This window comes from Cyanistes caeruleus, chromosome 12, assembly GCF_971803275.1.
Source record: "Cyanistes caeruleus chromosome 12, bCyaCae1.hap1.1, whole genome shotgun sequence".
Taxonomy (NCBI): domain Eukaryota; kingdom Metazoa; phylum Chordata; class Aves; order Passeriformes; family Paridae; genus Cyanistes; species Cyanistes caeruleus.
In genome coordinates this window covers 4,965,185-5,037,273 of record NC_141712.1, presented here as the reverse complement: position 1 = coordinate 5,037,273, position 72,089 = coordinate 4,965,185, and the positions used below count along the sequence as shown (strand labels likewise).

Sequence of the window (72,089 nt, the reverse complement as noted above, 5' to 3'; positions counted from 1 at the left end):
GGTCTTCTCAACTTTTTGATTCAGCAAAATGAATCGAGATTCTGCTATTTACCTTCTGGGCATATTGTGAAAATTAAGTCCCTGATGTCCTTGTAGATGGACAGAGCTGTAACAGCTGATTATTAATATCCTTAGATTCAGCAAATTCTCACAGACTCCCTTTCATGGAGCTATAGATTTCAAGGCCAGGAGGGCCTTGATCTTGTCTCTGATTAGCTCAATTAGTCTGCTTCCTTTAATACCATTTTCAGACCTTTTAATTGCAGTTATAAATTGTTGTGAGACGCAACGGTTAGAGATGCTTATGGAAATATTGTAAAATAACCTACATTAGCATACATGCATGCATTTTCATATGCATTTATGCATATATGGGCAAACAAGTGAAATCACCAGGTTACTGGTTTATCAACAAATTAGTGAAACCACTTGGGTTTGTTTTTTTTTTTGTGGGATTGATAGGCTGCACTGCAAGATAAAGATTAAAGAAGTTGGCAGAACTCTTGCTCTCCCAAATCCTTTCACTTTCCATTTCCTTTGTCCTTGGAGAGTGTCATAATGCAGCTCTGTGCATTTGCAGCTAGACTTTGCCAGATGTCTACTTCTTGCATATATTTGGAAGAAGCTAAGCTTAATTTAATTGTGCCCCAATTCAAGAGAGTATCCCTATGCTGGCAAGTTGATTAAGCATGGTGGTAATTTTAATTATCTCCTTATCTCTCACTGGAGTGCAGTTAGTAGAGCAGATGAAGTTAACCCCATGGATAAATACCCTTTTAAAACTGGGGCCTGAGACAAGAAGGATAAAGCTTTCTTTCCAACATCAAAAATTAGCCTGTGTGAAGCCATTTCTTCTCCACTTCTCTGTCCATCTGTGGTTCACTTCCTCGAGAAGTGATTCCTGACATTACACTTGAATCTCCTTTATTTCAGGTTATTTTTCCCCTGGTAGTTCTGCTCTTGCCTGTGATTCATTGCTGTCTTTTACCCATGACAATGAAGTTAGCTGCTCATGGTTTTATTTTTTGTTTTTGTTTTTGTTTTGGGGGATTTTTCCCTTTTTTTGACAGCTGTTCCCCTCTCCTCATGACTAATTCCTTTGTGGAATGGCACAAGGCCAGCATTTAAGGATGAAGATTAGTGCACTGAAGATCTGAGGAGCTGTAGTGTTGGCTTTCCATGTCACAATCACAGTGGAATTGTGGAGGCTCACAGGGTTCACTTTTCATTTAAGACTCAAACACATTAAGTTATTATTTTCAAGCATTGCATTTAAGTGCATTTAGTTTCCTTTCTGAAAATACCCTGTCAGAAGCCTGTAGGAGGAACAGCAGCATAATTTAAATGTCACTTTCCTTCCCACTCATGAGTTTCATACCCAGTCATTCTATTCCAGTGACAAAGCTCACGTGTCCACTAACTTGTTTTCGGCCATTTGGCCCCGTTTTTAGCTGGGAGTGCACAGCAGCTTGAATGCACTTTTGTATACTTAATTGTCTGGGCTTTAATTAATACAGAACAATAGCCTGGAGAGAAGAACAGAGAGGGATTCCATAAATGAGAAGGTCATTCACAACACTAAGGCAGAAGGTCCTCAGAGGAACAGAGCTGTAACATCCCAGCATGCAGCATCTGAACTTTTCCTCTGGTTTATGAATATCCAGCCATTTGCAGACTTTCTGTGCATCTCAGATCATTAATAAACACAACAGGATTCCTGCTTGCCTTTTAAACACTCACCCCCAGCATTTGGCTGCAGAGATGTTCAGCTTGCCCTGGATCTGCAGCCTGGCTGAACGGCTGAGAACAGTTCCATTTGAGATGGTACAAAAACAGCCCCGTCTCTAAACACATATCCATGCATATATTTAGAGTCACTCATGTCCTGGGGGATGGAAAACTGGCTGTGCATGTCCAGCAGCATAATCCTGACTCATTTTCTTGTAAGGATATCAAAACAGACACGAGACAGCTCAGCTTGTTCACATCCAGGAACAGGTACAGTTTTTAGGAGAGCAAAATACTGTGCACACATTTGAAGGGCTTGAAACTGCTCATTTCACCTCGAAATGCTGTACAGAATTGTTCACTTTATCCAGCTGATAACTCAGGCATACCTAGAGTGACACAGCCTCTGCTTAAACAGCAAAAGGGAACAGCACATCCCAGCTGAGAGGGATGAGCCTGTGAGTGCTTCCTCCAGCAGCAATTTAGGACAGGAGGATATCATTGCTGACAGCAAAACCCCACCCATGGGAGCCAGCTTACAGTGCTGTCCAGCACTGAAACTGCCATGTGAATCCCTGAATTCCTCCATTCTCCATGTCATTTGCAGAAAACTACCTCCAGTTACAGCAAGACAAAAGCAGATGGTGAGAGGCTGCACAGGGCTGTGAGAGATTGTTCTGGTTATTGATTCTTCATCACAATTTCTGCAGCCCTCGAGATCCAACATCAGAGTCCTGGCCAGGCCAAATCTTGCTTCACATATAAGAGCTGCTGAGTTTACATCTTAAAGGAATATTGATCTACAACAAATAATCTTTTCTTTTTTTTTTTGTTTCAAACAAGCTGAAACTCCAGAGAGAGGACAGCAAAACCCTTTTCCAGTGCTTATGAAAAACATCAGAATAAAATAGTACCACTATGAAAACTTGCAAAGTGAATCCAAACCTTGACAGCAAATGTAATATGGAGATAAAAAATGTAATATACATACATATATATATATATATGGCACCTCTTCTTAACTGAGCTTGAGCAATGTCTGGCACAACTAACCCTTTAAAATATCACTTCTGTTTATTTGTTTACAAAGGATTGAAGAGGCTGGAAATGAAAGGGGAGATGCTAAAGGATAAACCCACTCAAAAGCATCTCCCCTTTTGCTGGTAAAGAATTGGGAACAGGTGTTGCCAGCCTGTTACTGGTGCTATCAGCCAGCATCAAAAGCAGTTGGCAATGCTCTCATCATGCAGAAATTCCAATCAGATTTCTCAGTATATTCTAATTACTGCAGTGACACTTGTTGTGGGCCTAAATGACTACCTCATCACAGCACACAGGTCTGCCTTCTATTTGGGGTTTATTGGCTCTTAAATCTCTGCCTCCTCTAATCGCTTATCTATCTCAGCAAACACACGTAGAAGTCCACATTTATTCACCCCTGCACATTAAGGGCTGTGCTTCCATGTCTCCCCTACACTGGAGCTGTGTCCAGCCCAGCTTCACCCCAAGAAAGCAAACTTGCTCTCCCTTTCTGCACAAACTCTTGCTTTGCCAAGGGATTCATGCAGATAATGGTTTGTTCTGCTGCCTGTTCTGCTGGTGGTACCCACACAAGGGGACTTTGCAGGAGCTCTGGCACACAGATGGCACTTTCTAACCCCACAGTTCTTTGTAGTCATTCTAGTCCATATGAAAAATAAGATTTCTCATATAAAACACCTAAGGATTTTCATAAAACATCTAAAGCTTGTACATACTTTTCCACCCCAAAGGCCATAATTTCATTCATACCTACCAAAGCAACTGGCAATTACCCTGCACAGACAGTGCCAGGAGCCAGCTGTGGCACCATTAATTGATGTGTGTTCCTTCACTCAGAAACACAGAGCCTATTCCTTATTTCCCTCATCTGGACCTGGTTCAAATAAGCTGGAGATCAATACAAACTTCTCTTTTGATTTCAGAAGATATTGGATCCTATCCCTGAAATGCATATTAATCCTACTGAGAAACAAGCATTATATACAGCAAGGTATTCATAAAAGCAAACTGCATTCTGCTTTCACAAGCACCACGGTCAAGATGAGTAAATGAATAAATGAATAAACAATGAAAAGTGGGAGTATGTTGATGTAATTTCCATCCCTCATTTTGCTGTGCCCTAGTTGGCTTTTACTCCAAATATTTTAATCTTTTGCTGATCAGGCCATGGATTACCTTTCCAAATTAATCCCCGTGTAGCTGTGTGCTCACGTGGTCGCTGCAGAGCTGCTCTGTGCTGCAGCATCCAGCTCAACACAAACATCCTTTCCACGCTCTCAGCCTGAAATCTGGAAGTTTTCCCTGCTGCATGGCCACGATAGAAATCTGATGCTCTGCTAGACATCATGCTTCAAGCTTTAGCTAATCCAAGTTTCATGCAATTACCAATTCTGTATAGACTCAGTTAAATGCTGGGAGTGTGAAGCCAAGACTCAATATGCCTTGAAAGTTACCATAAAGTCACTATGAAATGATGGAAGTTCCAGAAGTGCAGTTGTGCATCAAGAAATAAACAGACACCAGGAAAATAAAAAAACCCAACCTTTTGAAAAAACCTGAGAGCAATGGGAACACTGATTTTTGTCCTCTGTAAATAGAGCACTCTACCAGAGTATGAAACCTCTGGCTGCAAGTTCCCATAGCTTAAACATGAGATTGACTACAAGCAAATGTAAAACTTGAATTCTTGTCATCAGCCAAGCTAAGAAAACTGCAAAAACTGAGAAAACAAGCAGCATAAAAGACTTATAAATTTATCTCACAAATATAATTATAATTACAATTATTATTATTATTATGCTCAGAGTGAAAGAATTGTTCCCACATTGATTTTAAAGTTTACTTTACTCCTTCAGTCAATTTTCTGTCATCTAATTAAGCATGTAGACTTTTTTAAAAAGAAGCTGTTAAGTTCTGCATTCTTCCTTGTTCCTAGACATAAAAATAAATCTGCAGTTGTCACGTGTGACCACGTCTCATGGAAAAGAACTTCTGTTTTTGACCACAGATGGAGAAAGCATTAATTACCTAATGATAATTGATACAGTTAAATGGATATATCCCTTTTCTCTCTCTTCATTCTCAGTACAAACTGTTCTGTCACAATATTTAAAATATTTTCTGCTCATGGTACCCGTGGTGGCACTGAGTGAACTCTCTTTGTATGAATACTTTTCTAAATGCTCAGCTACTGTCTTTCATCTCATGCTGACTAAATGACAGCCCCAGCATTAATATTGCAGTGGAGCTCATGGGCCAAAGCTTTTTCTATGAAATGTAAGTTGAAATGAGTTCAGGCCACAGTTTGTGTGCCTTCAGATGTGCAAAACACAATGACATAGAAATATCTGACTTATCCTTCAGCTCCTGGGACCATGTAAGTGTGAGTACAATAGGGAGCAGTAATCCAGATAATTACTATTGCTAATTGAGATAGGGGAGCAGAGAAGAAACTAGAAATTCATTAGAGCACAAACTGTAAGTTGCAGATGAGTCACTAGGTTTGGGCTGGAGACTCCTTGGTCAGGATAACATCCGTGCTGATCATCACTCCAGTTGCTGGTTTATTTCGGATTGATGGGATTTTTCTCCGCCAATTTTTTAAATTTATTTATCACAATAGCCAAGCAATGATGGTCCCTGTTGTAGAAAGTGCCATGAATACACTGAAGAAAAGAAACCCAAGACTTCTTTCCAGAGCAGTCACCCAGCCCTGGCTGCATCCAGCTGTGCCAACACCCAGGGCATGTCACTCTGGCCCAGCTGCCCCTGGCAGGCAGCACCAGGCAGGGCAGGAGCTGAAGCTCCAGCAGATCCCTGGTTTGGATGGCAGCTGGCCACAATCACAGCATGCCCTTTGGACCACACTACCCAACAATGCAGGCAAAAACTCTAACTGCCAACTATAATTTTACATCAAACCTCTGCCAACCATGAATAAGATTAAGTAAAAAAAATTAGTGTTATCAAACATGTAACAGTTTGGAAGAGAGACAAGTTTCTGTAGCAGAAGTAAGACTACACTTCTGTCTATTATCAGCTTATTTTTAGATGTCCAGACTGAATTTAATTGAAGCTGTCTAAGCTCTCAAAGTAAAGAATTCAGAGGAGGTTTTTTTATAGATTCATACACAAAAGTACAATTGCTCCCCTGAAGCAGGATTTTTATTTTATTTATTTATTTTCACCTTTAGACTTTACCCAGCTCTTTAAATGATTCCAGACTGGTTTCTCTTCGATTGTTACCATTTTGATGCTGCCTGTGAATTGAACACTGGGTTCTGGGGCTTGTCATCATGGAGTGCTATTGTTGTACACTGGGATAGAGAGTGGATGTCCTGCTGGAAGAATGGCCATGGCACTGCACATGCTGCTCCAAAACACAGCCACGTGTACACACAACACACAGCAGCCCAAAAACAGGAAAAAAAAAACCCCAAAAACTCTTTCAGCACACAAAGAAATGATATTTCTAAAATTACTGTGTTGCACAAGGGGCCAGTTGTTTCAATGACTGCATTAGATGAGTTACAAACAGATCTCTCCATACAAGTAGTTTTCATTTGCAGCTTTAGCATTACTCTTTTAAAAATTATTCATATTTTAATTTCACTTTTGTTTTGGCCACTTCAACAGCTGAGTTTTTTTTTCCTTTTTATTTTTTTCTTAAAGTTGATGATGTTTTATATACATCACAGCTTTTATATGATTGTATAATGCTTCCTCTTCCTAATTTATTTTGTTACCTGTGTGGATAAAACAAAAAGTGAATGCTGTCTTATTTCATAAACTTTATTAAGCCTTTGGGGAAACTTCAATGTGCTCATATGGAGAGGCAATATGGAATTTATCCAGTGTCTCATGCCAAAGAAATTACAATTCTAAGCTAGAAATAAATGACATTCCAGAAAAAGCAGGGGGAACAACATTTAAGGAGTTAATAATGAACCACTTGTCTTCATTTTCAGGTCCTTTAATCCTGCTATTGTGCAGTTTTCACACAGTGCTAAATTGAATTACTGCATCATTTTTTACAATTTCTTTGTACAGTTGACCCAGTTTATAGCAGGTTTGGAAGCATTATCATTGCTTAAGGTTCAAAGATGCTGCCATGTATTGCATTACAAGTCAATCAGTGCAGAAGGATTTTGATGTAATTTTGCTTTTGGATACAGAGGAACAGATATCCAAATGAAGGCTGGTATTTCATTTTGTCATAACAATGTCTCATAAAGCAGCGTGCCTTTTTTATACTCATTTTATTATATTTCTTTGTGCTTCTAGTCCTAGTAAAGTGAATTCTCAAGTTTATGTCTTCCAATGTTTTGATTAACTTGTGCAAGAAGAAAATAGAAAAAAGCTGTAATATATAGATTTTTGCTGTTGCATAGCAGAGGATGTATTTTGGTGGATAGCACTGAAAAAAGAGCCTAAAAATGAATGCAGAGTTTTTCAACATTGTACCACTTCCAGAACGCTCCAGGTGAGAAATTCTTTGTCAGAAATGTTCCTGTTCTGAGGGGCAGCGCTTCCTACAGCTGTTTTAGCACACAAACACGGTGCTCAGCTTAAATACACTCCAAGCAATGTGTTTTACATAAAACACTCCATTCTCTCAAGGTCATTCTTTATGCTTCAGGTGTTAATTTGTGTTGTTCTCCAAGTATTCCTATTATTGATAGTAGAGCCCTCGGTATATGTTATATTGAAGTATTGCTAATGTATGAACTGTAACATTAAATTTTTAATCTAATCAATCAAGTGGCATGCATATGCAGTAGATGCTTGGCTTTTACTAAGATTAATTACCATGTGCTGGGGAAGGGAACTGTGTAAGGTGAAATATTGCATGCACACAGACACACGCACGGAGGAGCAAAGAAAAGAAAGCGAATTGTGCAAAGGGATGAGCACTGTAATAAGTTAATGACTACTTCTGTCATTCAAAACATATGCATAGCCTTTAAGACAACACAAAACAAAGATTAAACGCATGTTAAATCAACTATCTATTAAAGCATTTAGAGCTTTTCTCCAGATTCTATATGGAAATTATGCAATCTGTTGCAAAACTAAACACTTGTCTCCCAGATGGTGCTCAGAGTCTGTCTGAGCAAACACCCCTTCCATGCTCTGTGTAACCACTTGTGCATATTTTTTGTTCCCTGTGCTTCATTTTATCATTTGAGGACATTTGCACTGAACAGGCTGTGTAGACACGACCACGTTTGCGTTGCAAAAGCCAGAGGTGCTGTATTTATCCACCTGATCAAAGCAGATACTTCATCCTGGACAGTGGCACTTCCCTGCCTGGAAGGTGCAAACTTGTGCTTCCTGTTGATCCCACTCTGGGCTCTAATTCTCACAGGGCATTGACAGCTGCCCATTAAATAATAAGCAGCTAATTGTTTGGGGTTTTTTTAACTGTGCTGCAAAGTTAAGCTTCTATGACCATGCTTTGAGGGAGTGTTTTACCATGCCAAATACCACTTGTGATTGACGTGGAAATAAGATTAAAGCAGCACTAATACTTTTATAATGTTATTAAAAGGTACATTATTCATGCACTAGACATAGGGATTACCCTTCTGGCTGAGGCTGTGGTATAGCAAAAAAACCTATGAAAAGCCCCTACAGCACAAGACAGTCACCTGCAATTGAGGGGACTGCTCAGCATTTTTTGCTCTTGCCACATGTCTTCAGTATTTCCTCTGCCTTGTTTTTCACTTGTGCAATGGAGACAGCAGCAGCCTCCTGTTTCACAAGAGGGAAGGTCAGGATGTCGCTGTTAGTGAACCACTCAAATACCTGGTGGGGCATTAGATAAGCACCTGAGCTTAACAAACCTTCCTTTGGAGGAGAAAGACCATCTGATTATCATTTCTAAGCAGTTTCTTTTAGCCTGCAGACACCCTAAAGTAGTCTCCTTTGGAAATTTAGTCATCTATCCTGTTTACAAAACCCAAAAACATAGCAATTATCACTAAGTTGCATTAGGTGTCACGTGTAACTCTCCATGTTTTAAAAAGCAAAGGTATTCATGGGCATAAACTGAATATAAAACTTAAGCAATGAGAACTTGAAACATATTTCCCTGATGAAGTGCTCTGCAATATGTCTTTTTCTTCCTTGTTCATTGTTTTAGCTCTTGTCATGGAAGAAGCCATTGTATTAAGTGAAAGAACTAAAAAAACTGAATTGAAATGATATCATTTTAGTTAATTTCGGGAACTTTTTAATAGAGAAGTAATTGTCTTCATTAATCAGCATAGCTTTTGTTAAATCCATCAGGTTTTAGAGACACTTTAATATTGCTTCCATATTTTGGAAGGAGGAAAATGATGAAGTTCAAAAGATGGATGCACAGAAATTAGATATATAATCCAGTAAAAATGCAGGGGAAGAATTTAGCTGGCAAGTCCTTCAAAGCATAATTGGTCATGTCTTCAAAATGCCAAGAGAGACACCCAGCACTCCAGGGAGTAAAACTCCATGGGATATCTCGGAGCAGGGGCAGCTGGAATGTTGGGTCAGGGCTTTGTGCAGTCACTCAGGTGTCGTCAGGGAGAGTTATCCCACAAGCTCTCTGCACAACCTGTTCTCTGCTTTAACCAGCTGCTCTGGGGGAAACTTTCCTCTATGCAATTCCTCCTGATGCTTCTGGCCTTTGTTGCTTCTTGTACATTTTGAGAAGAATATGGATCCAACTTCTCTACAGTTCTCCTTTAAGTAGCTGAAGGCAGCAGTTAGATCCAGACTCAGCCATCTCTTCTCCACAATGAACAAACAACTTCTCTCCAGTGTCTGGGTACAGGAGGGGCAGAGCAGGCCCAGGCTCTGCTGCAGGCCCAGCAATGGCAGCAGAGCCACGGCAGGGGCTGAGCCCAGGCCCTGCCCTGCACAGGAGGCAGAACTTGTGCCCTGGGCAGTGCCCAGCCCCAAGCAGATTGTGCAGAGAGGCTGTGCAGTCTCCTCCCTGGGGATATTGCAGAGCCACATGGACACACTGCTGTGCCCTGGGCTCTGGGATGGCCCTGCTGGAGCAGGGAGGTGGCACCAGAGGAGCCCCCGTGGGTCCCTCCAGCCTGACCCAAACTGGGGTTCTGTGATTTAACCTCTCCATAAATGTCAGGTGCCTCAGTTCCCAAACCACACTGCAGCTTTCTCCGTGACTTGCTGCAATCTCCTCTCCTGTCCATGGGCTGCAAGAACAGACAGGGCTCTGCCTGTGATGCTTCATTTGTGCTGAGCAGAAAAGTGTCTGCTCCTTGCTGGCTGCGCTCTCACAGCATCCCTGTGCTCCAGGCACAGCCAGCTATCAGTGCCATGACCATGCCGTGGTCACCAGGGCTGCAGTTCTTTTCCAGAGCTCTTTCCTGGTGAGTCAGACCCTTGCCTGTATCACCAATTCTTCCAAGATCATGATTACATTTTTGCTCTCTTGGATTTTTTGTCCACTCTCATGAGGTGCCACCTCTCTGAGTGACTCTGCCCCAGGCTCCCACACAATCTGATCCACCCAGTTTGGTGTTAGCCATGGCTGGGGCTGTTTCCATGCCCCTGCTCCGGCTGCTCTTAGAACCAGTGAAGGAGTGTCAGCCCCAGCCCCAGTTTCCAGCACACATCACTTGGAACTGAGGTCTGGGCTTTGCAGTGCTGCCCCTTTGAGCCCAGCAGTGTGTCTGTCCAGTCCAGTTCATACCTGCTCCCTTTGGCTCCAGAGGTACCAGAGGATGGCTTCTGGCTGAAGGCTGGGTTCAGAGGCACCCACTGCTCTGCCCTGAGCCCCAGGACAGGGCTGTTCCTGCACAGGGTGGCTCTGGTAAATCCCTGCTGACTGATACCAACCACATTCTAGTGCCTGGAGATGCTTTCCAGGCTGCCTTTCTCCAGCTGCACTGAGGCTTTAAAGGCAGCATCCTAAGACTCTTCTCACCTCTTTTGAAGACAAGCATGGCCTTTTCTAGTCCCTGTTTATAACACCTTTTCAAAGACGAGATCAGCCTTCCAATGACATCGGTGTCTTTGGATGCATCTTGTCCACCACCACAGACTTCAGTGAGGCTGGACATGGCTCAGAGCACCCTCTTTTGTTGATGCTGCTTTGAGGGGCAGCAGGCCAGGCCAGAGGCTCCAGAGGCTCCCTTGAGCCTCAACTATTCTGACTCTATATGTCCAGTTTATTTCAGCAGTCCCAACTTTCTATTAAATCCACGCCATGCCTGTATGTTTTGCATTGCAAAGCAGATTGTCCAGTTTCTTGAACAGCACAGTCTAACACTTCATAATCTGTTCAATATGATATGCTTGTTTTAAATTTATGAAGCTGTAAACCAATTTCCTGTACTAATAAACACCTCTGTTTTCATTCCTATTTATCCTCCCTTTTAAAATTACTGCACTTCCTTGCTGTCTTTCTCTTGTCCTTGTCTTTCCCATCTTGAACGATGGAAAAAAGAGATGGGGCAGGGGAGACAGAGAAAGAAAAATAAACTATCACAGCAACAACAAAAAAAATCTCCAAACCCAAAACCCATCAGCTCATAAAAAAAAAAAAAAAAAGATACTTGGTGAGAATCCAAGATCAACAGACCAGCAAGCCCACTCATTGTTCTTTATCGTTTTGGCTCTCTTCCAGTCCCTCTAGGTTTCTCTCTCTCTCTCCAAACTGCTTTCTGCATGCTCACATATGTTATAGAAAGTACAACGATTTCTGAGAAGTACTTTAATTTATAATTTGATCTGCAAAAGAAGTTGTCCAGTTTGTAAAGGAGATGAGGGGAGCTTGTTTCTCTGGCTCTTCTTGGTGTTTGTAAACTCTTACTCTTAGCAGGAGATCCCTGTGTACATAGTATCACTGAAGGAGAAATGGGTGCCTTGCATATAATTAGTGGGCATAATTATCTGTAAAACTGTTTGGGTTTGGAATTGCTCTGGCAGCACCATAAATATTTGAAATCCAGCACACATCAGGCCTGCCAGCACCTTTACATTGAGCACAGAAATTCAACTTTGTATTTTGTCACAAAAATGATCCATTTCTCCAGTGCAGCAGAAAAACAGTAGGGTGATGGTATAAAAAGACATTGACATGACTGATTTTATCTGTGGTTTTTAAAGATTGTTACTAAATGTAATAAATTTTGAAAATTACTGATAGGATCTGCAGAGTTACAAGAATACTTCAACCCCTCTGATCTATGTGGCTGCAGGTTGGAAACAAGTTCATAACTTAAGAGCTTAAACCATAAAAGCTTAATTAATTTAATCATTAAAGGAATAACTCTTGCAGGTTAAAACAAAAAGGCCAAGCTTTATCTTTGATGTCCAGTCATGCCCCTTTGCTCTGCGCTCTGTATCCTGCAGGAACAAGGTGCTCCAAGGCTTGGCACAGACTGAGCTCTGCCAGGCTGCCATCCCTGCTGCAGGAACTGGCAGGGACACGGCAGGACACCTCCAAGGAGAAGCTGCAGCCAGTCTGCACCTCCCTGCTGGAGTGCAGAGATTTCACAGGACACATTTGCAGAGGTGAGACCAGCACAGGAGCATCCTCAGCCTGCAGAGGACCCACCCTGGCTGTTGCTGCTTCACATCTCGCTGGCTCATTCCCACAGAATTCCAGTCAGGCTTTGTGGGAATCACAGTTCAGAGCTGGGAAAGGACCTGGGCATCCCAGGGACAGGCTTGAGCATCATTCTCAGAGAACTGTAAGCAACCCCTAAGTGCAGGTTGTGCCTGCTGGGGAAAGCAGGCACCACTGCATCCAGGGGCTTCTCCTCAATAGGTGAGAACAGCAGCAGACCTGGTGGTGCTGGGAGAGACCTGGTCCCAAGTGAGCAGCTGGGAAGTCCTTTAGATTTGGATTATTCATTGAGCTTTCAGTCTGGGATTAGTCTCTGAGAGAATGCAGACATGCACTAGGGCGTGAATGTATAGATAGAATCATGGATTATTTGAGACTGTTGTTTTCCTTACTTCTTTAATAATTATTCTGAAGAGAACTGGCCATTTAAACAAAAAATTGCATAGTCCAAGAGGTTACCCAATATTTAAAGAGAGATGGAAATGTGTGTGTTGAAAAATATTTGAAAAAAGAAATCTAAATCTTCAAACTTTTTGGGTATTGTACTTCAAATTATTTAACTTTTTTTTGTTCTTATTGATAACATCATTCAGACACGTAAATAAGAGAGATAAGCCCTGTTTATTTTTAAATGTATTGCAAGATATACATCTTTAGTTGAAGAGGAAATGTTGTTATCAAGCCCTGAGTGCAAATCCAGAGATGGTGAATGGGGGAAAAAGAACCCAAATCGTGCTGAGACTGAGAGAGGCTGATTTAGATCAGTCCCAAGCAGAGACAAACCAAGTCACCTGAGTGTAGAACTAAATAAAGTCAAGCTAAATAAATAAGCAATGTTTAAAGCTTCTGTATACCCCAGCTAACCCCGTGCTTACTCTTTTTTTGCATCTATAGGTGCAGGAAGCTTTCAGAGAGACATCAAATTAAATTCTCACTTTGACTCTCAATTTTCATTGCTTTTACTGCCTCCCCAGTATCAACAACAATCAGAGAAAGGTGCTTATTTCACTTGCAGAGCTGGGCTGGGAATGTGCAGGTTTGGGGTGCAAATTCAGTGGCAGAAATTATTGTCACCATCATAAATGATAGCATTTACTCTTTTCACAGGTTCTAACCATGCTCACCGTGATCTCTGTGGCACATAAATATCACAACCTACAGAGGAGGGAAGGGCAGATTTACAGGTTTAAGATTTATATAGACTGCAATTCCTCAGTGAAAATTCTGACTTTTGGGGAGGGGGTTATTTTGGGATTTTTGATTTGTTCCTTGAAAATCTGCCTGATGAACAGTTCTGACATGGAGCTGTGCAAAGGAGTCTAGCAAATACAACAATCACTTCATCTGGAATGTTCAGCAGGTCCTGGTTAAGTGTTTCTGCCTCAGGTGACTAAAAAAGGTTTCCTCTACTCCAAGATTTTGTTATTAATGCTGCAATAATTTGGTTACACAAACCCATAAAATTATATACACACATATATATTTAATATACAGTGGAAAGAAGAGATATTTGTAAAATCAAATCACCAATATATTGTCTTGCTTGTTGATTAAGAAGATTATAATTTGCCAGGCCTGGGAATGATGTAAGTTCCAGAGAGGCCAAGGAATCTGCTGGCTGTTTGGTAGCTAAGGTTAAAGAGAAGATAAAATGTGAAGCAAGTAGCTTGGGGGACTTTCAAAAGGGAGGGATTTGTAAAGGCTGATTGCTGGTACAGATACAGCTACATGTGATAAGCCTAGTTTTATGTCTGTATTTACATATTAATTGTAATTCATCTATGGCATAATTAAAGAGGCTCTATACAGGGTTTTATCCAAACATCACTTGCATCAACAATAAGCTGAAGACTTTGGAGTATTGGCTGTGGATTCACTTAAAATGCTGTGATGGCTCTGAATGCCTGGGGTTTGTGGCAAGCAACTTTCTTGTTTAAGGACTCTCACTACAGCTTTTCAGAGATTCATGTGAGGAGATTTATTATACAGAAATGCCAATTTAAATGAGTATAAAGTGAACAACCTAGAAACCCACATTATTATTACTTATTCTTACTACTTCTGTAATCACTATCAAGCATCTGTAATGCCACAAATATGTCTCCTGAAGCTGTGTAAAAGGAGAGGAGCATCTAATGAAAGGCAAAGAGACAGACTCTAAAAGCTCATTAAGCTGCTGGGTATTTGTTGTATTTCAGGCATGTAAGTAATTTCATTGGCTTCACTGAGATTTCTGGAGTAGATCCACAGAGCAAAACTGGATAAATGCTATTTCTTACCCAGTTAATAGTCACAGAGGAAACAAAAAGAAGACAAAAGGAAACTGTAAGTAGGACATCAGAGAAGGCAAGAAAAGGGAGTTTAGGGAGAGGTGAATGGCACAGTCAGAGGGGCAGAGGAGTTACATGTGACAGGAGTTATGCATAAAGGACACACCAGGACCTCAAAGAGGACAAAAAGAGATTGATCTCAGCTACAGCACCATCCAAATCCCAGCTGACAGCAATTGTGTCCATGGTGCAGGGAACCTGGCAGTGCTGATCCACACACATCTGCAAATGGCCATGGTCTTTTACATTCCATGTGCAATTTGTTCTGGCTATTTCTAATGTGATCCTTAAACAAATTATGGGTCTGCTTTTGGCCAAATATCTCTTTCTGTAGTCCATCTGCTTCAGACATTTCTCTTAATAGAACAGAATAGAGTAGGATAGAATAGAATGATCATTCTGTGATCTATGATCTATTTATCTTGGGCAAAGGCATCCTTTCTTCTCATTGATTTAGGAGGCTAAACTATGGGCTACCATAGATTGTACAAATCCCCTTCATTAGTATTCCAAAAATATGTTTAGAATCAGTTCCTCATCAAAATCAAACCTGAATGTTCTGTTCAAGTGTAAGGTTAACAGAGCCAGAGTCTCCATGAGCTATTTTTTCCCACTCCCAACTCTCTCCATGTTTTATGAGCATAAACTTAGATGCTACACCTCAGACATTTTATTTCTCTTGCTTCCATGTCATTATCTTTCTCTAGATGTGCTCATTTTGGTCTGTTTCTCTGTCCTTTAGTCAATCAGACAGGTTTTACACATCAGTCCCTTCCTCACTCACTGTTGCACATGAATCATCCAGCCTTGTTGTCAGTTCCTGGTTCACTGGTAATAAATATAGATTAGAAATTCTGTTATTATTTACAAATCAGCTGTATGTGTACAAAACTCTGTGTGCATGAACAGATGGACACCTATTATATCCAGAGGTGGGGTTATGTTCAAGACTTCCTTATCTGTGGGATTTTTGTGGGGTTTTGGTTTGGTTTTTAATGTTGTTTTTTATTTCTCTTAACAAGGGAGATTGAGCTATATATAATAAAATACTGGTACAGTAACAAAGGTTAAATAATTAATATAAAAATATCTATTCAGAAGCATACAATGATTTACATTCAAACCCCGAATATTTAAAAATTAATAGAAAATATTAGCATGTTAATAATTGAAATCACAGGAATGTATAATGAGATTGCACTTACTGCAGTATATTAACCATTATCTGCAGCCTGATAGGAAAATGTTTAACCTCAGAATAAATAGGATGTGCATTTTCTAAGCCCCTAAGGCTTTGTTACTATTAAACCAACGTGATCCTTGAAAACACGTACACGCGCACATCTTGTGGAATCAGAAATACAACATGTACTCTCACAGCAATTTCCTTTGTCTGAAAATAGTCCTTTTATCTGTAAATCTGGGAGGGAAAAATGAAAGCACTGAAGAGTGACTTAACTACAAAAGAATGCAATAAAATTAGCACTACATGAATGTCATTTTTCTGAGTTTTTCACTGTTTCACATACTGTTCCCTTTATCTTTCAGGAAATTCTGGTGTAGCAGCTCAGCAAGCTCACAGCAGAAACAACATAATGACTTTTTTTGGTCAAATGGTTTATGACTTCACACCTACACTGAGAGCTTTAACCTCTATCCATATTTATACTTGTCCTCTATTTCTTCAATTCAAACGTCCTTTCAGAGAAGATTGGTTTCATGCAGAGAGTAGATAAAAATCAGAACCCATACTGCACATGCAATAAATTCATCATATTTACTATGTCCCCAACACTGGTGAGTTAGAGGGGAAAAAAAAATTCAGCTTTTAGTCCCTAACATTTAATTCATATTCTTCTTACAGCTAAAACTGTAAAAACAAGCTGGGAGGAAGAAGGGGATGTGTTGTTTGTTTCTTTTCCCTTCCAGTCTGTGTGTTTTTTCAGGGCTATGAACATTGAAATATTCATATTAGGAAGGTTGCTAAGTTGCTGTGGCCCAGAATGATGAGAAAAAGAGTGACAGGATGATTACAAAGGGTCTGGTGCAACTGTGCTTGTTAAACAGGGAATGGAGCTAAAAAATCCAGCAATGCAGAGGTCCAGACAGTGCCCAGGCATGGACACCAGGGCGTTGGAGAGTCTGTTGTTGCTGCTACAGCTGGAAAACTCTTTGAGCAGCTGGATCTGGGTGATGGGAATGCTCAGTGGGACAGAACTGGTGCTGCTCAAGAGGAGCAAACAGCCTGCTCTGCCTTCAACTAAATCCTCATAGCAAAAAGCAGGCAAAGGAACACATGCAAGTGGAATAGGAAATTTTGTTTTCCATCATTAATGGAAATGTAGAGAGTTTTGTCCACTAATCCCCAGTAACACTTTTAGGAGTTTACAAAGGCATTTAGCACCAATCTCTGATTTGGCCAAGAATTTCTGACTCACTTGAGCTTAAAGAAGTCCCAGAGACAGCACTCCTAGGCCTTGTTGAGTCAGAGATGTCACTTTACCTCAAAAGGTACCTCTTAAGAATATCAAGTAAAAATAATTATAAAACCAAGTTTTCTGGTTGCTTTAAATCATTTGTTCTTACCTTTCCTAAGTACAGTAATGCCTACATATGTTTTTCAAGTTCTGAGTAAAGTTCATACAAGGAAATACAGGGCAAAAACGGTCTATAGACCACAAGGGATATAAATCCTTTATGGGTTCAGTATGGATTTATTCTATTTGAACATCTGACCCTGTTATGAAAGATTTACATGGAGGACTAAGTCAAGTATAATCATTTTCAATGATCTGGAATTGCTCAGCCTACGTGAAATACTTGTTTATTGCTCTGTTGATGTTTATGTGAGAAACTAATAGATTTTTCTTGAAATATTAATGGGAACAATAGAAAGGAGTGAAAAAATATCTGGTTTGTGCTGTTCTGTGTTAAAATTAAATGCTGCATAAAAGGCTACTGTGTTTTGTCAGTGCTGGGAATGAAATGTCTCTGACTTTTGCTGCCCCCATGCCCAGCTCTGTCTTAACATCACTGGGGGGTTTGGTGTGATAGAAGGTCAGTGCTGTTTGCAGCTCAGTGTCTTGGCTTCTGAAGGGACCAAGAAAATCTTGGGGCTTTAGAGAATCTGATTCCTCCTGTCTGTGAATCCTTAATTTCTGATAAGCATGGCTGAAATTCACATCCTCTCTTAAATTATGTTGACTGCTGTATTTCTGTGTTGTGCCAAACTCCTTGTTGTGCTTTGAGATGAAAGCAGAGTAGACTTTGCTGTCATTAGACATCAATGGTATTACTTAAGACACAGAGACTTTTCTTTCATCCTGTTATACCTGATGTTTTTCAGAGTGAGTGTGACCAGAGGAAAAACACCCCATGCTGAAGCAGTCTGAGGAACCCGACAGAGTAAGAGCAGAGTCAGTGATGCTCCTCAGTTCCTGCACTTCAGGGAAGTGCAGTGCTGCTAAATCAAAATATTGAGCTGAGCTGGGCCATTTTGTTCACCAAAGGTGCACATTCTCTTCTTCTGTCTATTGACTAAAGCTGTTTTACTGGTACTTGTAGTCTTTGTCCTTTAGTAACCTCTTTTTCTTCTTTTTAAGGAGAATTTCTTCTTATTGTTTCTCTCTTTTCTACATTTCTCTTTTTAATGCTTTTTGTCTGTTCAGGTGGTTTTACTGAAAGTCACAGAATCCCAGGATCAGTGAGGTTGGAAAAGCCCCCAAGGCCACGGAGTCCCAGCTGTGCCCGATGCCCACCTTGTCCCCAGCCCAGAGCTCTGAGTGCCACCTCCAGCCCTTCCTGGGACACCTGCAGGGATGGGCACTGCAAAGCTCCCTGGGCAGCCTCTGCCAAGGCCTGAGCTCCCTTTCCATGGAGAAATTCCTCCTGAGCCTCCTGAGCCTCCTGAGCCTCTGAACCTGAGCCTCTCCTAGGCCAACTTGAAGCAGTTTCTTCTTGACCTGAAAAGACAGAGAAAATGAGTACACAGTCCCTAGAACCCCTATTCCATCCAAAATAAAGGAATTTATCTTAAAAGGGGATAAAATAGATTCTTACAGTGTAAAATTAAACCAGTTAGAGGTGAAGATACAATGAAGAAAATGTTAACATGGAGGAAATGTACAATATTCCCTGCATCTACATGAAGGACCAAACATGTGGGGGAAGAGATGTGAATCCTGAGGGCAGCTGGATGTGGAGACAAGATTATTTCAGGTAAGTAAAGGCAGGTGCTGAGGTTCTCTATGTGTGACTCTGTGCTGGCCAAGGTGAGGAATTAGGATAAGCAGCTGGGAGTGCCCAGAGTTACCCTGATACAGTCAGCTGAGAGACATATCTGAAAGGTTTCCAAATGCCAGAGCACCAGCATAAGGACATTAAACTCTTAAAAAGCCAGATATTCAATGAATTAGAATTTAAAGACTGGAATCAGACGTTATGCAGAAAAATCATTGTGGAGAAGTAAATGATATTTAAAGGGCAAGTGGTAAAGAAATATCACTAAATAAAAATGTGAATTCCTGTAATAAACCTGAAACTGCTGTGATTATTAATAATCAGAAAAATAAGAAGGAACAAGTACATGAGCAACTGGGAAGAAAGGCTGGTGGCTCTGTGATTTTTGGTGAGTTAAATCGTGAAGGAAAATTGTTAGGGAGCCAAGCTGCATCTCACATCCATAACAAGAGAAAAAGAGTTGGGGAAAACATTTGCACACAGTAGGACAATACAATGGGAGAAATGTCAAGGAAAATTAGTCATGATTCTATGATGCAAAGAGCTCTTTTATTGTACACCAGTTAATTTATATATACTCTATTTTCAATTTATATATACGAAATTTTCCAAGCCACACAATCGTCCCACTTGTTTCATTGCACTGCTTTAATTAAAAGCAGCACATAAACATCCACTTCTGTGTAAATCCCTGTAAAAACACCCTCAGATTTAAATGCTTATCTTATATGAGATTATTGACAGGTTTTGCTAAATTGGTATAAATTGATCTGGGAGCATTTCCAGGGGGATTATAGGGATTCAATTCACACAGCCCAGGCAATATGTGCTTAAATACTTCTGTATGTGCTTATCACTAATGTGTGCATATATCCATGTATAGGGACCTTACTGTATGAGACACTTCACAGTGTTAATTAGTATTTTGCTATGAAGTACTCCCTGTCATAATTTTTCACTGTTCAAAGATTATTCATTTGAAAAAAAATATCCAAAAAAGAGACAAATATTTTTGTCAGGAATTCATTTTGCCCTACTATGAGCTGTCAGATTATTTTGATCTTCAACCATCTAATCATACTTCTACATTAGGTAAAGAAACAATAAATATTCCTTAATATTTTCCCTATTTTGTTTCTTTCATGCAGAACTTCAGGTTTTCAAGACAAAGCTAGCTCACATTTGAGAGAATTACTATTCCAAATATTTCAGCTAGGAACACGACCACCATCCAGTCTTCTGATTCAGAATCTGTGATTTTATTCCTATCTCGTAGTTTCAATTATGGATTTAATGTCCTTAATGCAGATATACTCAAGTATCTTGATCCTCCACCCCTTCTCCTCTGCAAAATGACTTAGAAATTATAGAAGCCATGGGCTTAATTTTAGTACCTTACCTAGATCATTGAAGACCTGAATTACAGAAAATTCCAAACCTTAATGCTCCAAAAATTAACTTTTCTTCAAGTGTCTACATCAAAATTAGAGAAAGTGAGGCATCCATGAGAATTAGTTACTTTGGAAATGGCAGCCAGTGTCTGGGAAGCTGTGAGGATTTCTGCTGAGAGCCGCAGGCATGAGCCAGCCAGCACATATGCCAGCAATAACAGTTCACTATTAATGAAGTGTCTTTTTTTCTGCCCGTAATGAAATTAATTTTTGGCGTTAGAACTCTGCCTCAGATCGGGGAAAGTAAATAGAAGATGAGCAGAAATGGCATTTATTCATTAAAATTGCAAAGTAGCAATTAAATCCTTTTCTCCTTTCCTTCTGGATCATCTGTTCCAAAGCATGGAAAGCGGGGGGCTGTCTCATGGGTCAGGTTGATCAGGTGATAACAGCCCCAGTTTGGACCAGCCTCTGATGTTTGGGGACTTGTTTGTATTTGAGCATGTTTGTTTTCAAGAAACAACCCCCCTAGAACAAATCCTTGCTCAAGAACAGCCTGGAGAAGTCAGAAAGCCCCACGGTGGGCGGAGGAAGGCTCTGGATGTCAGCAGCCATGGATGCTCTCCCAGAGGACAGAGCTTCTCATCTCAGCCATCACAAACCAACACATGCTGAGCTGGGCATCTCCCTACCTCCTCTCTGCACCTCAGATCCAACCCCAAACCACTCCTTGAGAGATTTTAAGGGAACTGTGAGGTGTCCAGGAGGGATTCCAGCCGAGCCCAAGGGCTGAGGAATCAGTTTGCTAACACGTCTCCATCCCTCTGATATCCAATATTACTGCAACACTTCAGACAAAAGCACTTGTCAACGGGAGTTAGGTATCATCATCCTCATAACACACTTCTGAACACAAGTGTAAAACAGGCAAGACATATCTGAGATCACTCAGCTCCTGTGAAGCTCTGCCAGGACACAGACCCATCACAGTGAATGTTTCATTAGCAACATCTGCTCTTTTTGACATCCCATTCTCTACACTTCCTTCCACTTTTCTCCCTGTGACATGGATCTGGCACAGCCACTTTGGTATGCCCTTTAAACCTTCCCTGTGCTAAGCAGTGTTTTTTTTTATTCCCTGATAGACACTCAGATGGTAAAAGGGGCATACAGGACACCAACAACAAATTGTTTCCATAAGTAGCTGCTGGTATCCTGCAGTGAGTCGTTCTGAGCTGGACACATTAAGACATCCAAGGTGATACTCCTCTACCTCTCCCCCCACATCATTTGCTATCATTCCATATGTTCCATCCTCTTCAGAAAAGGTACATGTCAGCCTGAAATAATTGAGAATTTATCTCCTTTCTGGGAATGACGAACACCCTTATGAAGGTGAGGAGTGTGACAAGGATTATTTATCTCATTACTCATGTATCAATCGTACAACAGGATAAGGCAAAGGCATGGACAACAGACCACAGGTGAAGAGTTAAATGGGATACTGGCACAATTAAATATATTACCTATTAATACACAGCCAGCTTCCCCTGCAGCCATGTGGGCAACAATCTGAAAAAACCCCCAAACAAGCAGCAGAACTGAATGATTTTACTGCTGCCCAGTAAATCATTATAAGCTACACTAGTCATAACATCCTGGAGTCTTTCTGCTGTGTGATATTTTACCTGAATAATAAGTCTGAGATTGGTTTAATAGTTTATTGCTGAAACACTAATTTAATTAAAATATTCTTAGAGCTCTCCTGCAGTAATGCAGTGTGGATTTATATCTACATTCTGCCTGGGGTCTCAGTGAAATTGCATCAGACTTGCCATGTGTGTGGCAATCTAAATCTACAAATGTAAATGCTGAAGCTTCTTGCCTTACCAATTTTTCATCACATCCATCGAAATATTGCATGATAGAATCAGCCTTTTGAAATGGGAGGTCTGAAAACTTCAATTTGTTTTTTTAAACACGGAATTTGTTGAGAGCCACTGCTCCTCATATAAGGCTTTGATACTGATGGATTTTGACTTCTTTTTGTTTCTCTCTCTTTCTAGTTAAATAAATTTTACCAAGAGATCTCCAATCAGTCTTCTGTCTCTAATGCCCATTTTCTTAGTGTTGAAGCATACAGAAAAGCACTGCAGATGTGTATGGAAAGCATATGGAGACAGGGAAATAGCTGTGATAACACAACATCAGAGGAAGCAACCACAATGCTTAAATGGGAGCTGGGAGCTCAGAATTCAGATCTGCCTATAAAGCAGCTACCCAAAACCCCTGACTTTGTGTCATATTTATTAGTGGGTGTTAAATGACGGTATAGGCAGGGAAGAGCTACTTTTGCCTTCCTTGGCACCCATAAAGGCTCAGCAGCAGCACTCATCTGTATTAATGGCCAATACAAAACCTACTGAATTACCCAAAGGCTTTGGATCAGGCCCTGCTATTAAAAGTGCTTTATATTTTTGAAATCGCTAGTTAATAAATAAAGGGCCAGCAGATGCTGCAAGAAAAAAAAGCAGTATGGTTCCTGGGATTTATTAACCAATAAAACTTGTTGTTATTGTGAACTGCAAATGGTTTCCTCTGTGCAGCTCTTTACATCAGTTTTTAACAGCTCCTATAGAGGAGAAATCCTTTTTCATTGCATTATTGGTGTACCTGGCCCCAGGTAAGTGGACAGAGAAATGTGGGACAATCGGGAACATCTCAAACGCTCATCCCCAGAGGGCAAAAGAGTGTACACAAGGCAGTGCAAACAACCAGAACAAAGCCCACAGCCTGGAGGAGAGGAAATTCAGCACTTGTTACAGGAACAACCCTCAAAAGCTTTTCAGCCTCCTGTTTGGCTGCAGGTGACTGAGACAGCGGGGCTGGTGGGAGGGAGCAGGGGCAGAGTGTGAGCACAGCTGGACTGCCCTGCTCTGCCTGATCACACCTGCACAGGGTGCCAGAGCTGGGGCAGGGTGTGAGCACAGCCCTGCTCTGCCTGATCACACCTGCACAGGGTGCCAGAGCTGGGGCAGGGTGTGAGCACAGCCCTGCTCTGCCTGATCACACCTGCACAGGGTGCCAGAGCTGGGGCAGGGTGTGAGCACAGCCCTGCTCTGCCTGATCACACCTGCACAGGGTGCCAGAGCTGGGGCAGGGTGTGAGCACAGCCCTGCTCTGCTCTGCCTGATCACACCTGCACAGGGTGCCAGAGCTGGGGCACAGTGTGAGCACAGCCCTGCTCTGCCTGATCACACCTGCACAGGGTGCCAGAGCTGGGGCAGAGTGTGAGCACAGCTGGACTGCCCTGCTCTGCCTGATCACACCTGCACAGGGTGCCAGAGCTGGGGCAGGGTGTGAGCACAGCTCTGCTCTGCCTGTCACACCTGCACAGGGTGCCAGAGCTGGGGCAGAGTGTGAGCACAGCCCTGCTCTGCTCTGCCTGATCACACCTGCACAGGGTGCCAGAGCTGGGGCACAGTGTGAGCACAGCCCTGCTCTGCCTGATCACACCTGCACAGGGTGCCAGAGCTGGGGCAGAGTGTGAGCACAGCTGGACTGCCCTGCTCTGCCTGATCACACCTGCACAGGGTGCCAGAGCTGGGGCAGAGTGTGAGCACAGCTGGCCTGCCCTGCTCTGCCTGATCACACCTGCACAGGGTGCCAGGGCTGGGGCAGGGTGTGAGCACAGCTGGCCTGCCCTGCTCTGCCTGATCACACCTGCACAGGGTGCCAGGGCTGGGGCAGGGTGTGAGCACAGCCCTGCTCTGCCTGATCACACCTGCACAGGGTGCCAGAGCTGGTGCAGGGTGTGAGCACAGCCCTGCTCTGCCTGATCACACCTGCACAGGGTGCCAGAGCTGGGGTTTGCCACCCTGCCCGACACAAAACATCATTTCTCTCCAAGGAATGTAAAACAGAGTGACTCAAATGGTGCCAAACTTCAAAGAACCTCAAAGATTTAAAACACGAGGAAAGATGGAGAAATGTTAATGCACAGCCAGCCCTAAAAACAAATGTGATAAATTTCTCTTCAGCTTGAAAAATATTTAGGAATTAGAATTATGTTTCTCAGTCATTTCTCTTACTTTTTCTCATTCCTTTTATTAACACATTAAATAATGCCACTCTGGGCAAAGCACACAGTGCCAAAGGGTCTGGAGGTAGTAAAAACTCCTACCAGCCCAGTCTTGGGTAGTAAAACTGTATAAAAAACAGTCACCATGCATGCATGGGCGTTTATGTGCAAAATATTCTCCAGCAAAATTCAGATTAAAAGGCAAAACTGTGTTCCCAGAAGAGGAAAACTGAAACATTGTTTCAATTATTTCAAGAATGCATTGGGTTATTTTGTCTTTTAAATGTTCCACCTGCATGTTATTTATATTTCAAACCACAGCGTATTTTGTTTTCATTAGAAAAAGTTGACACATCAGCAGCTTGAAATCATTTTTTTCAGTATTTCACCTGAAGCAAGAAGTTCAAAAATGCTAGTTTTTTCCAAGCGTTAACATTTTCCAAAGGAGACAAAAATTCTCCAAAGGTTTATTTCTGCACCATCCTCTGCAGCCCGACACAGCTTGGTCCAAAGGCCACTGAAGTTAATGAAATTACCTTTGTTGGTTTTGGTAATTTGAGGGTCAAGCCTTTCACTGACCAGTAAGAGACTAAAATTCTCCTCTGGTAACCTGCACTGGACACTGACCATTGGCCAGAGAGGAGCAGAAGTGCTCCACAACTCAGAACAGCTCTGAGCTGGTAGAACAGGGGCAAAGCTGGTTTGTAGAAACCAAGTGTAGGTGGCAGGGGATCAGCAATTGCACCTGTTAGATCTGCACCCCTGAACTGCGACCAGAGAGCCCTGGAGGGGCTGCAGCGTGTCCAGGGAAGGGGCTGGAGCCCCAGGAGGGGCTGAGGGAGCTGGAAAGGGGCTCAGCCTGGAGAAAAGGAGGCTCAGGGGGCCCTTGTGGCTCTGCACAAGTCCCTGGCAGGAGGGGACAGCCGGGGGGGTCGGGCTGTGCTGCCAGGGAACAGGGACAGGAGCAGAGGGAACGGCCCCAGGCTGGGCCAGGGGAGGCTCAGGGTGGGCAGCAGCAGGAATTTGCCCATGGAAAGGGAGCTCAGGCCTTGGCAGGGGCGGCCCAGGGAGCTTTGCAGTGCCCATCCCTGCCGGTGTCCCAGGAAGGGCTGGAGGTGGCACTCAGAGCTCTGGGCTGGGGACAAGGTGGGCATCGGGCACAGCTGGGACTCCGTGGCCTTGGGGGGCTTTTCCAACCTCACTGGTTCTGTTAAGATTCTGTTTCTCTGAGCTCCACGTTCCCATCTAACAGAACCCATATAAGAAGAAAATCGTGGCAATGCCTCTGATTTTCAGGGGCAGATTCTCAGAGCTCCTGGTAGAATTTCCTGTACTGCTGAATGGTACCCCAGCACAAAAAGCCCAGGGGAGGGTGAAGGGAGGGCCTAAGGATGTGATTAAAGATTAGAATATATGTGAATGAGAAGACCTAGAAGTCTTGAATAATTAAGCACTTAGCATTTCCTAAATAATGCTTTTAAATTATGGCATGGAAATGTTTTGAGGCCATTTGTCTCCTCATACTTTAAAAGGTGGAAATGCTCAGAGTAAGCAGCTGTTAAACATCTGGTTTCATGTTTGTCCTGACACAAAAATCACATCGAATAAGCTCAAAAAATACACAAGTCCGATTATCCCAGAACCACAGTTGTGCAAAAATTCCCTAGGAAAATTCAGTGTCTGGTCAAACTGCCTGGCTTGCAATTTTGCCACAAGACATACACTTAGGCCAGGCCTCCCACTGAAGCTTAGACAAGTTTTGAGGTTTGCATGGAAACCACATAAAATCAGGCAAAATTACTGTGGTGATCCTCAGGGCTCTGTGGTTCTAGGGATTGGATTGTCAGCTTGTAGGAAACTCTGCAGCTCAGCTCCACTGGGTTTGGTGAAATGGTACTTATTTACACCAGGTGAAAATCAGGCTTGGAATGTATAAGCCTACATGAGTGAAAACAAAAGGGTTTCATAATCCAGAGTTTGCAAAACAAAAAGCTCTTCTGCTTTGCACAAAGAACTTTGAATTTGAATTATCTCATGCAAAATGAGCATAGTTGGCTGCACAGACACTGAAGCCTGTACTTTTGGCTTGCCAAACTCAGAAGGCTTACAGACCTGTGAGAAGAATCACTCCTAATAATTCTTAGAATAGATTCAACTCATATTTAGAACAAAACTATCACTGGGAGAAAGGCAAGCAAAACCCAGCTGTGGCTCATTCATTACTTGTTTTCATAGAACTATTAAAGCATAACACTAGAAAAAAAATCATCCCTCAACAGACCAGTGGGGAATTGTTATCATCTTACTAGAGGCCTCTAGAATAGCAGGATTTAAGGAATAAAGAGGGCTTTTTAGAATTAAAAATTGCATGTTTGGTAAGCAGAGCACTTTCAAGGCAATGAAGAAAGGCAGCTGGAGGATGTTACAGCCCTGTAGTATGGGGGCTGCAGTGCTCAGACTGAGCAAAACAAAAAACTATCAACCAAAAGGCAGTAGCCAAAATAGCATATATGAGGGCCAGGTACATCTGGCTGGTGTCTTGGCACAGGGCCACAAAAAGGCCCAAAGATGTCTCAACCTCTTTGTTCCCTTCCTCTTCCGAATCCAATTGACTTTAGAATTCTTTATTGCCAATTTTCTTTGAGGTGCCATTTCCCAGAGAGAGAGAGGGAGAGGATTTTCCCAGTCAAATAGAAAAAACAAGCAAGATCCCAGCTATATCAGCCTCAGTGGGAGACTGTGGGCTCCCTTTCTCCCCATGGGCTCATCCAGAGATATCCTGCTTCTCTCAGTGTCCCTCTGGCTGATACTGCTCCTTGTCTCCGGCACAAACTTCACTTCTCATGGCACAGCATGATTCAAACTAAGAATTGCAGGAGAAGGAAAATAATGGACTCTGCTTGGACTCTTGAGCTGCCATGTTAGTGAAATTCAGGCACAAGACACCCTCAGACACAGACTGCACGAGCTGATTTCCATGCAAGTGCCTGCATGGGCAAACATTTGTATTATGAAAATCAAAGCCCCATGTGGCAGACTCTCCAAGGCCTGTGCAACCAGGGAAATGCATTAAAAATGCCTGTAGTAAGGACTATGTATATTGGAATGTTATGCCAAATATACAGGCCTTTTGAAAACCTGGTTTCATGTGTCAAAATTCAATCTCTTTTAATCTATCTTTAAAAAAACGTTTGAATTTCCTAAAATGAAACTCAGAATCCTGTGATTTCTGGCTGGGGAGGCAGCAACATTCTCCCAGCAACTGAGTCAATTCTCGTTAAGAGTCATGGCTGTTTGCATAAATGGGAATGACAGTTTATAGGTAAATCCTACCCAGTGTGGAGTCCATTCATTTTAAATGTTATGCTCAAAAGGCCACAGCAGCATAATAATGTGAAGGCAGGCATGGAGCCTCCAATAAAGCTGCCCCCACTGGGCCAGTGCCATTGCATGGCGTGCTCTGGGTAGTTACAGAGTGATTAGACACTGGGTGGTCAATCAGAGCTCAGCCTGTCTGTCATAAATATCAGACCTAAAGGCCACAGGTGTGAATTTTACAGAGCTGCTCCTGGCCTCTGTTCTCATAGGGTATAATACCTGCATGCCTTGGTGAGGAAGCTGCTCTCATTCATTCAAGCATTTCTTCGAGTGACTCTTGTGCACGCAGCATCTCGCAAGTTGGGTATTTATTAAGGGTACTCCCCTGGTGCTCATACCTCAAGGCAGAACTGTACTGGCTTTATTTTTTTTTTCCCTTTCTCTCCTGTGGTCATGGAGACAATGCAGTAGGAGCTTTGCTGCTTAGAGTTTTCCACTTACACAATCTTATCTCCTGATGGCAGATGGTTTGGGGGAATCTTAGGGAGAAAAGAGCTCTGCTAATGTCACCATCGTATCTTGAACTTTAGTCTTTCCCCACTGCATGCTATTTGTTAGCAAAACATGGACACCAGAGCAGCAGAGCAGCCTGTCTGAACTGTAAGAGCAGCTTTTCTCACCCAGGGAGACAAACCACAAATAGCTGTGTTCTGTATATCAGATGGAAGAAAATAAAAACCAAAACAGCCACCCAGCTACCCAGACACGCTCCCTCATAGTAGTTCTGCAAATCATAGAGTCAGTAAATTAGGAGAAAACCCTGTAAGATTATTGAGCCTAAACATTAACCCAGCACCACTGTAATCATCACTAAGCCATATTTGCAAATGCCACATCCCATGCTTTTTGAACTCTTCAGGGATGGTGGTTCCACCACTTCCCTAAACAGCCTGTTCCAAAAGTCAAGGGTTAAAAGCTTTGTAGTAACAAATTTCAATATAAAAAAATGGTTTTAGAGAAAGGAGTCAAAAATCTGCCCCCCCCCCAAAAAAAAAAACCAAAACAAAAAACTAAAATAAAACAAAACAAAAAGCAAGAAAGCACATGAGTAAGAGCAGAAAAGTTGTGGCAAGGGGTATGGAGCAAGCACAGGAACAGCACGGGTGTGCATCTGTCCTCTGGCCTCCCTGGGATGAGCTGTTCCACACCTCTGGTGGAGCCCAGGCACCAGCCCAGACCCAGCCAGGGGGTTATGGTAACACAGCTTTGCAGTTTATGGACAAATTTAGGTTTTTTCTTTGTGGGCAGCTGGGTTTTTTTGGTTGGTTGGGTTTTTGACACATGACAACTTCTTCAGAAAAACCCATTAATGGCAAGGAGCTGCCTCAAACAATATTTCTCATCTACATTGCAAAAACTTCTGAACTTAATTACAGTATTATTGTGTTCCCCTGCGATTTCAAACCCATCTTAATGGTTTAGGAATGGTGCTGAAGGCTTCACAAACCTAGAGGTTTTGCATAATTCTTGAGTGTATTTAAACCACATCTCCAAAGAAAGCAAAGTCTTATTTAAATATGTAGGAACACAACAGAATTGCACTGGTGTCCCAGCAGAGAACTTGAAGGAGACACAAACACCAATCCCATTAAGATACAGAACTCTGCCATCAGTCCAACCTATTTCTATGAACTCTGACTGCTCCTTTCAAAATTATTTTAGCCCAGACAAAGCACTAGTCACCATAACAACTCATGTTTTCATACATGCAGAGGACAGGCTGCTTTTGGCATTGCTCTACTTTAAGTAGAACTTCGAATTATTTTCTGGGGGTCTTGGGGGAATTTGTCCTGACTGGAGTTAAGTGAACTGCAGTAGCTCCTGTCCTAACTGGTTGTGCAAGAAAATAATGAATCTCTGTAAATCCTCAGGTCCAGTCAGTGACAAAACCTGTAGCTTCTGCTTTAGGCAGGACAGGATTTAGCAAAGTTTGGACTCACTGAACATGTCCAGGCAATCCAAACCATTTTCTAAGGATCATGGGAGGGCTGCAGGGATTCTTCACAGTGTTGTGGCAGGACACCAGAACCAATCTGATATGTTCATTTTTTCTATTTGTTGACTGCAGCTGAGTTTTCCCAGTGACATTCAGGAAACAAATCATAGCCTGTTTGGTTTTCTACTGGAACAAAATTCTATTTTCCCATACAATTATCCAATTGCCAATTTTTAGCTGGAGGCTCAGAGGAGATTTTTTACATGACCAGGAGGAGATTATTATTGCAGTCAATCCTTTCATGAAATTGTGAAACATACATCATCAATATTTAATGTTAGTAAAATTATAGCTGTTTTGTACTAAAATTCATGTATACAAATTAGCACTACAGGAGACTCTTCTGCCTTCTGAAAGATTTTAGAAACACAGTCTCAGAGTACAAGTCACTTCCACTGAGGGTCTTAAAACTGGAAGCAAATATTTATTGCAGAATACTAATAATCTGTTTACACATAGTGAATGTTTCAAGGAACTGTCAGATGCTTCTCTTTCTCTCCAGAAAAAGCACTTTCCATCCATAAATAAAGATGCAGGAAGTATTGCCAGAAATTGGGTGTCCATTGCTATGATTTCAGATTAGGCATGTTACTGTTCAAAATGGGACAAATCTGACATTCCTTACCAAAGGAAAACAATCTCACAGAAGTGGATGGGTGCTCACTTAGGAGATCTCCAGAGCTCTCTCCCAGCTTCAACTATTTTGTGATTTTGTGAATATGAGGAAGAGAAACTCTTTTCCATACTGTCAGAAAATAAATCAGGATATATCATTTCTATCTACATCACTAAGATATTAATTTGTTTCCACAGATTCATAATATTTGGGCATTTTTATCATCTCAAATCAGAATAAAACCAAAGTCATGAAGCATTTCCTTTTGATCAAAATGTTTCAGACTGACAAAATATACTGCATTGTACTCTTACAGAGTAACTAATCTAATCTAACAATCTACTAATCTTACTAAATATTTCAATACACTGAAAAACCTGATGAAGGCAGCATATCCCATACAGCATTTTTATTTATTGTTTTCCTGCATAAACCTTTCCACTGGAAATTGGTCACCTCCACAGTTTGCAAGTAGTTTTTGTTGAGGAACCTATTTAATGAAAGCAGCTTGGTTGCACTGAGGTGTGAGTGGCTCCTGGATGGACAAGGAAGGTTCTTTAACAGTTTTTTGTGTTTTCCCTTTCTGCCCTCACTTTGCTGGCTTGGGGTTTTGCTTGATTTGAGTTTTTTGTTTGGTTTTTGTGTGGCTGGGGTTTTCTTGTTTTTTGGCCTTTTGTGGTTTTTTTTTTGTTTTTTTTTTGTTTTTTTTTTGTTAGTGTTTTTTTGTTGTTGTTTTTGTTGGTCTTGGGGGTTATTTTTGAGAGTTTTGGGGGAGTTTTGTTCATTTTGGTTTGGGGATTTTGTTGGTTTGTTCTTTTTTGTTTTGAGGGGTTTTTTGGAGAGGGGATTTTGTTTGAGTTTTCGTGTTTTGGAGATACTTGGAAATACATAATTCTATCAAAACAGAGACAATAAAAGGGAGGAGAAATCTCTGGCAGCAGCAGAAGGATGGGTGACAGTGCAGGTAGCACAGCTCTCCCAGGCAGGTTTCCTAACCAAATCCTATTTCCCTGGTGCTGGAAGCTGCAGGGCCAGGACCCTGGGCCAGGCATCCAGCAGCAGCTCTGAGTCCTGGCTGCAGCTCTGGAGCAGAAAGGTTCACTGCAAGCTGCCAAATGAGGGACCACAATAATTCCCTGAACCAGAAGAGCCCGTGGGTGATGGAATGAGATAACACATGCTGTTCCATCATGCTGTGGGTACAGCACTGGCAGCAGCTCCATGAATTCACCCTTCCACATGCAGATCAGCCACAGTGCCTTGCAAAGCCATGTCCATCCACTGCACACTTTCCTATTTTGGTACAGAATTCCTTGCTTCAAACAGCCTGCAACAAAGCCTGGGTTTATTTGTCTTTCTCAATTATCATAGACCACTGCATGCAATAATCCTTTTATACATTCTTTTAATTAGATCATAAAATATGACCGGTTCCTTGCTGAAATGTATATTTATCTATATTTAACTACTAGTATTTATCATTACTATCTCCCAGATACAAGGCAGGCATTTGTATTTTATGATGTGCCATCAATAAGTAAATGCAAAGCCAAGCTTATCTCCTGCAGTTACTAAAGGTGCACATCACCCAAAACCTTTACTTCTAGGCACCTGTAATAACAAAATGTGTGTTAACCACACAATGGGGTGTGGGACAAGCTCTCCAGCACATGTTTAGACTGGCAGTGTTACAGGAAAATACCATCACATGCATGGCACTCCTGCTGCTGTGACACTGCTCCTTTCCCAGCTCCCCTGTACCCACAGGGAGCTCTCCTATTCCTCAGAGCCCAGTTAGACTAAAGCTGGATAGAGATGTTTTCCTCAGAACAGTGTCAGCCAGGAGTGTTTCTGTAGCAGTGAAAGCCCTGGGGTAGACACAGTCACACTGAGCAAAACCAGCTTCTTTTGCTCAGGGAAGTGGCGTAAGCAGCTCTGACACCAGCACTCCTTTACTGTTAAAAGTTGCACCCAAACCAGAGCATTTTTTAGCAGAGCAGCCTGTCTTTTTGGTGAATGGCTGAAAGACTGGGATTCAGTGAATTCTGTCTGCTGCTTTGATTATCAATTTTCCCAGTAAAGACCAGGTAGTGACAGAGGACATGATAAGAGCACTGATTTATTGCTCCCCTCTACAGCTCTCCCAATATATATCACAGCAAGCCTTTGCTAAAGGGACTAGCTCAGAGGCCTAAATAAACCCAGTGTTACAAAGCTAGAGCTTTGTCTACACACAACAGTTCAATTTCTTTAATTATATCATAAACTGTATTGATAAAAATGCTCCTTTGCTGCTATAATACACTCTCAAATATTTAATATGCTCAGCTGGTCTGAGGCACCTTCACAGTGGTAGAACTAAAAACACGACGAATGAAAAATGATATCATTGCATTTTATAAGTGGTTCACGCTAAATTAGGGTCTTGCAGAGAAGGTTTAAGAGCTAAAACAAACAGGGAAAAGAAATTCTCCTGCAGAAGACAGTGCAAGTAGATAAAAATTAATTTTTGATGTCCAGGATGGAGTGACAGGTAGGAGACCAAGTACTATAAAACAGAGAAAATAACCTAGTTGTTCCTTCCTAATCAATGGAGCATCATGTGCAAAGAATTCTCTTGGAAAGACAGACAAAACCACAAAAGCACTGGAAAGTTTTCATCTTGGAAAGTGAAGAAACCACCCTGCTTTTTGAGCTCAGATTGAAGTCAGTGATAGTCAGAGCTGTCTGAAACTCTGCTTCTTCCCAGAGCCAGACAGGAAGAGAAGAGAGGACTGGCAGGGTAAACTGTGGCTCCTGGAAGTGGCAAGAAAATGTAGGAAAAGATGGAATATGTAACATAACTGTTCTCTCACTAAAATTTAGCCAAACAGATCATGCACCTTGCTTAAGAACTCAGACAAATGCCAGATGATAATGAATTTGTAATCCAGCCATGCAAAATCTTTTTTTTTTTCTTTTGTCAAATTTTTAATTAAAAGTACTTCATTTTAAGAACATGGCTTATCAACATCTTTCAGAAAAAATGAAGTCAAAACTTCAGGGCAAACTGACTGTCAGGAAACATGGGCTATATGTGCCAATCTGGACACAGTCCTATTGTCACTGGAAAAAAGAAAATCCCAATTTCCCTCCAAGATGAATATTCAGTATCCATGGATTCAGGGTAATGATAATGGGACCAAACTTTGAGACTTCTGCCTTAATTATGATATTTGCTATACCAGAAATCAAAATAAAATTAGAAGAGAAACAGTGTTTGGTACCAAGGCTATTTATCAAAAATTTTATCACAGAAAACAGGGGCTCTAAAAAGGAGGAATTTAATTGATCCCAGTGTCCTGATTTGATAAGGACCTTAAGGTACATTAACATTGTAGATACTCCCTGGTATGAGTACCTAGCTCAGCCAAAACCATGTTGTGACTTAGAGATTCTTTCTGCCTGTGCTTTTGGATGAACTGGGTGCAGTGTATGCACACCTGGCACGCAGAGACTCAGCTTCCTGAGGAGGGGAGCCACTGTGCAGCCAGACCTGAAGAAGCAGAAGGACCCATTAAAAGCATTACTGTCCCATTTATTGGCCAGAAATGAAAAATGCTGATATTCTCCTTTTCAGAGTGTTTCATTCATTGTAAGGGATTCAAACACTCCATGCTACTGACCAGCTTAACACCCTTTGACTTTCCAGCTGCACAGTGGTCCAGTTTCAAAAAGAATATTTTAGATTCTGTTGGTTAGTATCTCCAAGGTGTCTGCTGTTTTCTTCTCTCCTTCACTCCCTCCTTCCCCCATCTCCCTTTTGCAACATTTCCCTGATGCTCCTGAGTGCAAAACTGAGTCCTTAGACCTTGGAGCAACATCTTCAAAGAACAGGAGAGGGGAGAGGAAGACTGCAGAGGAGAAGCAGGATGAGAATTACACCCCACTCATCTGTTCCAGCTCATTTTTAGAGCTTTTCCTTGCCTGACTTTCCTGCATGTTGGAAAAAACTTTCCCAGGCATCAAACCTTTATCTCCTGATACAGAATTTAATCACTTGAATTTAGCTATGAATTTTACTCCTAAATAGTAGGTGATCTACTTGAGGTCTTTTTATTTTTGGCACTTCTGGTACCTCTCTGATGGGACTGGTGGTGCCACACTTGCTCTAGAAGCAAAATACTTGCAGGGTTTTCTGCTCTCAAGTTTATCCCCCAACCACCGCTGTGTATTCCACCACTCACACTGAATTTAATTCTATTCCACTTCGAGCTAAGACTCTAAGTTTTAGTGCCCCATCAGGGCTTACTATCAATGAAATAAAAATCCTCAAGAAGAGTGGGCACAGCAGTCAGAATTACACAGAGAAAAGCATGCAGAGAGCATTATTGTGTACAGCCATCCAAGAACAGGGGACCATGGCCCTGCTGTCAAACAAGCAGCAGCTCGGGTCAGTTTGGAGTCAGAAGAGAAACCTCTGATAAAGCAATCTGAGGTTTTGCAAAGCTTAGTGTTGTTGGTACACAAAATGCTGCTCTCCCTTTCCATTCATCTCCAAATCAGTGTTACACGGCTCTCAACACAGGTATCGGAATTAAAGTGGTTTTGTGAAGTGATCCTTTGGCTGAGAGCCAAAACCTCCTAAGTGCTATTCTTAGAAATGCATTATGGCAGCCTGAGCTTTTAGGCAAATCATGAATCCCAACCACATCACTCTCCTTATTTGCAAAACTGGGAAATAAAAGGCACTTCCAGATTTTCACAGAGTTCTTTGAAATCCATGCCTTGAGAGGTTTTTAAGAGCATTTGATAGTAATGATTACTATTAGTTAACTCATAGAACAACTGAGAACAGCCACTAGTTAATATTTAAAAGCAACATGAATAGTGTTTTTTCTCCAGGGCATGAGTTAAAGGGTGTCTTTGACCTCCTGTCAGCACTTGTTATGGAGGAGAATATTTCAAATAATATGTGGCATATAATAGTTGTGCCTTGGCCATTTTCCAGGATAAACACTTGCATTTCACTTCTTTAAAATTCAGTGATTATGTTGTTCTTCAATACATGTTTCATATTACTGTAGGATGGTTTTGAAAAATACTATTGCTCTTCTTGATATCCCCTATTTACATTTGATAGTGGGCTAGGGTCAAAATCTGCTCTCAGTGCCCACACAGCTCCAGGAATATGCACATGAAAAGCAGTGTAGTTTCCTGGTTGTAATCAAAGTCATGATTTGTTCAGCTGAAGTTGAATTCTACGGTCTTTCAAACAAGCATGAAAGAGGGAACATGGACTGGAAGAGTGACCAGCATCACCTTCAGGAGGGCAGGAGACTGCAGAGGGCCTTGAGCTTTGTGATCACTGTTCTAAATGCATGGTACAGCCTGCTGTGAGTACCCCAGGAAGGGGATGGGTGCTCACTCTGGATATTCTCCTTTCAAAAAATAGAATTGCTAAGGTTGGAGAAGACCTCAAAGATCATCAAGTCCAAGAATCCCAGCACCACCACCATGTTCCCCACTAAACCATATCCTCAAGTGCCATATTTAATACTAGTTTTTTGAGAACATGGTGATAACATCACTTCCCTTGGCAGCTTGTTCCAAAGCTAGACAACCCTTCCATGAGGAATTTTTCCTAATATCCAATCTAAACCTTCCTTGGTACAACTTGTGGCCATTTCCTGCTCACCTGTTCCCTGTGAGCAGAGCCTGACCCCCCCGGCTGTCCCCTCCTGCCAGGGACTTGTGCAGAGCCACAAGGGCCCCCTGAGCCTCCTTTTCTCCAGGCTGAGCCCCTTTCCAGCTCCCTCAGCCCCTGCTGGGGCTCCAGCCCCTTCCCAGCTCCGTTCCCTGCCCTGGACACGCTGCAGCCCCTCCAGGGCTCTCTGGCCACGAGGGCCCAGAGCTGGGCACGGCCCTGGAGGTCACTCAGCAGGGCCAGCACAGGGGACGGGCCCTGCCCGGGGCCTGCTGCCACCCCAGGGCTGGCACAGCCAGGTGCCATTGGCCTCTGGCACACCTGGGCTGTGCCCAGCCCCTGGCACCAGCACCCCCAGGGCCTTTCCCCAGCAGCTTTCCAGCCCCTCGAAATTCACTGTATTGAGGCACGGGCCCAGTCTCACCACAAGCTCAGAACCAGCCTCATTAGGGACTGAACGTGCTGACAGCTTCACTCACATTGTCAGGGACAACACGCTGTTCTCATGTTCATAACCTTATGGAATGACTCTTCTTAAAAAAATATAATTATTGTCTGATCATTGTTGAGAGCTCTGATTTTAGCAATGGTATCACGTGCTGCCTTTAAAAGGGAATGTTCAGAGGTTAGCAGGGTTTACCCTCTCGTCCTCCCTCTGCAGTGGGGAGGGCGCAAGGGAAGCAATTTGAGCTGTGCAGAGATGTGTTTTATCTCCCAGGAAGCCATGGAGAAACTCCTCTGGAAGAGGAGACCATATGTGAACCAGGACAGCGTGATGTATGAGTCACGTTGCTGGAATCAACTCTTGGATTCCACAGTGCCATTTGAAGGGACAAAACCATTATTTTCTTTAGCCATTCAAGCAGGGGAAACACACTAACTCAATTGCCAGCACAGCCACCAGATTGAAATTGTGTATTCCTTTTAGTATTCAAGACATTGCTCTATTGCCTTATTCATAGGAAATTCAGCATCTCTTTTGAAAAAAGCAAAACAATGACTTTGTCTCCATTTTAATTTGGAAGGAGTCCAAATTAAGCTTTTACGAGAGATAAATGATATAATGAGAGCTGCATGCAATTTACTGTAAACAAATGAACAAGCAGAATGACCTCTCAAATGTTTGCATTTCTCTTTTTTGAACTTACTGAAATTTTAATGTTCTAGGTAGCAAAGTCAAGTTTCATATTCAGCTTTCCTGTTAATGTCAACATGCACATGACAGGTTCCAACTAAGCAGAAAAATAGGACATTAGGATGCCAACTTAGCATTCCATTATTATCAAGAATAAATGAACTCAAGTTACACAGAGGTTCTATATTAACTGTTTCCAGCATACGCTTCTATGTACAGTTCTGTCTCACAGGAATGTCTCTGTCTGGCAAATATTAGATGTTCTGGCAGTGAAAAAAAAAAGTCTGAGAGCCTTTGCTTTTTCAGAATAATAATTGTGATACTATAATTGTGAGCAAAAATATATTTGAGGTACTGGTGCAAACATGGGATCCTGGATTTACAATCCCAAACCTTTGGAGCAATAAAGTCCTCAAGCTCCCAGCAAAGGTTGTCCTCAGTTCTGCAGCTTCAGGCTTTATATTCCAAGTAAACCAATCAGATTTGTACTGATGAACATATTATGTTAATGAGCATAATTATGCTAATGAACATTCCTTGAAGGAATCCTCATTCTTGATTCATTATTCAGATAGCATCATCTGAGGCCAATGGAAACATTTTGAAAGACTCAATTAACCCCTCTGAGGCAGTCCCAGGCCTCAACAAATTGTCTTTCAGTACCACCTTTCCTGTGGATTCCCAGAGTTCCACCTGCCTATGGTCATTGTTTCACCTGGACTTCTCTGCCTTTTTCAGATTGTAAATTTCTTCATTTTCTCTCTGACAGGAACTTCAGCTTTGACTGGAAAAAAGCCAAACAAACCACAAGAACTTACCAAAAAAAACCAAAAAAAATAAACCAACAGCTCACAGAAAAGCCCTAGCATCATGTTTTATTTCAGAAGCCCTCTGCTCTTCTTTGCAAGATCCAATATCTTGATTCAGTGATTGTGGCATTGGTTCTGCAGACTGTTCCAGAGGAATTATCTCCTGAACAAGAAGTGGAAAGCACTAAAGTATCAGGAAAGCTGCTGGATTCTACCTGCACAGGACTGGAGCGGTGTGACTGTCCTGGGTCTAGCCCTGGGCTGGCACTATCCTGACCAGTGGATGCTGGATTCCATAGCAAATGGAATCTCTGTCTCTGACAGAGATATTCTCTATCAGACAGCTCCTGCCTCACATTCCTGTTCCAACATGATCACACCCATTCCTAAGCTTCTGCCTACCTTCTGGTGCATTTTTGCACACCCAGTATCATGCACAAGTTTTTAAAGGCTACATCCATATGTGTTCCATTCATGTGCTGGTATTAATAGAAAAATTTATATCAATGGATATAAAACATTATCTCTGCAGTAAATTCAAGGCCACATCACTTCAGCTTGGTAGCTGTGGCAGTACAGGGTTTAAAAAATAAACCTAAGAGGGAGTTTCCTCCTGTTGAAATACAGGAATATGTCCTCTGATGGTTCTGTTTTCTCCACAATTGATCTCTGCTGTAAGGTTTGGCTTCTTTACTCTGTAATCAGCACTGCCCCACCAGTGAGTTTTTAATATGCTTTATGAGGTTAATATGCCTGAACATTTGTGTGTAGGAAGGCTGAGAGTGCCAGCTGAGGCTCAGCTGCAGTGAGAGCAGAGCTCTGCAGCCCTGGTCCCCAGGTTTAGGGGTGCACACACAACACCTGATGGCACAGGAAGCACAGAATCACTGGATAATTATGGTTGGAAAAGACCTCCAAGGCCAACAAATCCCACCTTTCACTAAACACCATCACAAAGTGCCAAGTCTACTCATTTCTTGAACACCTCTGGGGATGATGACTGCACCACTTTCCTGGGCAGCCCATTCCAGTGCTCAACCACTCCTTCAATAAAGAACATTTTCCTAATATTCAAGCTGAATTTCCCCTGGCACAGCTTGAGGCCATTTTCCTTTTTTCCTGTGTCTAGTTGCCTGGGAGAAGAGGCTGACTCCCACCTGACTCTACAATCCTTTCAGAGAGAGCAAAAAGGTCCCTCCTGATCCTCCTCTTTCTCCAGGCTAAACACCCCCAGCTCCTTCAGCTGCCCCTGGCAGGACTCATTGCAGAAGTGTCATCCTCTCCTCTCACCTCTGTGTCATTCCTTCACTCCATCAAAGCTGAGACACGTGGAGCTCTCTGCAGTGACCTGTGAGATCCCTAAGAGGCCACAGCACTGACTGATTTATGATGATTGACAACTGCCAGCAATTATGAAAACTAGTAGCCAATACCACATGAATTACTCATGCCTGCAGAGCAGGGCACAGAAAAATAATTTTTAACATTCCTAAAGGTTTACTGTTCTTAGCTTTGTTCAAAGAAACAGGAGGTGCTGGGAAAGTGATGCAGTTGTACAAACAGGTCAGACATCATGTCAAGCTGTTTTAAAAATGTCACTCTCTTAGTTGCCACAAGGTTCTGACTTAATATGTAAGAGAAAACAAATGAGTCTGAAAATCTGTGTAGTAGTTTAGAAAATGGGATCTGGGATTGCTTTAAACAAGGTCATAAAGACCTCTCAACCTTTCCCCTTTTCTTTTTTTTTGGCAAATATATTGACTGGCTTGATGGTGCACTGCAGACAAATATCTACATGCTGCACATAATGAAGCCGTGTCGTTACTTCATCTGGACAAACTCCCAGTGCTATTGCAACCCAAGTAAAACATCTCTGAGCCTGTAAAAAAGTGTCAAAACAAGAAATAGAACAGCACAGACCTGAGATGTTTTCCATTTTCAGACCTTCATATAGGTGTCTTTTTTCATACCCTTAGCCGTATATTGCAAAGCATAATTTGATGATAGACGTGAAACTGTGTATTAGTTTTTATTTTGACAAATTCATTAAACATCACATAGCTTGAAAAATGAACCAGGAGGCACTAAGCCAGCCTGGGAAGATTGTACTTCATAAACCGAATTGCTCACATGGGCAACATTTTGGTGGAAGTTATAGATTTTCTAGCATATCCCTGATAGATAGCACTAATATAACTTCAATAAAAACTCTGGATATGTCAATATAAAATTTTTTCTAGCATAGAAAGATGTAAGATACTTCAGTTAATAAATTGGAAGGCTCCCTATTCCTCACGGAACGCTAACTCACACATGGATTAGAGCAAGTATTGAAGCCATCCAAGGTGCAGCAGGCAGCTCAGGTGGCTTATAAAAATTGCACTAAATTAAGTTATCAATGTACTATAGGCAATAATTGGAATTTGAGACCTAGAACAAGCATTTCTGCACAATATTAGCATTCTTCTGTTTTTAATGCTTAGATAGCACATGGCTTTTTAAAACTGACAGAAGAATGAAAAATGGAAACTGCCTCTGCTCCATACAATTGATGTTCTTTCTCTTTGTTTCCAACATACAACTTTTCACTTCCTTCCCTAAGATTTACTGGCTCCTTTTTAATTTCCTACCACTTCCAAACTGATCTGAGGTATGAGGGGTGCAAACAGGTTTCTTGTATTGGAAGAAAAACAGACAAAGGACTCAGAGGGCTGCCAGAGCATGAGGTAAAGGTGTACATTTACACAGCTAGAGGTGTACATGTGCATATAAAGAAACATAAACATAAAACATTACTTTGTGCCAATGTTTAAATTCTACACCAATTTCTGCATCTTCCAAACCATGCCCTACCCCAACAGGATGCACAAAAAAGGGACTGGAAAGAGCTGCCTGGCTGTTTTTGCACATTCAATCACCAGTGATTTTAAACAGAAAGGAGACAGAGAAATTCACAAGTGTTTGAATGATGACAGTTTGGAAAACTGAAATAAAAGGCACTTTAAAAGCCCCAAACACTGCAGTGATGTGACTGAGAGAAAGCAGTGTTCATTGCCAGCTTTCATATTCTTCAATTGCAGATTCCTGTATTTAAATGTTAGCACCAGCACAGGGTATTCATTTATCTATCACAGGCACCTCTTTGAACTTGTACCTGGTATTTGCCTCGACTCCTGCACGTGTTACATGATGACATAACACAAAACACTTTTTCATTTGGGTTACAACTAGAGGAAAACACATTTAAACTCTTCAGCTGAAGAAATCAATATATTTTCAGTGATCTGAGACAGCTGTTCTGTGTTCAGTGCAGGTAGATGCTCCATATTCATATGAGAATCAACAAGACAATAAATTTGGAAGCCTGCTGTATTATTGACATGACTGAAAATTCAATCTCTTTCCTCTCAAAAGGTATGCTGCATAATCTAGGAATACTATTTATTCTTTCAGTCAGGACAATGGATAATATCCTTTTTCCTGAAAAAAATATCCACAAGGTGCCCCTCCTTTTACTCTCTAAACTGAAAAAAACACACATATGTAAAAACTTTTGGTTTTGTTGATAGCCAAGTACAAAAGAAGGGAAAGAGAGTGTTAATTCCACAATATAGTTGAATGGAAGATTTTTCATTTCACAATATGGAAGATTTTCTCTTCTGTGAACAAGTGCAGAAATTTTCATAATTAATTCATTGGAATATAGGGCATAAATTCCCTTATGTTTTTTTTTCTAGTAACAAATATGTGATTAATCTAACATCCATGCTGCATATTCTTCCTGAACGACAATTTCACTCCTGAAAAGTGATAAAGTCAGCAGCCAAAAATCAGCAGATGATACTACCACTGCAACTGGTTTCCAGAGACATATCTGTGGTTAGAGCAGAATCCCCACGTTGGGGATCAAATCCAGAATTCAAACTGAATTACTGAAGTACCTATAGACATTTTGTTCCCAAGAAGATTAGACTGGGAGAAATCCCATCCTGTACAGAAATAGTAACTTGCACCCTAAGTTACTGGTGCAGAGTTCTTATCACAAGCAGGAAAAGCAAAACCATTTTAGTTCTAAAATCTTGAGTCCAATACAGCACATTTTCACAAGCTCTGTATGTTTCTTGTCTATTTACAAGAAAAGATGTCATTGGAAGCTCAAAGCTCTTCTGAAGGTGAAGCACTCATCAGAATGAGGGTGCTACAGTCAGGAATGTTTAGAAGGAGATTTTGGTAGCAAAGTTGCTATACCCACTCAGCAGTTTGCCTTGTTTGTCCCCCTGACCAAAGTCAGGTTCCTCTTCTCTTACCTCAGCCCAGTCTCTAACAGCAAAACCTCTCAGGAGGGCCCACCCTCATTGTCTGCCAGCCATGGTGCCCTGGAATACTACATCACATCACTAGAGGTTAATGAAATTTGAACTGCTTAGGGATTTGACTAGGCAGGGAAGAGCTCTTCAAGTCCCTGAATCTCCTTTCATTACTGTTACACTCTGGCAGAGCCTCCCCCACAAGTCAGAGGAAGCAATTTTGGCAGGTGAACAGGCTGCAGAGATGACCTGAACCTTGTCTACAGCAGATGAGAAAAAATGACATATTGCTCAAATGTTTGAAAGGTTTTCAAGGCTGAAGGAGAGGAAATACCAGTGGAAATAGGGAGATTGAAGGCTGGGCAGAGGGTAGGTCCAAGAGACCAAGAAACACTGAGAGTAGGACTCACTGTACAGACATACTGGAAATTGCATTTTATCAGTACAGCAACTTAAAATGAGATCTATATTTTATATTAAAGATATATGCATTACACAGATGTATCTCACATGCCCAGTGGTGACAGGAGAAGCAGACACCCCTGCCTGTGAGTATTTCCATGGTGGCAAAGCTGCTTCTTACAGAACAAACATGAGTTTCTGGGGTACCTCTTACCCAGCTAAAACTTTGCCTCTTGCAATGTGAAGGAAGCTGGCACCAATTTAAAATTTAATTTCAAATTGATTCAAAAATAGTCCAATTCAGACTTTAAGAGCAGCGCTCTGAAATTAAATTTATTGCCCTGACTAGCAAAGACATAATATGATCAAATATACTCCCCAACTTTAAAACTTATACAAATTATTTTGGACAGCGTGACAGTTAAAAATTTATGCAGACATAGAAAAGGAATAATGTTGCTGAATGTTTAATGCTATTCATTTCCCAGCACTGCCTAGGAGTAAACAGGAGTGACACGTTCCTTTCTGATGATGGGCTGTGAGGAAGATCTCTCAGCTCTGTTGTTGTCTCCCAGCACTTCTCATCAGCCTGAGTGTGGCTGCCCGCTGGCATATGGTGCACTTGGGTGGGAACAAACCTGTGCAAACCTGGAATAAAGAGGGGGATTTTGTGATGCATTTCCTTCAGCAGAAGTGGAAGCTGTATTGTACTAGACAGATAATGATCTCTAAACACATTCGTTGCTTTAAAGTATTTCCTTCTTGATTTTAGCTCTGCTGTGATTTCTTTCTTATCATATCTCCTCATCACAATAAAAATATCTAAGAACAAAGCATAAAAATGGGGGAGATTTAAGTTTTCATCTATACAGAAATGTTTTTTTTGGGGCTGTGTGAATATCATCCTTGGATTGTTTTACCACTGTATCTTTACTCACACGGTATCTAATTGATTTAGGTCAGATCTTGGGCAGGAATTGTTCCCTGGCAGGGTGGGCAGGCCCTGGCACAGGGTGCCCAGAGCAGCTGGGGCTGCCCCTGGATCCCTGGCAGTGCCCAAGGCCAGCTTGGACATTGGGGCTGGAGCACCTGGGACACTGGGAGCTGGCCCTGCCATGGCTGGGGTGGGAAGAAGATGATCCTTAAGCTCCCTTCCAGCCCAAACCATTCTTGGATTGTTATTTAAGTTTCAAATTCAGTGCAGAATAGACCTTAAACTTAAACCACATTATCATAGATCTTAGATTTAGAAAAAAAACGAAGCTGAATATATGAATAAGGCCTCTGCTGATGTGTTTTAAAGTTTACTCAGGCATTCTTCATAATGATGGTCAGCATGCTGATTCTGACTAAATGGAGCTGAAAATCATATTTTCTCAATATACCACATCAGTATACACATCTGCTTATCAGGGTTAATTGGTCCTATATTTTACAATTTGTAATCTGTGTATATTTTATGGGGATGTAAGTAGCACCACATTAACATATATAATGTCTCTTTGGAAAGCTTGTGCTGAGCAAGTGACCAATAAATTGCTGCTAATGTAAACATTAATCAAATTGAATGCCAGTATAGAAAAAGTATCCACTTTAGAGGGAAAATCACCTTTGTACTGTGTATTTTGCTGTTGAACTGTAGCTAAATAAGACTATGATATTTTCTGAATTACAAAAAAGTATACTTGGTTTAGCATATTTTATGCCACCTTGAAGAGCTAATCACTTCACTATTGGAATTAATGCACACCAGTCTGTCTACAACCCTTAATTTAATGTCCATCCATTGACCGAAGGAATTTAAAAAAAAAAGGAGGGAAAATATACATAAGTAGTATAAAATTATTTAATCTGAGAAAGAAAAGATCAGCCTATAGTTCCAGAAAGCAAGAGTACTTCAAATAAGTGTAATGATGTATATTTGGCCTAAACAAGCTATTGTCTGAGCATAAATGTTCATTATTGTGAACAAATGAGAGACTGTAGTTGGGGCATGTAAATGGCAATAAAGATGTAGCATGCAGTCTGCTGTCATGAACAGAGAATGAACATTTAAATTACAGTGCTTCTGTGCACTTCAATAACACTTTTTTTGTTTCCTGCCACTAAAAATTTGTTACATTTGTTACTGTTACATACAGTATCCTATAAAAATATAGGACTTGACTTTCCTCAAAAAAATCCCAGCCATTGAAAGAAGTGAGGCTAAATCAGACTTTTTTATGAACTTACCAAGGCAGGATTATGCAGATTTAGAAACTGAATGTTTCCTCAGGAGAAATGTTTAAGTTTGGCAGAGAAAAGAAAGCATTGGTGAACAATCCCCAGAGAGGCCAATGAGAACACTGTGATTTCTCAGATCACAAATACAACCTAAAATAAGAGAAAACATTATGTCAAATAAGGCCAAAGGAGTGAGATGACTTAAAACTTTGTTATTGATGAACCTTACCCACATTCCTTCCTTTAAAAATGTCCAGGGGTATATAAAGAAACGTGCTCAGTCCAAAGCATCCTCCTCCCAAAAGCAGCTGGAACAGGAACACCTTCGAGCTTCCATGGGATGATTAGAAGAACACAGGCCTGAAAGGAGAAGCAATGATGCTGAGGAAACCTGGGGGACCATGGTGAGGTGCCAGGAAGCTGAGGGATGGAAGGGGGAAAGGCAGGAGGGATCTCCAGCCCAGGCTGCTGAGTCTGACAACAACTGAGCATCACTCCCATCAGCAGGAGCTGCACAGCCACACCACCTCGGAGCAGCAGGAGAACCAGGCTGGCAGGGGAGCACACACTGAGCGTGAATTTAGGCAAACCTTAGGCTGGAAGAAAAGCAGCAGAGCTGAGGTCTTAAAACAAAGGGAGATAACTTGTCAGAGCCTGGAAGCCCCAGTCTGCCAGGCCTGAATAGTCACCAGGAGAAACACAGAATGGGACATCTGGGGTTTGGCTGCTTTTCCTGTTCTTGCTTGATCTCTAGACACCGAGCACTGGGGAGGCTGGAGAGTGAGGACTGCTTTATGGCATTGCATTTATTTTATTTTTCAAAAGGGCCATTGCTCAAGTAGATCCTGCACTACAGAAAACATGCAGTGTTTGCAGGAGCACACAAAGGTATGTGGAACTTTTTCTCACTGCTCAGGAGTGAAGGAAATACTTTATAAGGGAGGTGAATGTCATAAAAGGATGTTTGCCTGTTGTAAAAAAAGGGGTGGCTCATTTCTTAACTGAGATTCTAAGGAGGTAGGTCTCCTGATAAAAATGGCCATTTGTTTTCTGTACTACTTCTCACTATTTCCTTTTAGACTTTAGTGAATAATTTATTTTGACCGATATTGGTTAATTGTAGTTATAACCACCACAGGAAAACTAAAACACAATGACCTTTTAAATTAGCATTATTTACTGAAAAGAAAGAGGAAACATTATTTCTCTCTGCAGCAAAGCCAGTAAAAGCTCAGGAGGTTTTGGTATTGCTTTTAGTACAGTTGCAAAGATTTCATGAGAAGGGAATTATAATTACCATCAAATTCAGCTTTGACCTTAAGAAATACCTCAAAGGACAATTAGGTTCAGTTCTGAAGGGTTTTATCTTTAACTTTCATGCTGAATAAAACCATTTTCTCTCCACAGTCTTCATTATGTGCCAAGCAAGAACATGGTATTTTTGGCTGCAGTGAAGCACCAGAACCTTCTGGCTGCTTTAGCATGTGCATTATCACCTTCAGATCATGCAACCTTTATAAGTTTTCCTCTGCTGACTCCATTCTAATGGAACTTTAAAGACATTTGTGGTATCATCCTTTACTGTTACAAAGTGCTTGCACCTATTGTGGGTGAATAAACTTTCCAGAGGTTATCAGAACACTTCTCTCTGTGGAGATTTGGTTGTTTTCATTAATACATGTTATACTTGATGCCAGACATTAAAGGAATGGAGTTCTGATGAGGTAAAACTAGACCTGAGCAAAGTAAAATGAAGCCTTAGCAGCAAATGTCAGTAAAACAACTAAACCCTGAATCAGTGTTGTGGTATTTGACAAGGTTTTGTAAGCAAGGCAGAGGAATCATTCTCTAGACCTGTTACAGCAGGGATCAGACAGACCTAGTTCAAATATCAGGGAAAAAATCCCCCCCAGAAAATATTGGTTTGAAAGTTCTTTGGGGTTTGTTTTTGCTGGTTTTGCTGTTTTTTGTTTTAAAAAATACCAACCTTTTTCACAGGATATTTTTTCCCTCAAAATCTTCCCCTCTGTCAATGAACAAAGCACATTTCTTTTGAAAGATTTTTTTTTTTTTTGACTCTTTCCATATTTTCTGTGGCTGCTATTGTCTAGGAAAAAAGAAACCAGAAGATGGTTATTTTCCCAACAAAACTAAAGCTGTTTTCATTGCACTGTGAATGAAGTCCTTGACCTACAGAACTTTCTTCATGTCTATGGAAATCTTCAACTTTCCTTATGCTCAAAATACAGTTTTCTTTTGTTGCCTTCAGAATCTGCCACAAGGCAAATCTTTATTATTCCTTGTGTTCTGACCCTTGTCCCATTTAGAAGTTTTAATAGGTACAGAAATCTGAAATCTGCCAAAAAATTAAAAACAGGAACACGAAATCTTGGTCAAAAGACTTTTCTCAATGGACATCACCAAAATTTGTTTATTTAAGAAGGCAAAGCAGTATTTTATTCACCAATAATCAAGGCATTAGATACCTAATTCTCTTCAGCAGGAATGAGATTTAAGTCTGTAAATATTTCTGCAAAGCCAGGCCTTAGACAAAGGTGAATGATCCCATAATGTGAATGGTGGTGTATTTTTTTCCCTGTAATTTAAATTTTCCCTCGTTGTCCCCTACTGTCTCTCTCCCCTATTCCCTCCATGGTTTTTACAATTCCTTTACTAAAGGAGTGAACAAACAGTTCACTCTCCTAATTCCTTGACTTCAGTGTGCTACAAGGATTACATTTTTAGAGCTGTAAAGTAGAGGATGGGCTGCCAGAACCAGCTCTTGCTGAGGACTCAGTGCCCCTGACACACAAATTGAGGGGATTTATTCTGGACTAAGCTCAGGCAGGTTCCTTGGGTTGGGAAAAGATCAGCAGGTTTAAGTTGAACTGATTGGAATCCAGATCAATTTTTCTGAGATGACAAAATATTTTATTTGTCACATTCCAGACTGGAGGAACATGGATGGGAGGGATGTTACAGGTTAGGACACCTATAAAAGTAGAGGTTAAAAAAAACTCTGCAGCAAGACTACTGGAAATTTAAATAACTTTATGAAAGCCATGTTTAAATTTCTAGAGCAACCACGATGACATTTAACTCTTTAAGGATGAGAAAAGTTGCCTGAAAAAGAAAGGTAATGAGTTTTTGGGGCTTTTTCCCCCTCCAAATGTGAAACTGAATTTCCAGAGAGACTCTGCTGCAGACTGCAAAGCCACCTAAAAATCAGAGGGACAGTGTGACCAGGAACAGAGAATGTCCCAACAATCTCCTTTAAAATGCAAAATCATTTCTCATGCTCTCCAGATCATTACTGTTTTGTAATTGCAAAGAGAGTTGAAGACTGCACAAGAATATTTTAGGTGTTCTTTACTCTCCTCCATATCCACATTTTTAGTTATTGCAAATTTTTTTTATTCCTTTGCTATATTTATCAAAAAGCTCTTGTTGTAGATCATCTTGGCCTATAATCTTAACCAAATCTTTCTTTACCTTGCACATTTGCATTTTTTCATTACTTGGTACTATGAGTAACCTGTGTAATTCATTCCATGAAAAGGGTTGTTGTTTTTTTTTCTTTCTCTAAAGAAATTAGACCTACTTTTTGGATCATTAAGTAGTGCATAATCTTCAAATGGGACATTAAAAACTGTAATCAGTGACATCACCATGACAACCGATTAAGAAATGTCTAGAGAAGCTTCTGAAAATGTAATTTTTTAATATAATACATTTAAATGAGTTCATCAGAACAAAGCACCTTAAGTAGATTTATTGTGCACTGAATATCTAGAAATAATTTGGTTATACAGCTAACACTAAAAATCTTGTCAATGTGACTTCAATAGATTGGGGGTGGGCATTAAAATTCTCCCTGTGATGTCAATGATGAGGGGAGGAAGCATCAGAAGGAAAAAAAAATGTTTTCCTGCACCAACAGACAAGCCTTCACTTCTTTTCTAAGTTTTTTTAGTTTTTTTACATCATGAATTATTGTTTTTCAGTGCATTCTTCTTCCTATGTCATTTACAAAGTCTATCCACACGTAGGTACATCTTACACCAGGTAAGGGCCTCTAAAAATGAGGCATTGCTGAAATTCTTACTTGTGTTTTCAGCCCTTGGTTATGATGATTTTCTGCCCATTGTCCTGCCTGCTCTAATAAATGAAATTGGAACAGCAGAAACCTCATTATTGCACACAGCAACAGTAAAATGTAAATAAATTATGCCATAAAATGCCTACCTGCAATATATGGTATTACAAGGTTACATAAATTATACGCTCAGTAGTTGAGGAAAAGGCACTCATAAGAGCAACCCCCAAACAGAATAATGCATTGAAATGCACTGCAAAAGCTTAAAAAGAGAAAAAAACCCCATACTTTTACAGATAATCTGTTTGAAGAGATTAGTTATACTTCACAGGAGTAAACTATCCAGCACACTCACTGTAAAACTCCTGCCTCATCCTCCAAACAGCTAAAATAACATCAGAATTTCTTCTGGTGTCTTCCATTTTCCAACCTGTCGATTCAAGTTATGGCTTGTTCTTGTCTTTTATGGTTCTGTCTCCTGCTCCTGCCAGCTGGGTTTATGATGCCCTTTTCCAGATGAGATCTTGAGTTAGTTATGTCTCTTGCAACAAGGAATAAAGCATTTCCAAGCTCCTGTCTGCTGGTGAGTGCTGTGGTTGCCTGACTGAGGCAGGGGGGTGTTTGCAGCTTTCCCCAGACACAGAACTTTTCCTTACACTGATTTTTCCTTTTCCTACTGCAGGGAGTTCGTGGCTGGGGCAGGATCTCCACTGCACTAAACTCTGCCTGCAGGATCTGGGGCTGTGATATTTCACACGAGCAGCAAATCTGCCTCATAAACCATGCTGTTGTCACCTGAAAATTGTGGCTCTAGGTGGTTTAGCAAGGAATTTTGCCTGGGATGTATAAAAGTGTCTATTGGCTTTGGGGTGCTCATCCTCAAAGTGCTTTAAAGCAGTTGGAAAGGTTTGAAGCTCCTACTGGAAAGGAGGTGTTTTGAATTGATATCAGAACTAAGGCATTCCCAAATCACCAATACCTTCTGAAAAGCCAGGCCATTATCCTTACAAAACACTGGCTCTCTATTAAACTCCTTGTTATTCTTTTCCTAATGAGACACTTTACCAGCCTGTCATCACCCGCTGTGATTAATTCTCTACTTGTAAAATTTTAGCTCTCTCTGTGCTGCTGCTGTTAATGTGCTTTGTACCAAATAAAAATGAAGTTGATGTTTACAAATCCTGTCTGGGGGTTGCTTTAAAAAATCTCTGCTTTGCCTTACATTAATGAGGCCAAGTGTACTGATTTTTGTTCTAAATTGTTCAGGGTAATTAAACACTGTAACAGACTAGCACGGAAGGTGTGAAACTCATCATTGCTTAAAGAGCTTTAAAATATAATATCTCTGAAAGTATATGCTTTATTATTACCTGCCTGTGGTTCACACACAAGATTTCATGTGTTCTTTTAATCTTAGCAGCATTAGGGAATCTGGGGATAAGCAGGAGAAAATATTCCTAAAAGGCAGGAGTCCTACAGTTATCTTGGATAAAAACTGACATGAAAGAGCTGAAATGAAGGAGATGTTTCTAGCACATAGATCTCAGTTGATTTTTTATTTTTTTTTCCATTGCTAAGTAGATCTTCTAGATGGTCTAGGACATTAATAGATAACATGAATGAGAAATAGTTCTGAATTACACTTTTACTCTCCCATAGTAATGTACTTGCAATTCAAGACTGGATGCCTGAGCATCCTCCTGTATTAAAAGGAACTTCAGAAGCTATTCTGCCTCACGATTTATAAGGAATGAAGGAAGACAATATCTAATTCATCTAAAAAGCACAGTGGCAGCGTTCAGATTGCAGGCCTCTCAGGAACTAATGCATTTAAAGAGCTTTTACGCTGGAGACAGTTAGCTTTCTCCCTTTTTCATACTAAATAAATTTAATTAAATTAAATAGGATGAAGCCATCTGCTTTAAGTCTTCTAATCTTAAAATCTTCTAATGCCTTGCAAATCTCAAATATCCCAACTTCAGACAGCAGATGGGTATTGCAAGAATGCAGATTTCTAATCATATTTTTTCTTCAGTTTACTCAGATACACATATTTACTGAAAGAGTACACACAATTTTGTATTTTAGCACTGTGATTGTATTTGTGTCTACTGTTTCCCCACTGGTGGGTGGCTCTCCATGGGAAATCAAACTGAGCTCAGCAGAGGATTTCACAGGAGCTCATGAACAGTGGGATCCCTCCTTTCCTTCTTTCCTAAGATCAAGGCTGAAAATCTAGGGGACATCTACATGGATGGGAACCAACAAACACGAGTTCTCTGCCAGCTCCCAGCTCTGTGAATTCAAATAATTGCCCCTCAAAGTACCCTGTGGGTTTGGTAGTCCTCAGACTCACAGGCAATACCCTGCCCAGTGCAGGTAAAGCTCCACAAGTGCAAAGTCCCAAGTTCCACTGTGCTCCCTGGCCACTCATACTGAGCTTAAAAGCACTATTTTAGGACTCCATCATTTGGAGAAATATGTGGAATGCATTTGAAGGCCCTTCTTTATGTTTCATACGTTATAGACTTCATCCAGATCTGAAATGAGGACAGAGAAGCATCATTATCAACATAATCCAGCACCTGGGATGCTGCCCTGTGTCAGGCACTGGGCTACTGAATTCACCTGCAACTGTGCTGAGGACACCAGCAGAACACAGGTCCTGCACTGACCACATTCCATGTGAATAATAACAATAATAGTCATATGAATGCAGTTAAAGAGCCCATGAGAAGAGTGAGACATTCAGATGCCCATTGTTCAATTCTGTTTATTTTTCTGTCACTGCATTTTCATTAAAATGACTCATCTTTCCTTACTAGAAGCCTGCCACATTGATATAATGAATTATCAGTGGGAATCCTCTACCAGTTGCTTTTGACATGCATTTTAAAAGAGAAACCAAATGCTTCTGTGTTACTTTGTTGTTTAACAAAACTATTATTTACTACAAGGGCATAGTTTAAGTAATTTGGTGTAGTCAGACTGCTCCAAGCCTGTAACAAATAAATAAATACTCTGAGGAAGCTCTGAACTCTGAGATTTTACCCCTCTTCATGCATTGAGAGCAGTGTGTTTTGTGACAAACTAAAGAGGAGCAGGGCAGTCAGAGTTTGCTCTCCCTCGTGCTCCCTGTGAAACGCTGAATGTTCAGATCCCTGTGGGATGAGCCCATGTTTGTGGCTCTCTCCAGGCAAAGCAGTAAACAGCATTAATGTTTGAAAAAGGAAAACAGCAAATATCAGTAGCAGTTAAGCCAAGATGACAATTTTGGACAAATGGATGACAGGTCTACGCAGTGCTTTTCTTGAGTTCAATTATTGCAAGTGGCTCCACTGTGTAACACATGAGAGAGACAGACATGTATAAATAATATTAAAATACATTATTACAGCATGCTATCTATTATTTCGTAGCACTTATACATTATAATGTGCCTTTGTTCTCACTGTCCTACTCAACACTGCCCTAGATAACTAAGGGGGAAAATGTGTGTTAATCATTCACTGATTACTAATATATTGTTTTTAAGTGGCCATAAGTCAAAAGTGTTTTTACAACTGATCTTACAAGTGAATTCTACAATGCAAGTGTATTCCTTAAGGCACAGACATGATGAACTTAATGTAAATTTTATATATATACATGTTTAACAAAATCTATATATAGGTCATGGTTAGGAATATGGGCAACCTTGTAAGAGTGAAAATCTTATATACCAAAATCAAGGGACACTACCCTAAAATGACCTAAATTGTGGCATTCATATCAGAGACACAGCTTTATTTTCCTCCCATAGTTGGGTTTCCTCCCATGTCCAAACAACAGACACCATTAAAGTCAATGGCAAAAAGTTTTCTAATTACTTCAGCCACAGCTGACTGGGACAATTGATGCCTCTAAACCCATATTCAGTGCAAAAATATCTTCTCCCTTCTTGCCAAAGATATACACCGGAATAAAATACGTTAGCAAAGTTCTAAATGTCAGGGATATCAATAGGTCTTAGAGATAGATTATATATGCTGGAATTTTCAAGCCATCCAAAATGGTTTGGGACCATCTGTAATGACAAGCAAAGTGCAGAGCTTATCTGAGGGATGACAGGGACATTGGCTCTCCTGTGATGTACCTGCAGGTTATGAGCTGAAAGCTGTATTTCTGCTGCTGCAGAATCAAATCAGGAGCCTGGTAACAGATACCCACAGCTTCCAGCTACTCCTGCCATGGAAAACTCTGCATGCAGGGAGTTGCAATCTTGCCTTCTCTCTATCAAACAGACTGTCCCCGTGGAATAATAAGATACTGACATAAGTTTGGGTTTTATAGACTCGCAAATTTGGAAAAAGTTTGGTGTTTCCCTGAGCAGTTTGGAGGGAGATGGTGCAACCAGGCCCAGGGGATTGTCCTGCTCTGGGCTGGGGCAGCCTCTCCTGCAGTGCTGGGGCAGCTCTGGGCACCAGGAGGTAAAAAAGAGCCAAAGCTGCTGGAGAGTGTCCAAAGGGCTGCACAGGCTGGGATTGTTGGGGTGTGTGTGCAGGGACAGGAGCTGGGCCAATGATCCTCTGGGGCCCTTCCACCTCAGCATCCTCTATGGCCCATGAGGTTCTGAATTGGCACCAAGTGACCACCAGCAGCACTTTTTCACCACAGAAGCACATATTAAACTGTCCCCACAGCCCCAGGTGACACTCCCATGGAGAGCCTGCCTGGAGCTCCTCTGGAGCTGCCTGATGAAGCAGGAGAAGCTCCACAGCCACTTCAGACAGGCCAGTCTGAGCTGCTCACTAAGAGCTTTCCTTCCACTGACCACACAAAGCCTTTCCATGGAAATTCTGTGCACTCAGTAACACTCCTCCCACACAGGGAACTCCTGGGATGATAGAAAAAAATTCAGTTTCTGTTTTAGACCAAATATAGGTTTCTTTTTCACAGCTAAATTTTCTACAATTCTTTCTTCATTTTCTTTTTCTGTATGTTCAAAATGATCTCTAGACAAAGGCACCCTTTGGAGAGCAGCATCTGTTCACCATACTAGTTAAGTTAAATATTGCCTGATAAGTAATGAAGCTCATATGTTTTCTACAGATTTGTCTTGAAGCAAACTTTGCTGCTACTTGCATCTGAATTTTCTAAGAGCATTTAGAGTTTTTCTAGGGAAGAATTCCAAAATGAAAAAGAAGACAGCAAATGATCCACACAACATTTCATTAGCCTGAAAGTCTTAGCGAAACCAAAATTCTAAAAGATGTTCCCTTTTTTAATGACAGATAGCTAAATTAGGTGGCAATACTACTTAGTATTTTGCATGTCTGATAAAATACCAAATTATAAATTAATCCATTTTTAGCATAACAGGGCTTTTTTATCTCCAGGTTCTTCTTGGGAAAGCTGAGGCAGGAAGCAAGATGCTTTTGCTGGCAGCTACCCCGTTACACTTGGAGCCCTTTAGACTTTTGCAGCCCCTCTGGTGACAGGAGCAGGGGCAAAATTGAGATTAAAGATGGGTCCCTGCAGTTCATTTAACAGCATCAAATACCTGCAGCAGCACCAGACTCTTCAGTTTTTTACATTCACAATCTTATTCACGCGCCTCACAGATCCTAGAAACTGTTTCTTTCTGATAGAAATCTCCTGAAAACAAGAAAGACCTTATACATGAAAAGGAACCTGTTAAAAAACATGAACAAGTTTCTCAAGTAAGTGGAGGGACTGTCTGGCTCAGGGGAAGGTGATTGAATTTCAGAAAGGTTTAAATCTAAGACACCTTCTGAATCCATGCCAGATTCCCCCTGAGTGAAAACCATTACCATGGTATTTGTGCTGAGGTATGTGAGATGAATTTGGTGTCTCAATCCAGCGTGTTTGGAGCAGTCACTCGGATCACAAAGTCACTGTGACATCTCTCAGTAACTGGCATTCTTATTGATGGAATCAACAGGATTTAATGGCCATGGAGACTGAACTATCTTTGCTCACACTCGAGGCATATAGATGAGGCAGGGTGGATGTTTGTGCTGTCACTGACTATACTATCACAGCCCCAAGATAAACAGAGGGATTTCAGCTTTCAAGCCTGTCAATCTGGCATTTTCACAAGGAGGAAACACACTAAAATAAAGAAGGGAGCGGTGCAGCTCCAAACGACACTAATACTGATGAGTGGCTGGGAAGCCATGCTTCATATCACTCATCTTTGTTAAAAATGAAAGGCACATGCCAAGTTTCCCATGTCCTGATTTTCAGCCTGTTTTAACAGAATCACCTGTATGTAGAGAGGGAGAAAACACAGCACAGGTGTAGGTTGGTAGCACTGCACTGAAATTATACCTGACAAATGTAAAAACTCTGCATACAGCAGTTCAGAACCAAAACACAACATCTCTCTGTATTTCAAACAGCTCAGGCACAAGAATCTAGCCAGAATAAGAGAGGACTAAAAGCATTTCCACAGAGTGATGGCTTCAGTAAAATTAGTCATTATGGATAAGAAACATATCATTTTTTTATTTTCCCATGACAACGAGATTTCTAACTGTTGACAAGTCCATCAGGAAACTTGGTGAGGTTTATTATGACATTTCACTGTCCCTCCACTTTATGAGAAAAATTCAACTGGCTGACAACATTTTGTGGAAAAATGAAGAAAAAAGGAAAGCACTTTTATAGTAGCAAGTGCTGTGTGAATCTCAGAATGCAGAGACTTGTATTCTTCTGTTGCATAAGCATCTGAAAGTGAGGGCTGTACTTTGACAGCAGAAGAACTTAGGCAGCCTACTTTAATAATTCAAGTGGAAGGAGAAGATCATTCTTTCAGTGCCTGCTTTGCAGTGAGAATATACTGAAGATATTTTTCTGGAAACAAGGAGGAGATTAACCACTGGAAAAGAGGTTTCTTTAAAAACTTGCAAGAGAATTTCCACAGTTTCAGCACTTGAACTGAGATACACAAGAGGAATTTCATGGGAAGTTATGGGATGGAAGGGGAAAGAGCTACCCATCACTTCATCTTCTTCACAGCTCATTGGGACAGTGAGCCTCAAAATATATTTCTTTGCATGCTGGTACAACCACTGAAAAAAAAAACCATGCAGAAGTGTTTTAAGGGACTCTTTTCTTTCTGGCTTACTTACCAACACACCAGAGATACCACAGGAGAACATTTATCAACATTGATACTACAACCTTCATTTTTGTTGGAGGCAGCTTAAGTTAGGAAGTTTTTTTTCCATAAGTGATAAAACACCATTGTAAAAGAGGCACTTGTGAACACATTGGCTGTCTCATCTTTTCACTGCTCAGCCTTTAATTCTTTTTTTGCCCCTCCTTGAACTTATTTTTGCATCTTCTTAAACTGCAATATTCATTTCAGACACTGATTGTAACTTGTCCCTAGGAAACACTAACTAAAAAAAAATCTTCTAAAATTTGATTTGAATCAGAGAATGGATACAATTAATAAAATCTACTCTTTTTCTGCATTTCTTTTGGTTCCACAATAACCAGCATAATTTCTGACTAAGGAAAGACATTTTGCCCTGATTAAGCAGGAATTGTTAGCACACCTGTGTGAGTTGCAGGATTAAATTCCACAGAGTTTTCATGGTGCTCTAAAGGATAAAAAGACATTAGTAGAAATCAATGGATACTACAGTGCCAAATGATGCACTTTTAAAAAGGTCATTTTATAGTAGGGAGTAAAACCTGGATTTTGATCACTTGGTTATCCTCTGATATATGTCCTCCTTCTGAAGCTCTTATCAGAGGAAAGCATACAGAAACCAGCTTGTAATTGTCACTGGCAGTAAGGAACTGCACTGGTCAAAAGCTCAGATTCAGGTTCAAGTGCATTCCCTAAAGTCAAAGAAAATCAAAATGTTCATTGCAACAATGGTTGCCTTGTTTGATCCACATTAGTGAGGAAATATATATATATGTGTGCATATATATATATAGATATATATATATATATATTCTTATTGCTTCCTTGCCACCCACTAGTCACTGCTAGGGGGCAGCCAGTGGCACAATTCTGTATTTTTAAATATTGCATTATAAGAATTCATCTTCTCACTAACAAATATCATCTCTCTATTGTTCACTGAATCCAGTATAGAGCTGGAAACTGGATTGAGTGGTGCATTTAAAATACCAACCAAGAGAATTACAAATAATCCTTTCTGGTTTTCAGTGACAAATTAGTCATATCTGAAGCAACAATGCAAAACCTGTATTTCAGTTGGCTGCCTTCATAAACTGCTATAGTCACTGCATGTAAGTAAATTAGAGTTTCTGATGTAAACATCACTAAAATATATACCATGCTTGTGCTGACAAAGTGCAGCAACAGAACAGAGTATCCACCTTTCCAGATTGCCAGCATCAAAAACCTGATAACAATATGCTTCCCTGCCTGGTTGCTCTCTGGAGATAAAATTAAGAAATTACTCTTGTAACACTGCAGAGAGTAGAAAATATTTCTGTTTCATGAAGAATATCTTTATATTCTCATCTAAATAAAGTAAAGCAACCCAAAGCAATGTACAGAAATGTATAACATGCATAAAAATGGATAGATCTATATTTAAACAGGACAAAAAAAATGAACAGACCATTCTCAAATATAATATTGCACTCATAAAATACTTTCAAAAGGATCATGCTGAGAGGAAAAAAATAAATGGGGCAAAAGAAGAACAAAAGAAGGCAGAGTAACCTGGGCTAAAAATCCAAACCCCCAAATCTTTTAATTTACTATATGATATTTCATAATTCTAGTTCTTCAACTCTACACAAAAGTACACAAGCTTGTACCAAATCAAGAGAACTGGGCATTTAACATTTCAGAAACATCAGCTGTGCCTTGGTGATCTCTGACCCCACTTTCCTCTTAAAGGGTCATGGGATTAAAGGCTTTTATCTCAAGTTTATTGGCTCTTTAGTAACCTATTTGCTTTATTGGATTATGCTTGTATAAGTTTTCCACTATAGCACTATGAGGCTATTAGATATGTGATGCCAAAAAGTAGAAGTCTGCCACCAAGAAATGCCATGTCATTTAAATTTTTTTTGCCTAAATTTAAGCAAATTATTTATTAAATATATTCTCAATATTCACAGAATGTATTTCTTCACTATTTATCTGTGACATTATTTTGTCTCTCCCTTTGTCTGAGTTTCCAAGCTGGCTCAACAATATTCAAACACAATGCAAAATAAATAATGAATCACTTTCTAGCACCTAGTCTCACTGCTACTCTTTACTTCAGTATTGCATCTATATTTTCTCTCTGTTTTTTGTGTTCACAGCTATTTTCTGTCTGTAGCTCAACAAGCTCCCTTGCAAACTGCACAACAAACCCAGTGCTGCACAAGGCCTGGGAGTGTTCTCTATTTTAATGCACATTATTGGTACATTCTGTAGTAGCTGGGAAATTCACTTAGGCAGTGAATTGTACCCATGCAGATTCAATGCTGAATTCTAAATTTAAATTGCCAAAACACTATAGGGTGCAGTTTCATGTCTCTGCTTCCTGTGTGGGAACCACAAAGAATAATCTGTCTGAAAATATCCAACGGAGATTTTCATTGAAATCAATGTGATCCTTCTGGGTGCAGGCATTCCAGCTTTGTAATTCCTTGCCTTCACACTTCAGCCCATGGATGGGGCCGATTAAGCACATAACAGGGCCCAACACTATCCCAATATAGTTATTCTGTTTTTATGGAGAGCCCATTAAGCACACAGATCCTGGCAGTCAGAGCCCACTGATATTAAATGAGTTTCTCAGGGACTCTGGGATTACAGATCAAGAACCTTCACTACAGTACCTGATTTGCCACAGACAGTGTTGGACCTGTGAGAAAAACCCGCTGCCAAGTGTTTGATGGAAGCAAAGCGGATTCCAGGAGGGAAAGGGTGACCCTGGGCTGGTTCATCCCTGCCATGGCCTTTGCTTCAGGTGTCTTCATTCCCAGGCTGACCTTCACCTTCACAACAAATCAATTCCCCGAGTACTTGAAGGAACTTCAGTAATCCACTGCCTGCAGTATTGTCCAATAATAATCATTACATCTCCCCCATTAAAAAAAATAATTAAGTATTACTTATGTGGGGTGGTTTAAACTCACACTCGTCCCAAATGCTTTTGATCTGACCACTCTGACACCACCCTGAGGAGAAATTGGTTCTTTCTCCCCACATACAGGACAGTGCCAGCACAATTCCCTCTCCTCAGAAGAGGAATAACATCCACAGGTGATGGGATTCACACAGAATCACCCTTTGCTTTCTGAGCACAGTGGCACTGGTGGAATCTATAACTCCCACAGCTTCTCAGCGTGCTCAGATCAGGAATCAAGGTTCAAATCAACACAAAAACCACACCCCAAATGGATATGAAATAATGCATAACTCCAATGCTGAATCTGGACTGAATTTATCCACTTACTGATGGCAGTGTCGTGCTAAGCCAGCCCCAAAGATGCTTTCCAGGATTTCATACACTGCCCTGGTTTTGGTGCTAAACACACATCCCAATAAATACAACCATTTTTGTTTGCCTGTTTTGACGTAACAAAACACTGAAAATTAGAAAACTGGGCAAAAGAAAAAAAAATTTGCAAGCCTTTCATTTACATAAGTTGGAAAATGATCTGAATTAAACAGACATGGTTTTTCTTTATAGTTGCTAACATTCTGCATGGCTTAAAACTTTCTGCTTGAAGTGGTTTATCATAAATAGACATTTCTGAAGGTTCCCCAAGGCAGACAAGTGCACTTCTAGAGAATTAGACACAGCTTTGTTTGAAAGCGGCCTAAATGTCTTTAATTTCAGTGAGAGAAAAATTGTCAAGTAACATGTAACATCAGCTCTGCCCTGATCATCTCTGATGGAGCCTGTCAGCAATATCCATCCTTAGTTCAAAGCAAACTAATTTTATTTTCCACTTTCTAAACCAGAGTATCCATCTTAGTTTCAGTGCTTGCAGAGGTGATAAAACATGTAACAAAGAAACCAGGTAGACTCTGTTTATCCACAGGCAATCTGAGAGTGGAACAAAATCCCTGTCAGTGTCTCTGCAGACACCCCTCTCCAGCACAAACACAAATTGCAGCCTCCCAGGTTAAATGTTAGCACATTTCCTCATCTCCAATTCTATCTCCTCTGACCTACCCATTCACTGCTCCTGGCAGAGTGCAAGGACTACATTTCAAGCCTTTGTTTAATTAATTACCACTGCAATAGATGAATTTAAGGTTTTTTAGCTGCTGATGAGGACACTTGAGGCAGCTCCCAGTGAAACCCCTGCTCTCACACCAGAATGTGATGGAGTGGCTGAGCTGGATCAGCAAAGCACTCGAGAAATTCATGGCTGTAACATAGGTCAGGCAGTGGGCCCTGGGCCCTGTGAGATGCTGACCTATTCAGAGAAAGGTCAGCTTGCTGCAGAAGACAGTTTATAAGTGGAAAAGAGCCCAACATATACTGATGCTGAAGGCTCTTGATCTGATTTTGGTCAGGAGCACTTTGCACACACTTGAACAGGAACACAGGTATATTCTGAAGTACATAGAAGCTGGTTTTGTGGGAGATTTTACAACTTCAGACACATATGTTTTAAAGAATTTAATTTTGCTTTCTCTTCATTACCCTTGAGCAATAACTTCATCAATGCTCTAAAGCAGAAATTCCTGCTCCTCAACATGTTCTTACCTCAGTCGGTGGTTTAGTTTCAGTGAATTTTACAAGCATGAGATTTGCTCCTACCATTAACCTTGGTTCTAAATAAGGCCCCCAAACCCCACAGCATCCACCCAGAAAAAAATACTGTGGTGAGAAACCAGGAAAACTGTAATGCTTATTGACTCCTCTACACAAACCCCTGTGCACCCAGAATTGTCCAAGGCCCTGAGCTCTGCTGCTCTCAGCCTTGCAGCAATTTCATATGCAAAATAAGTCACTGAGATTCTTTCTGCTTCAGATAAACCATTGTGAAATTTGGATATTTCTTCCACATTTTTATGAAGCTGAAATGAACAGGCTGACAGCATAACTCACACTATATTGATTCCATGCCAGCGCTCGTTAATGGAGAAGCCGATTCTCACTGAATGTATGACCTGCTGATATCCCAAGGCAGCTTTTGTCTCAAATACCTCCAAACACACTGAATTATTTAGAGCACAAAAACGTTACAAATGCTCTGTACATCTGCACATCCAAACCTGGGTGTACAGGTATAAATATCCATCAGCACCTTTGTGAACACACACACACTGAAACGTGGCTGAACGCACCATCACATCGCTTTAATAAAGCCTCAGGGCCTTCAGCCTCTCACAAAACATCACCTGCAATTCCCCTGGGGAAAAAAAATTTAATCTGTAATTTGCTTAACTGCAATGGATTTACAGTGACAGATCTGGTCACTGTCAATCTATTGATCTAAAGTTGCAATTTACTGATCCTTTTTGTGCCATTAACCACTGCTCTGGAAAGAGCCTGTGGTGATACTGAGTATTTGTCTGTGGATAAACACTTTATTTTTTGTAAAGTATGAAACCCAAGTCTTCCTTAGATATTCAAACAAAGCTTTAAAAGCATCAGCCGTGACATTTTGTATAAATATTTCCCAACTGCCCCATGGATTTTGGCACACATGTGTTCCAACATTAAGAAATGATAAGCGACTTAAGAACAGATATACTGTGAGAAGATATCTTCTTAAATTCTTTATTCAATCAGCTGTGAAACAGTATAATATCTTAAAAGGACACATTTGGTAGCATGAAAGACAAGTTCAGTGAGGCTTGAGCTTGCTAAATTCATTGCATTCTTCAACCTTAGAGCTGCAAATAGATTATTTTTTAACCTCTCAAGAGGATGGCAAGTATTCTGCAAGCAGCTGGCATTGTGAAGCAATTTAAACCATCTCTATTTGTTAGCTGGTTTAGTGACTGCTAAAATGGGTGGGTTAAGTTTCTTAGAGGCTTTTTGCTTTTTGATTTCACTCAGTAACTTCTAGGGTAATAGCTTGCATTGCCAAGCCCGACACAGGCAGTGAATGCACTGCTCCAAATGGATTTGAAGACACAGCTTTCAGAGAGCTGGGGACTTGACTTTTGAAGCAGAGCTTGCAGGGTAGGTTAAAATGTGTCGGTGGGAAAATACAGACATAGCTTTTGCTCTGCAAACTGCAGACCTGCCAAAGCACTTTGAAATCATTTGTGTAGTGGCTGGGAAATCACTGCAGTTATCTCACATCCCAGGCTGTTATGACACCAGAATGCCTTTTGCCTCTCTCTTGTGTTTTCCTGATCTCTTTGAACAAGGAGGGCCAGAAGCATTACTCATTCAGCCTCCCAGGTCTGTATTAATTGCATTTATGAAATGGCTTCCATTTACTTGGAAAGTTGCATGAACCTGTTGAGTATTTCAATCTGGCAGCACCCTACTTTTCAAAATCTACTCAAATTTGCTGAAGTCCTAATTTTTGCCTGCATTTTTAGCTGGTTGCATATCACTTATCTTCCTTTGAAACTTGCACCCAGTACACAGACAGATGGGTGCACTGAAGCATGATATTAATCCAAAAAAAATCCAAAAATACTCCATAGCATACGGGCATCTCAGGCCATCCACAGAGCTGAGTGTGCTTTGCCAGTCTGGGCAGAGAGAGGGTTTGGAATCCCCTTGATTTGCACAGGGAGCTACACACGTCTTCATGCAGATCCAACACTTTACACGATATTTATCAACAAGGAAACATCCTTCCTCTAGCCTGCTGATGTGGCTGGTTCTGACCCTGGGGCTTCTGCTGCCTCCATCTGCTCCTTTGCCACTGCCATGACAAACCCTCAGCTGGGAGGGGCAGAGGGGAGCACAGGCCCAAGCTTCACGTGGGAAGAGGAACAAACTTGTCACTGCATAAAGGACAGAAGGATTGCTCCAAAAGGTCACTCTCTGACACTCAAACCTATCTTTGGCTCTGGTAAAGAAATGGGATTTCTAAAGATGCACATAATACATGGACTGGGACATACTCAATGTCATACTATGCTGCACAAAGTATTTTCCAAACATATCACAAAGTCCTTGGCATTGCTTAGAGTGTAATTGTCTCTGTAGTTTCTTTCTTCATTATATTAGAAAGGAATTGCAAAGCATGTAGTGAATGTATACATGTGTGCTTTAGGATTCACACATCTTTTAAACCAACTGGATTGCACAAATTCACACACATTCTTTCTATACAGACATTTTTTTCACAGCCACATTTTTTCTATACAGTCAACGCTAACTGAATCTGTGTGAGCCAATCATCATGGTATAAAAATGCAGTTATTAACTGGAGTAAGGCTGTATCTGTCCTTGTGGGTGTCTTCCAGAGACCAACCCCTCCAGACACAGATGAAGGAGAAATAACCCTGTGAAAGCAGGTGTCCTTGATCAGCCAGACCTTTCCAGGTGAGAAGAGAAAGTTTAGTTCTTTGCTTTACTGAGAGACCCACCTTATACAACAGTTCCCTGTGCTTGGTTTTAGTTTGAACCCATCTTTTCATCATTTCTAAAGCCAGAGATGCTTCAAGAGGCCTTTTCTTTCTGATGACCATGGGGATACGCACAGGCAAACTACATTTGGATGTATCTATTTGAAAACATCTCTCTTGACCCCAGAGTTTGAAGCCCACCTCCCTCTGCAGAAGCAGGTTCTGTGCTTTGAATGTTTGTGTAAGAAAAATTAATTATGCAAATTAACTACTGAAACCCACAGCATCATCTCCATTCATTCTGCTGGGCTCTGGAACCAGCTCAGGGAGCAAAATGTCTGTAGTGTGGGCAGGGACTGATGGGAGAACAGGACTGTGCCAAACATAATCCAAAAACGTTATGCATTTCTGTAACCAGATGGTTACCCAGCAGCTTAACACAGAAAGTGAAATCCTTTCCTATTATTGCTCACCACACAGAGACAGATAAAGATAACAGGCCTGGTAGTGCCATGCTGAAAACTCAGTATGAGCTCCTTCCCACATTGCACTTTTATGACTCCTTTCAAGTTCCTCTCTTCTCTTCAAAACAAAAGTGTTCTTAAAGTTTGATGCTCGAGCATCCTATTTGTGTTTCGGTCTATTATTATACATGACCAAGGATTTTAAATGTGCATTTCTCTGACAAGTATGAATTGTGATAGGTTTTAGCATGCACATCTTACAGTCTAGCTTCAAGCTCTTCTCACACTTGATTTGTAGCTCATGTCTTGGTGGATAACAAAAAAGCACTTTTATATGAGCTATGAATTTTATGCAGATTCTTTTTTTACACTGAACCCCCTATTCAAAATCAAAATTGCCCATAAACAGTACATGCCAAGCAGCCAAATCAATACCCAAATAATAACCAAAGTGTGTTATACTTTCAAGAATATAAGATAAATTAATATAAAGAGCATTACGAATCCTTTGAAGCTCAACAAAAGGAGCCATGGTTAAAATTTTAACAAGTTGGAATCATTAACTAAACAAATCCTGACAGCCTAGCTTTGCACTTCCAGTCACACATGCTCAGAACAAAGGCTTGATATGTGAGGCAACTTTAATAGGTCCCTCTGCATATGACTAATTTTTCCTCAAACAGTCATTTTTTATTTCATATTTTACTCTGGATCCTGAAATGTCACATTTTATTAATCTGTGTCACTCATGTGGATTGTTAAAAGAACAGACTAGCACTGGAGGAAGTGTCTCTCATCACTGCCATACGTATGTGGGATGACAAAGGAATGTGCTAAAATTTGGAGTAACAATTATCAAAAGTAGAACAAGCAAGAATAGAATATAACCTGTTTTCCTTTCACCACGTTCCAAACTGCACTTAGAGAAATGGCAACATCAAGAATTGGTCCAGAAAAATCCTGGTTTGCATTTGCTCCCTCAACAAAACACAAAATGGGGACAAATCCACTGGCCCTTGTGCCAGCTGTGGCAGAGCTGAGTCTATCTCAACAAAGAACCCAAGATGATAAAACTGAGCATTTGTTTTTATTCCTTTTAGGTCACGTTCCCTGTTTGAGTGAAAACATTTCCCAGAATTAGCCAAAAGCAGAAAGAATGCATTTTGAATAAACTGACTCTCCCCTCAGACAATACTGACTGAGGTGACCTCTAAGACTAAAAATACCCCAGAGAATTCAACATAACTGAGTTGTGCCTTAATCAAAGTGTAGCACACATTTGGGACAGGAAGGGGGCTGAGAAAGGGCTTAAGGTTTCTGAGAACAGAAACATGTCCTAAATGATGTATTTTAATGGCACATATTTTCTCTTAATAATAAAGAACAATTGTAAATAATTTCTTTTAACAAAAACGTGAAGGAGTGGAAAGAAGAAACCGTAGAGAGAAAAAAATATAGAAATGTGAGGAATTAAATATACAAAAACTTCATTGAAAGTTGTGTAGAAGATATTATCTCCAATTCCAAAACATTTGCCTGAGGAACAGGCAATAAAAACACAGTTACACAGCCTATCCCAAAGAGGAAATAAAACCAAACAAACTACTGAAATAATTATCACAGCTCAGTTGTTTACCAACCTGCTCCAACCAAACCAAAATATTATCACAAAAATGAAATAAACACACTGCACTGGCAGAACCACTGGGTGACACAGAGAGGGTACCTAAGGTTAAAGAACAATACTTAACGGTTTACATTCACTAGGCATAAATGTATTTACATTTCTAATTGATACCACAAAACAGTTTATTGGTAATGATCTCAATTAACTGCTCACAGCCATACTGCAGCTTTCCTGTCTGTGCTTCACAGAATTAGCCCTTCCTAAGGCCCAGCTTTACTTAGTGAATTTTGAGGACCAGATTAAGTCTGAGGAGTAGCTGGATTGAGTAAAACAGAAATGCTCTTCCTCTCACAGAATGCAAAGTTGCAGATGGACACTGAAAATGCCACTGAGAGATTTCCTTGGAATTGATTTAAATTAGGAGCCTCTCCAACTTTCCAGTGGTTTCCTAATGAAGTGCTCTATGAATTGTGGCCCGAAATGTAGATGTTTAGAAGCTGAGCGTTTCCAGAGAATAATGTAGCAGAAAAATGATGTAATTTTATAAAAGATCCTTTGCTATATATTGTTACACAGCTACCATAGAGCAGAAATGGCATCTGACCTTAACTCTATTATATTGTCTTCCCTGATATTAATTTGGGCATCTGTCTGAGGAGAAAATACAACAGATGGATACAGGCAGAGATGGAGATCTAGAAAAAAATAAGCAGACAGTGTTTGTCTTGGTACCATCACACGAGGATTAAACAATTTAAGCTTAAAAGATGAACACAATTTCAACAGCATGCCTGTTTTACTGGCCATCACATCAGTCAAAAGAGTTAGTGCTACACAGATGTCAGTGTCAGAGCTGAAACCTGCTCTCCTCTTCCTCTGAAGAAGACTGAGAGGAAGAAAAAGGAGACTTTTAAGCTAACCTAAGACTTGATTTATTTTTTTTTTCTGTCAAAAAAAATCTTGCCACAGTGCTTGAGGTGTATTCAAAACAGAGTGGTTTCCCGCCTAGGTTTGTGGGGCACAGATTCTAAGATGAAATTGAAGGTTATATAAGACAGGTAAACCCATCACTGTTCCTGGCCTTGGCTGAATATGTGCAGAGCAATTTGGCAAATATTCAGCTACATCTGCATTCATGTCACAGCCTGGAATACCCCAGTGCTTACCTGCAAGAGGTTCTGATTAGTGACATATTGTTTCCAACCCCTTTGCAAGGAGCATTGTGAGGAAAGCTGTGCTTCTCCCACACACACATATGGTTGCATAGACAGGAATTAAGAAAATATCTTTCTCACCTTTCTCTGGCTCTCCACATGGCAAGCAAGATTTTCTAGAGGGGAGGAGCAAAGAAAATAATTAGACTTCCAGCAATGAAAACACTGATTTCTGTCCTCACAGACTGGATGATAAATAAGAGGAGTCATCCCTATATTTTGAAACACTTTACTGATGAGTTTTGCACAAATCAAACAGTGCAATTATGCTTAAACAACCCTTACAAACGGTCCATTAACCCATCAATCTCATCTGGGAAGATGATTTCCCAGCCCCAAGTCTGGCAAACAGTATAATGCTGAGATTGTGAGCAGAACATAAAAACCAGGCCCCTCAGAAATGAGATATTACCACAAGTATAAAGGCTGTTAGACTGATAAACAGCAAATCCCTTGAGACCCACAGCTTCTAAACTAGAACTGGAGTCATTTTAACAATACAAGTTGTATTTGGAACTAGCAGACACTTTAGTCTGCCCACTTCATGTTTATTCCAGTGCCAGACCTGAAGATAGGAGAATGACATTTAAACCAGGCTCTATTGCTTGCATAGTAATCTTCTATTTATTAAGAATTATAGATTTTTTAAAAAAAATCCTTTTCTGTGAAAAGTTAGATTTGAAACTGTAGTTTAATCTTCCTGATCCCACCTTTGAGACTCTATATAACTCTGCTCCTCCCTTCTTATTTGATTTAGTCTCTTCTCTCATCACACTTCACCCAAATCACCACAAAAGCAATTTAACATAGTCAAGTGTCCAGCTATCCCAAAGCCACCTCTACAGTTGTCTTCCCCTCCTTCAACAAAATATATTTTATTTTAAAAGCTCCTTTACTCACACTATTGTCCCCTCCACATTCAACCTGAAGGCTCAGTAATTTGCATTCCCTCTCCAGATCTACTACACAATTTGTTTGGAATCCTCCATTTCATCTATTTATCTAATTTCTTCTGGATTTCATTAAGCCAGGCATTGCTTTCACTCCTAAACAGCCAGGTTACTTTGATCATACTAAAATTTCCTCAGGGAAGCAATTCCTGCCTTCACTTACTGTTATATCTTGCCTTTAAAACAACAAGAAGCGAGATTGGGGCTTAAGATAAATGATTGAGTGGCTCATATTTTATAAAAGCCAGTTTACTTAACACTAATAGTGAAGAGGTGTTGACAATTTAGGCAACAATTTATAGGAGTGGAATGAAATCACTGTGATTTATTCTGGTGCTCTTCTGTGTCTATAATTCTGGAAGTTACAGGTAAGAAGTTTGTACTAGAGGAAAGGAAAATACAACCTGGATGTGTCAGCATTTCCAGGCTAAAATATTGCTTGCAGATATATCTGGAGATAATAATGCACTGAAAGAGTCCCACAGACAGTGCCAAACACACGTTGGCATAACTCCCCTCCACAGGGCCCTGGGAGTCACCCCAATGTGAGATAATTCACCTTCATCAGCTCGAGCTCAGTTTAAAGAACTCCATAGTACAGAATCTTCATGCTTTAATCAAAACCTAATGTTTATCAGTTTACTCAGAATGAACCACTGCCCTGCCACTGCTTGGTGAAAAATGCTTTCAAGTGGTTGTACCAGATAACTGAGAGTGATTACATTTACACCAATTTCTTTATTCCCTTTTCTCACTGTAGGCATCTCTGTGCCACACAGCTTCAAGAGCCAAACAGAAAAAAGCTTTGCAACCTCTGTGACTAAGAATATTTTGGCAAACATACTGCAGCAACATAAAGTGTCAGGAAATCAAAGACTTCCTGAGCAGTTCAGCAAACATATCTAAAGAACTGAGTAAGAATCCTTTACAAGATGGGAAGATCCTTCTTTAAAAAACCTGAAATCTGAATAAAGTCACCTGCTTATGCTGAATGTCCTTCCTGGTAAGCATAAAAAGCAGAATAAGAAATAAAAGATGTTGAAGTTAAAAATAATTCTGTCTCATCTGTGATAATAGTTTCACATGTAATTAATATTTTAACACACAGAAGGTTGCTAAAAAGCTTAACTACTTTATATACATATTTAAGAAACAGAAATGATCCTTCATGGCACAGACAGAGGTGGCATAGGAAAAGTGTAAATCAAATGAGTACCTTGATATTAAGATTCCTCTAGGAAGATAAATTTAAATGTTTTCAAATTTATATAATTATATGAAATTCATGAACCCTCACTAACCTCAGCATCTCTGAGAGATACCCATAACCTCCTCCAAACCTCTCTGATTCAGCCTTATATTAAGTGGCACCTGATCTGGTTTGGGTTAACTGGGATTAATTAGCACAACCAGGAGACACATGAAAAACACTGGGTGCTGGCACCTGATACTTTTTAATGCTTTCCCTTCTAAACCTGAAAATGAGTTACCACTACCCATCGACCAGCTGTGAATCTTGGCTGTGTGCTGAGTGTCAAGTACTCTTTTCCATTAAGTTACTACATAAAAAAAGTGAATAAAAGTCTCCTGATCTTGGCCAGTCATGACTTCTCCCTCCATATCCAGCATATCCTGCTTTCTACAAACAGTTTCTTCTCAGAAACCCCTCCTCACTGACAAAATTTGACTATTTGTAAGTTTTGGAGGCCCATTTTCACCTTTCACTCCCTATGATGGTTACTTCCTGGGTGAGATGAGACTTTTCCTAAAAATCTTAGCATCCTTTAAGACCTTAGAAAAAAGTTTGGTGTCTTGTTTTCAATTTCTCTGCAGAAAGGCTAATTTTAGGAATGGGGAGTCAATCCAAGCTCACTCCCTCGAGAGCTGAGAATGTATATCCACAGTGGACATAACTTCAGGAAGCAAATTTACATCATTCACTCCACTTTGATGCAGATGTTGGAACTTTTCCTGGACTTTCACTACTGTTCTTGAACCTCCAGTCAGATATATTTTATCCTTATGAGAACTGAAATATTTTTTTCATATGGGCTGAGACAGCTATTTTTTTCTATGTTTTAGTAAGCAAAACTGTATTTAAATTACAATATCTGAAGCAAGCCTACTCATTTAACAGCAACTTGAAAGGCACAAAAGACTCAGGAAAACAAAAGTATGAAACTAATGAAAAAAAAAAAAAAAAATTTTTAATTTTGAGCAATATATCAATGACAGGAAAAACCCTTTCAGAACCTCATTATTAAAGAATGTGCCAAATAAATATACCCCCATAAACCCTCATTGGGATATTCAGGGAGAAGAACTGCCACCATCTCATTTTGCAAGTGCAAGGGCACAGCCCTGGCTCTTTCTAATTACACATCACTCAGCGAGCTCCTGCACAGCCCAGCGTGTTCCTGGGTGACAGCAGTAAACACAGGCTGATGGAAACTGCTAATTTAGAAATTAGGCACCAAAAATAGAATCTTAATCTGCCACTCCAGCGAGTCTGGCAGCAGAAGGGATCCATTAATCTGAAGTTTCCCAGAGCAGCCAAGCTGGTCTGGACCAGGGGTGTGCGACAGGCAGGTTATGGATGAGGATCTCGGTGCTCCACCATCCCTCGTTCTTCTGGGAGCATCCTGCACTTTAGTCTGCTTCAATTAGCTTGAGAAACAAAAATGTCCCTTCAAGCTGAGGCATTTAAGATGAATATTACTTCTCTTTTGGTGCCAGTCTGTTTGCACCAATCTGTTTGTCTGTTAAATCAGGGTAGATTCTTGCATCATTAATGACAGAAACACCTTTGTCTGAGCTTTGTGCAGCCTGAACTCAGCAACAGAAAAAACCCCAAAAAGTGTCCCTTCATTGCCAATATTTAACACTGAAAGAGTTCTGTAATTTTGTATTTCTGCAGTGCAATAGTTTTGAGAGGAGTGGGCTCCTACCCATGGACAGGCCTGCACAAAGAATCACCTTTCTGCTGTAGTAACTCCAGATAATAAATGCAGAGAACACAAGGAAGTGATGCTAAAGCAGATCTATTGGTTTGCTTAAACATGTCCTTGTTTGGTGAGGTGATGCTGTATTTTATTAACATGGAATTCTTATTCCAAGAAAAAAATAAGCACACATCTTCTTTGGGTAAAACTGAGAACACACTCCTACAGTAAGCAATCACTAACATTTAACTGTATGGATTTTATTGTTAAATTAATAATAAATTAATTAATGTTGAAGACTGGTCAATAAAAGTAACAAGTTCCTTGGCTGTTAATTAACATGCCAGCATGTATAGTCCGTATATTAAAAAAATGTGTACATATGTGTGTGCATAATTGTTATATATAAAAAATGGGGGGTTAATATATAAAGATATTTAAGAATCTGTATAACAGTGAAGGGTGTTTCCAAGTGATGACTCCATTATATTGTTTCCTGCCTTTCTGAGGGAGCATGAAGGAGCAGTCCTCTTCCTCACCTGGGGATGAATAACTCTCCTCTTATTCAACTGTTTCTCCTCTCCAGCATGAAAACCTTGCACAGAAATAATTCTTTGTGATATCCAGAAGAGACAGCTTCCTGAGACACAGAAAATTGATTCACAAGAAGATGCATTCACACCAGAGCCATAACAATATCTTGTTTCTGCACCCCCTGAGCCCCAAACCGTGGCTGCTGCAGACCCCCAGAGCAGGGTGAGCCCATCCCACCCTCTCTGCCCCTCCAGCACAGCCACACAGGCTCCTCAAAGTTAGAACAGGCTTAATTGCAACCCAACACCACACACAGTGTTTTCCTTTCAATCCCTCTGCAAGTTTAGCCTAAATTCAATATGTTTCCACTGTAGGCTATGTTTACTGAAATAAAACTACATTCAACTATGGGCAACCTGTCTTTGAACATATGCTGTAGGCAGCAATCTAGCAGAGAAATGGGCGACAAGCTGTGAGACTAAACTTTTATCATTGGCTCCATAAATCAAGATGAAAGCTATAGACTTCCTCCTGTGGACCTCATACAGCCTTGAGAAAGAAAGTTAAAATATTTAGATTGAAAGAACAAAATAATATAAAGAGAAGAGAAGAGGAAAAACAACTCAAAACAGAAAATTAGTTGAAGCATTTGTCCAGTACTAAATACAGGTTCAGCTCCCAAGAAAGCACATTTTTATATATTTTTTAAAGACATACTTGACATCAGCTACTAATTAGTAAGATTAATGATGTCTGGGCCATTCAAAAGTGTTCTTTCTTCAGTCCCATTTATGTTGTTAGCACAGAATTCCCATTAATC

General features: G+C 40.7%; 1 long non-coding RNA gene across 2 annotated transcripts; it reads right to left on the bottom strand.

Annotated features, from left to right (window-relative positions):
• Nucleotides 1–40,026: 40,026 nt before the first annotated feature.
• LOC111934681 (uncharacterized) lies at nucleotides 40,027–69,155 on the bottom strand. 2 transcript variants are annotated; one of them, XR_002867375.2, is made up of 5 exons: nucleotides 69,095–69,155; nucleotides 66,925–66,959; nucleotides 45,175–45,305; nucleotides 44,955–45,095; nucleotides 40,027–43,370 (listed from the first exon to the last, which is right to left on the bottom strand). It is a non-coding gene; the product is annotated as an uncharacterized LOC111934681 (long non-coding RNA). The 2 variants fall into 2 exon arrangements; XR_002867376.2 differs by having other exon boundaries at nucleotides 69,010–69,139.
• Between the last annotated feature and the right edge of the window lie 2,934 nt (nucleotides 69,156–72,089).